This window comes from Prunus persica, chromosome G8, assembly GCF_000346465.2.
Source record: "Prunus persica cultivar Lovell chromosome G8, Prunus_persica_NCBIv2, whole genome shotgun sequence".
In the NCBI taxonomy this organism is placed as follows: Eukaryota; Viridiplantae; Streptophyta; class Magnoliopsida; order Rosales; family Rosaceae; genus Prunus; species Prunus persica.
Window position 1 is genome coordinate 11975038 of NC_034016.1, and position 71054 is coordinate 12046091.

Here is a 71054-nt window from a genome sequence, read left to right on the forward strand (position 1 = left end):
AATAAGTATCAAAAAAAAAAAAATTAAAGTATGGTATGAATAAATATGCAAATATTTGGTGATGTGTTCAAGAAAAGCATGATTATATTTGGTGATACGATTATGTTTCGTGATATGATTATATTTGGTAATGTGATATGTTGTTCATCTTATATATATATAATTGTTGAATTAATAATTGACACAAATTAATGTGCTAATCATCCAATTATAAATTAAGAATGAGTAAAGAAAAGTAAATGAAATGAAACAAATTATATAGGTGATTTATGTGATATAATCCTAAACCTAAACTCTTATTTATACATAATTATATATGTATGTGGGCCAGGCTTTTTTAGGCTTAATCGGGCCGGGCCTATGGGCCGGGTGGGCTTTAGACACCCAAGCCTAAGCCTAACTTAAGCATTAGAAATCCATTAAGCATAGAAGAATGTTTTAAACAACCAAACATGTATTTAATCCCTATTGTCGAATGTCCATACATACTCTTCCTATTCATAGTTCAATTCGAATTAAGGCATATGGTGTCTACTCTTATTTCCAACCAAGATAGCTAACATACAAGTTTTAATGGTGAGCAATCATTCAAACAAGCATATTAACTTATAAGCATAATGAATAAGAATAAGAACCGTAATTGAAACTTGGAAACTAATCAAACTTGAAAACTTAAAATAAAAAATTACATGACAATGAAAAATAAATTATAACTAAGAAAAATATAAAGGAAAATTTAGCGAAGAGGTTTTGCTACGACAATTGAGAACTTAAAAGAAAAACTAAGAGAAATTTGAGGGAGAGAAGGGAAAGGACCTCTAGAGAGATGTTTGAGAGCTTCTCCCCTTGGGATGTGTTTGTAAGCTTGGAGAACCTCACAATTTATAGGCTTAAGGGAAGAAAAAAATCTTATTTGAGTATTGCCTCTACCTATAACACCCACTTCACCAACTTTACCGAACTTCCCCACCAAAAACAATTAGTTCATGCATATGTCATGCATGACAATGCACCGCAGTCTGCTTGTAGGCATATTTTGGGCTCGTTCCTCCCCTCAATAAATTCTGTAAAAATATGGACCTTCAAGCACTTTGTCTTAGCTTTCCAACCATATGTAGCCCATCGCAAGGACAAATCGGAAAAGCCTTCAAATATCCCTTTTGGCACAAGAATGCAAATGCTTCCAAAATTCACCTTAAGCTACCAAAACTTTCATAACTTCTTTTAGAAAACTCAAAATTATGAATTGTAAAATGCTCCAGAAACCATACTTCCACATCTTTCCAATGGTGTATGTCTCATTAGTTCATGAACATGTACAGTCCGATCGGTGAAGTTGACTGATCTGTAGACACAGTTTTGAGTTATTTAGACTCCAAAATGCATTAAATGAGTCCTCAAAACTTATACACTGAAACAAACACAAAAATGATTTAAAGCACAAGTTTAACTCAAAAAGATAACGAAATCATAAGCTATAAGGGTACAAAATAATATGTAATTATTCACTGATCATAGAGGCCAAGAACTTATCAACGAACTCCACCATCTCCTCGTAGCGGCTTGCTCTGCAAACTTCACCATCTACACATTCTCTCTGCGTGGCTAGGGTGTGGTTGTGACCATTGTTGGTAAGCTTGGTTTTCACAAACAGAGAGAAGAGAGACAGAGATACAAAGAGATGAGAGGGAATGTATGAAGGCTCAGATGAGATATGAGATAGGGGTCATCATTAGGCCCGCAACTCCATGGGTTGTTGAGGGCCCACCCAGCCCATCTAAAAAAAGGCCCGACTTGGCCCGTTAGGGTTCATGGGCTGGCCCGGCCCGTTGTTCAATGGGCTGGGCTTGGGCTTAGGTGTCTAAAGCCCAGCCCAGCCCGTTTAAGCCTATGAAAACCCAGCCCACAAACACAAGCCCAGTACCTTATGTTTTAATTTTCTTGTTAGAGTGTTGTGCTGCAAAACCAAGCCTCAAAGCCCAATACCTCTTTACTTTTATTTTTATTTTGTCTTTTCCAATTAATATAAAGGGGGTTGCATCTCTGTAGATTATAACCTAGCCGCATCATTCTCTACAAATAGAGAGAAGTTCTTCTCCTTTTTCTTCTTATTGTTCAAATTTCCTAATTCCAGTGGGGAAAAGCCTCATAATTCCTCTATCTTTGTAGATCTCTATTCGTTGATCAAAGATAATGTCCTCATCTCTTTATTTTTTATTTTTTGTGCCAACTTCAATCTCTCACTGTGATTTGTGATGGTTTACAGTTTTCTAACTCTGTTTAGATTAATCATTTGTGATTGTTTCCAGATATTTGCATATTTGAGCATATTTCATATAAACAAATAATTTCAATTTGCAAGTTCCAATTTTTATGGAAACCCGTGACAGATTGGAATGAAAGGTTTGATCTTTTCATGCTTGCTATTTTTACTTGTCTTTGAATTAACAGGATGAATTCGACAAGGTATTTACTTGTCATGGAACTAATTGTTTTGCATTAGTGATATTACGAAATTTCAATTATTAGCATTAGTTATGTTATCCTGTCATTTGATTTATTCTGCCATATTTTATTTTTATATGCGATTGACCAGAGCATTAAGCAAATGATGAAGATGATTAAAGATGGTGATTCTTTGCCAAAAACTGTTGAGCATTTTAGTTAGAAGAAAAAAGAGTTGTTTGCGGATCACTCGACAAAGTTTATTGGACTTGTATTGTCTTTTGGTCAGAACGACTTGCATTTTTGTGGTTGTACTGCATAAGCACAAATTTGGAAAAAAAATATTCACAAACTGATCACATAGAAAAAAATGGAGACATGAACATAGAAACATAGGGTAAAATAGAGCTCTGAACATACAAAAAATGAAAAGTAGACATTAAGATAGAAACATAGAAGAAAAAAAAATAGAATCAGGCCCGGCCTGGTGGGCTCCAGAAAGCCCAGCCCCTGCCTGGCTCGTCATTTTCTCTTTCCTAATTAAAGCCCGACCTAACTCGGCCCAAGTGCATAAAAATAGGTCGGGCTAGCCCATTGATAAGGCCTAATCTAAGATATGATCCAAGTTTTTAAACAAAAAAAGTACAATTGTCTTTTCAGTGATTGATGTAAGTTGGGCCAACAAATATGGGTCTCTTCTTTGGGCAAATCAAAAACAAAATTTGAATTCTATGTACCAAAACCCAAACAGAAATACTCTAGGTATTCCTCATTAGTAAGGATTCTTATCACTAATACCTAATTTTTCTTATATAAGGGATTCCTTAACCAAACTGGAGACATTAGTAATACAATAAAGATATTTAACCTATGAAGATTTAGTGGATTCTTAAAACAAAATTTGTCTTCAAAGTGTACTTTTTATTTTAATTTCTTATATGTTAAATTTAGAGCTAATAATTAATTTTTATTTAAAATGTCTTCAAAGTTTACTATTCATGCCTCAATTTACAAAATGTTTTTGGACGAAGGAATGATATAGAATTTGATTTTAAAGGTTGTTACAAAGATATAATATTGACAAATAATTTCGTTCAGCACTTAGATTCTATGGAACTTCAAAATCATATAAATATAATTTTTTGAATAAACAAGCTACGCACATTCACTTGAGAGCTTCAACTTTCAAAAGACCATCATAATTTTAAAAAACAAGTGGCATCAATTTGATTAGCTAAATTACAAAAAGAAAACAAGGGTTCTAATGTTCCTTCATACAAGTTACAACTTACAAGAATGTTTTGGGGCTACTTTCATTCATACTATTTTGTTCTGTAAAAAGAAAAATATTAACCAAATTTGGGTTCAAAGCACAAGCAAAGAAAAAAAAAAGGCCAACTAGAACAAAATACAATACCAGATAATTAAACCACAACAAATCAAACCAAGAGACTGTTTATCATGAATAACAAAAATATGATGTTCGACAAAAAAAAAACAAAAACAAAAATAAAGGCGAGAATAGTTTTGTGATTGTTTGGTCATGAAGAAGCATCATTTCCTCTTAAGTACACACCAAGAGTGAAATTGGTCAAGAACCAAAGAGGTATACCTTGCATTGTGACCATCTTTCTACGTAAGTTTTGACTAACCCACTATCTACATATTTGCATAGTTGTGTTGTGAGTACTTCTCATTACTTTTTATTTAACATGGTTTATTTTATCGTTTATGTACACTTGCAAAAATCTATTTATTCCAATATTAATCTCAATTTACAAAATATTTTTGGACAAAGTAATGATATAGAACTTTATTTCAAGGCGTAGGAGAGAGGCATACTCTACATTGGATAGGTGCAAGTAGAACAAAAACACAGTACCAGATAATTAAACCACAACAAATATATCAAACTAAGAGGAAGTTAATTATCATGAATAACAAAAAGATGATGAGTGCACTATATTGGAAAAGTAAAAGGCATAGGAGAAAGTCGTATCTACATTGGATAAGTGCATGAATATTTTTGTGATTGTTTGGTCATGAAGCAACATCCTTTCCTCTTAAGTACATCAAGAGTGAAACCAAAGAGATATAAGCATGGTTGCACTTGCATTATGATCATCTTTCACTATACAAAATCCTAGTGTTAGCACATGCACCACCTCCTTTTTCACTCTATATAAACTCCTTTATATTAATTCTTCCCCTTGCATTGCATTGCATTACTCTTCACTCTTCACTCTCACTTTTGAGAGTTCAATATTTATACACATTTTCTTGAAATACAGCCACTTAAATAGCTATTAAACTCCACTTGAACAAAATCACATAGCCTCCATTTACAGACCAAGAGCTCAAAACAACTCTTTGTTCTCCAAGAGTCTTGAAGAAGAGATAGACCAGAGAAAAAGAAAGATTTGTGAATATGCAAGGAGGTCTAGGCTGAGAAAGAAGTAGCAATTGGAGAATTTGTTGGCTAAGAGGGCTCGGCTGATGGAGGTGAAGTATCGGATCATCACCAACATAAACATCACCCACCAGAGTTGCATGAGCATTGAGGCAAAGAACTCTATTCTTAAAGCTGAGTTGGATGAGCTTACAAATATACTGCAGCCTCTCACTGCAAGTAATGGGGTTATGGCTGGAAATTATAGCATTGATGGCTTCTTCATAGATATATAAAGATAGATGTTATAGTGTGTATCTCCTTCCACCACTTATCTCATAAGTAGCCATGATTTTCCTTTTGTATATAATATGATAAGTAGCTTGTGATAAGCATTAAGAACAGAGGTTATTGTATCAGCTTCCCCTATATATACCGATGTAATTCTCATTATGAAATATAGAAAATCCATATTTCTTCGATACAATATGAGATATGATATAAGATCCTCACTTATACACATTAAGAACCAACTTAATAGCTTACAAACATACTATATGACATATGATCTTTCCTTTCAAGTTCCATAGTTTAGTTGCGATTAATATTCTGCAACATATTAAATTATGTTAATGTTTTTGTACAAGAACTAATTATGAAGATTTATAAAGTTTCTCACTGGCTATTACTTCATAATAGTGTTCATTCATGAGAAAAAATGTTATTTTTACTGTCATAATTCAGGAATCTCCAGTTAAGCACTACCTTTTTCCAATTCATTGTATTTGTGGTTTCTTCATCTTCAATTTTTATTGACATTTTCTTTTAGTTCTAAAGCTGTGTACGTAATCCATGGTACTAGGTGCATGAATGGACTCCTAAAAATAGTAATCCTGTCCAGTACACTACACATATTTGACAAGGATACTAATGTTGTTTGTATCTTGGACTGATTTTTTTACGTATATATCATAATACACATATATATCTCACCATGTTCATTTTGTTACTTTTTAAAAAAAAAATAAAAAAATGTGATGCATAACTCCATTACTATTATTAAAGTAGGGATCATCATTTGGCCTACGGACTCTTAGGCCCATCGAGAAAAAACCTAGCCCAGCCCATTGTGGGATATAGGTCGGCCCGGCCCATCAAAGAGTGGGCTAGGCTCGGGCTAAGGGGTGTAAAGCCTGACTTGGCCCATAAAAGCCCGGCCTACATAATGTATAATTAATAGTGGGTGGACTTACAATGGTAGCAATTTAGTAAACAAGCCCATCATCCTATTGAAATTATTAATTGACTCTCCAGGTCTCCAACTACTCCACCGCAATAAGGATGCAAGATGTAGCACAAGATGAGCAATGCGTTGAATAATTAATGAACATTAGAGCGTCAAGACTAGTTCGGATGACATCTAGTGGAGAGGTTGACAGTGAATCTGAAAATGAGACAATTGAAAGTTGAATTGTTATGTAACAATATAATCTTTTTGTTGAGGTTGTGATTGACGGTGAATCTGAGACAATTCGAAGTTGAGTTGTGTAAGAAATTGGGCCTTATCAAATCAAATCCTACTGTCTATTTATTTTTGACAAAAAAAAACTATTTATTTATTTATATTGTTAGCCCATTTCGGTCCATTCCATTTTGGCCCACTTGGCCTGGCTCGACGAGGCCCATAAAAGCCTAGCCCTATGTGGTGCGCTTGGGCTTTGATTTTGTAGAAAAAAGCCCAGCTCAACCCTGCCTGTATATTTTCTTTAGTCTAATAAAGTCCCATCCGACCTAGCCCAATGACGATCCCTATATTAAAGGACCAAATGCAATGTTTTACCCTTCAACTATACACAAAACTACAAAATATTATATATATATATATATATTAGCTTTCAAAAGAGAAAACAATTAATTTTTAATTTCTTATATATATATATATATAGAGGGTGCTTCAGTCGAGAGATTCCTCAAATAAGCTTGTTTATCTATAAAAAAAAAACTTATTTAAGGGACACTTGTATTGTACGTCCATTATGTATTGTAGTTTAATAATATGAACAATTGTTTTTTATTCTTTCAAAAATCATCTCTATCAAAAATTAGTCCACATTGAAAGACATAAAACATTTAACAATTTGATTAAATGGAAGTATTAGTATTTTTTTTGAAACACTATGTTGATAAATTTATTTTATCACAAACTACATGTCTACCTTTTTTTTTAAGGATGATCAATGAATATGACTTGGAAATATATATATATATATGAAAATTATTGTATATATAGGAGTAGTTAAGCACTAATCATTTATTATGTTAATAAACTGATCATTCCTTAGGTCTCATTGAAGGTGCCTTATTGTTAAAATTGAAAATGTAGGGACAGACATGTCGTAAGGGTACAACTCCAGGCTACCAAATTGAAATTAACCCAAAGATCATTGATGCGAACGTTCACTCAAATTTAAAAGTGTTTTCTCATCTAACTGTCATTTAATAAATAGACAAACAAATAATTTTGAAAATTAATGAAATATTCATGATAATAATCAAGCGGCTGAACAATTTCTAATTTGGTGAATTTTTTGAAGAATGATCACTATATTAGAACCTAAAAATTAATGGTTTGAATCATCAAATTACATTATGGAGTTGGTCCATACCAATGGTTAGTGTCGTATGGGCATACTGACTAGTTAGCATTTCAGACACGCACACATGTATATAGTGTGTATATTCACACTATATCAAATATGGCTTTTTATGGAACAAATTGGTAATCACATAGATTTATATATAATTATTGTGTTACATGTATACTACTTTTATGGCAAACTATACTATATCATATATAAATAGAAGCAACATAATTGTGATACATATCTATGTTCTAATAATTAATTGAATCCTTGTTCAAATTAAACATGTTTACTCAATCTTTTATACTCTTTTATTTTTTTCTCTTTTTCTCCAAATGAACTTTGGAAATTTTGAACATCATATTTTGGCATATAATTGTTTCAATTAGGTAGAATTTCTAGTCAATGGATATTATGAGGAAAATTTGAATACATTACTGACAGAAGTATTATCTAAATAAATTTCTCATTCAAGATTCCGAAGTGGACTCATTAACACATCTAAATCTACAACAGAAAAAAATACTTTTGTATATGGGCTAGCACAATGTTGGAACTCTATTTCGGAAAATAAGGTCTTTGCTTCATGCCAAAGTTGTATCAGTACAACAGGTCTAGAGCTTCGCAAGCATTACCCTCTATATGAGGAGCTATCATTTGGATTGAATAATGCATTTTAAAATACTGAGATGTAGATTTCATTGGTAAATGTGACACATATTAAAATTGGTACTTAGGTGACGAGGGGTAAATTTAAAAGATATTCAATCAAGAACGCAACAAACTTCACACACTCTAGACCTTGACCAAATACTCTTATGACTAGTCAACTGTTAGATATGAATTATACCAAACAATAACATACACAGAGCATACCAAGATGTACCTACAGGCCTAGAGAATTACTAGTGACAACCTAGGCACTCAGAAGGACCCGTCAATCTAGGCATCTCCTGTGCTAGCAACAACTATAGTGAAAGTGTGTGAATGCAACATAATCAAGCAAACACCAAACAGCATAAAAAGATTACTAGTCAACCGCACAAATCCAGATGACTAGTCAACTATCAAGAACACAAACCCAGAAAATTTACAGAGATGGAAACCAGAAATTGTTCACCCAGAAACCCACCATTGGGAAAAACTAGGGGCCATCAACCGACCAGGCAATCCACTAAGAAAAAAGATTCTTACAAAGAACACTAGCAAGCTCAAGAAATTCCTAGGTCTATTTAGAAAGATGAGCTATACCTCCTTTGTGCAATCTTCTTCTCCAACTTAGCAAAGCTTGAAGCTCAGTTCTTCATGGCAATGGCAGCTCCTTCTCCAGCTCTTTCATCCCATAACACTAGCTTGCAAGCTCTAACTCAGACAGAAATGAAATTTGAATTCATGGAGAAAATGACCAATTTCTTCAAGAAACCATACTCTTGAAGAAATCAATCTTGAATCTGACCTAGATGTATATGATAGAGTGTTTGATCTAGCAAGATGAAGTTTTCATATTTCAAATGCAGTTTTCAAAAAGAAACAATTTGGAAAACTCAAAGATGAAAAATATGAAGGTTACTCTTGAGGAAGAAGAAGCGAAAGTTTGCTATGAAACTTTCCAAAACTTGTCCCCAAAAGTGACGGCTGCCAAATGAGGAATTCTTTGGCTTTTACCAAAAATTCCTAGGTCAGAATAGACACATGACAGCTGAGAAATTCGTAGAAAAGGACAAAAAAAATGGTTAAGCCCCAGCTAGAAACAGTGAGCTGGAAATCCTAATTGAAACAAAGGTTGACTAGTCGTACGAAGGAAAGATGACTAGTCATACGAATGCAAGATGACTAGTCATACGAAGGAAAGATGACTAGTCATAATCTTAAGAAATTTAGTGAATGCAATGTAATGTAATGCAGAATTTACCTTTGTCAAACGCATTGTTTTCTATCAGAATATAGGCAGATAAGAACACCTAGAGAAGTTATTCTCAATCTAAACTTGAGCTTGATAAATAACAATAGAAATCCTATTACAAAGTTATTAAGGGAATCCAAAAGAAAAACTCAAAATGCATACATTAACACATATAATGGGTTTCACTTGATAAATATTGATTTCAATTATCATCCCATGCTGAAAAGACTTCGTCAACTATTCACTAGATTAAGTTCTAAAACTATTCATGGGCCGTTATTCGCTCGGGGAAACAACAAGTATTAGATAAGAAATACCTTTATGGTACTGTTGACTGTACTAGTGACCATTTTGATGTAAATTGTAAAAAGTGTCTTGATGTTGCAATAAGCGAACTTCTAGATCATAGTTATAGAATGAGAGGCAAACATGCTATTTATAGTAGTTGTTGCATTAGATTTGAATTGTACCACTATTATTAGGTACCATTTGTGTTCAAGAATTCAATTTATTTTTTAATAATTCCAGTCACATTTCGGGAAGGGTATAATAAACTATTCCAATTATAATATTTAGTAATTATAAAATAATTTATACTCACGTTTTGTTTGATTTATACAATAATATAGATTATAGTTTGTTCAATTTGTAACAACAATCTTATTAATTACATTTTACAATTATTCATGCTAGCAATTTAGGAAATGTTTATTTATTAAAAAATATTTTATCAATAATTATGAGTTTGTGCCAATATGTAATCTAATGAGTTTAGTTACTTAATGATGTAAAATTTGAAAACTTTGGTGTAGCCTACCCTAATCTTATTTAAGGAAAAGTCAACGGGGTCTACCCTAGTGGAAAGAGACATTAACTTGCAGACCAAGTGTTTCAAGTTCCTTTTTGTGCACTCTAAATGGCAGATGTCATGATCGCATATCCAAGTTGTCACTATATCTTCTCGATTCTCAATACAAACCTCTTTAAGACAATAAAAGGTCGTTTGGTATGGCGGACTGTCATGAACTGAACTAAATTCTGAGACTGTCTTGTATTAACTTGGATTGGACTAAGCTGGATTAAGTACCGACCTACGTTTGGTGTTGCGTCGGACTAAGAAGTTAGATTGTAAAAATAGTGAAGACCTATATATGTTTGGTATTGTGTTGGACTAAAAACTAAATATTGTAATATTTAAATTTAGTTAAGGATTCTGATATCTTTTTTAAAATAATAATATGCAAGTTGTTTTCAAGTGTATTTTTGTTAATTTATGTTCTAAAAAAATAATTAAAACAATAATAAAATTCTATTAAAAAAATAGATAATAACATCATAGTTGATATAAACAATTAATAAATAAAATTCAAGCTAAAATAATAAAATATTTGACAAAACCACAAATATCTTCTCTTCTTCCTCTCCCTATCACCTCACCACCTACGATCCTCCTCAAACCCATTTGCCTACCTCCCCAAACCACACAACTCAGGCCATGCTTTCCACAAACACAACCATGCCTCTTCTCCTCCTTATGACCTCACTTTGCCCCTAATTAAGGCCATTAGATTCTTACCCACACCAACAAAACAAATAAGATGGGAATGATTATGATGATGATGGGGTCCTATTAGATTGCTCACCGTTGGATGAGGCGATGAAAAAGGGAAACGCAGCAGCCCATTAATTGGGGAAGAAACATTTCCAAAGGTGACATACCCACCATTAATCTTCTTCTATTTTCACTCTCTGATTTTTAATTTTTTCAAATTTTCAAATGGAATTATTGGGCTTGTCCATGAAATTATTGACTTTGTGGGAATCGGTTGTGCAAGGGATGTTGTGGTTGCGCAAGGGAGGTGGAGACATCAAGTATTTGGGTTATGCAATGGTGATGGGTGTTTAATTGGGAATGGTTTTTGGTGTCGATACAGTTTCCTAAAAACACAAATCCAGAAAATCCAACTCCATGTGAAGAAGAAGAAGAAGAAGAAGAAGAAGAAGAAGAAGAAGAAGAAGAAGAAGAAGAAGAAGAAGAAGAAGAAGAAGAAGAAATTGGTGTAGTTCGGACTCACGTGTTCTATTTAGTGAGTTCACTATTTTGTGAACCACTTTTCAATTTCGTTATATTAAAGGAGCAAGTGAAGGGTTTTTTTCACTGTTGGACTATATAATCTCATTTAAGTTAGTCCATTCTCTTACCAAACATGGTTTCCAGTCTTATTTAAGCCAGTCTAGTCCAGTGAGCCGTACCAAGCCAGTCTAGTCTAGTGAGCTGTACCTAACACAACCTAAGTGTTTTGTCTCCAAGGGGCGAAATATATTGACAAGACCCGACCGAAATTTTACTTTGGAATCTGAGTCGAACCATGTGCATATCTGACACCTGGCAGGTGCTGGGCACACTTGACCAAATTGCCCTTCTTACAAGAACCAAAATTTAACTTCAAGTTTGACTTCTGCCCGAAAGAGTCTCCCATGTAAATACTCGTTTCCCAAAATTTTCACCTATAAGAAAAAGCAATTTATAACCACAATTCTTCCGCATGCACCGAGTTTTAATTCAAGCAATCCAGCAACATAACTTAATGGCCGCAGGCCTTATAGAAATTCTAGAGCAATTTCAGAGCAATACTAATCTAGTAACTTTACAAAAATAAAATAGTTGACGGAAACATCCTACATAGAGAAAGAGAAGGAATGAAGAGTGATGGCCGCCTTGTGGTGGTGCTCTGGTACACGACTACTGCCTGGGGGAGCAAAACATTTAAAAGTGTGAGTGGAAAAAAATAAAGTTTTGAAAAATAGAATATTAACATACTAAGCCCACTATTAAAACATTTAGAAATCTAATTATCTTCATGTTCTATATTTGTGCAAGAATAAAGACATGCATATTTATATACATATAACTAATCACACATTCAATCGAATCATCAAAACCTTTTGAAAGCATTGTAAAGAAATAATCTTCTTCCCACCTAGGTGTACCCATCATATATCCGTTAATTCCATGATCTTTTACTTAATTCCTACATTATACTTCCAATTCCTTGTGTCACATAATGCGACACATCCTCGCAGGTCTCTGATACACAAAGTCATCCGAGCCGCATTTCTCGCAAGACTCAAGGGACACTTGGTCCACCTGAGCCGCGTTCCTCACAAGACTCAGGGGACACTTGGTCCACCTGAGCCGCATTCGTCGTACCACACAGTTCGGGCATCTCCGAAACTCGTAGGGCATTGTCAAACGCGCGCTGACTCAACCGAATGCAACATATTATCTGAAGGCAACATTTTGGGTACATATGGTAATTTTAAAACCTTTTCAGGAAAAATTATGATTCTATTTCTCAATAAATTCTTTAATCTTGTTATCACTTCCTTTCCTACTTTCCAAGCCACTTACCTTTTAAACATAAGCAAAATCTAACAAAAATATTTGAATTCAAACATTTATGCTTGGAAAGTAAAAGTCATAATAATTCATTCATGATCATTTAATAAAACTTTAATTGCATAAAATTCATTTAGAAAGCAAAAGTCCACTAATTGAGTGTCCGAGCTAGCTTGACCCCTTGAGGGTCCTTCCTGCAGGTTCAATGAAGCCTGAGTACATATTTAAGCAATTAAAAACCTTTAATTAATAAAATAACTCAACCATAAATATTTGATCATAACCCTGACCCCCGGTCTCAAAAGTGCGTGTACATAACTTATGAAGGTTCCTAAGCCCATTTTCAACAGTTCTGACAAGTGGAATGGTCTGAAAAAGACCCGAGATTAGATAAGCGATTAAATTCCCATATTGGTCAACCATGTACCTCGTGAGGTCCACGACCTCCGATTACCCATATGAGCGTTCCTATAAGGTCAACACACTTTACTAAACATGCCCTGCAAGTTTGGTCTGAATCGAACAATCGGATTGCTCACGATCATACGATCGGACGGTTATCGTTTAGCTTAAACTTTGAAATATTGGATCGGAGTATCCGAGACACCGATTCTCGATCCGCGAATTTCTACACGATCCTAGAGGTGCCTAGATCAACATATTTGAAAATGAAGTCGATCCAACGGTCCGAACATATCGAACATATCAAACCTGAATAACACCTAATATGTGATATCCAATCGACGATCAAACTGTAACCAAAATGGAATCCGAGCATACCGTCGTGCTCGAGACGACATGAGGATTATTTTAGGACTCAAGGACGGGCCAAAAAGTGGCAGGGTCCAAAGCAATTCGGTGATCGAAAAATCTCCAAACTGCTGGGCAAGACTTATACCTACATGATTAGCACCAAAACTAGAGTAACTTTTGTTCTTGGACCTACCCCAAAAAGTCGACGGAAGTGGTCGAAATCAGAGGCCAAAAATCGGCCAAACTCTCATCGCTTAATTACCCTCCAAAACTCAAAAATTTCTCATGATTAACATAACCAGCAGCTAGAACACCTCGAGAGGATGAGAAAACATACCAAATTCGAAGAAAATGGTGCCCGAAATCATTCAAACGAAGCTTGAGAAAATCTGTCAAAACTTGTCGAAACCGGGCTGTTTTGTGAAGATTTCCGGCTACCACGATGGAGGATCGAGGCTAGGATGGGTTGGGACTGGAAAAGGGAAGTGAGGCGGTCCTTTTGGGACCGGTGCTGCCAAGGATGGCGGCGATGGAGGAGAGAAGTCGGTTGGAGAGAAAAAATTCGAAATAGGGTAGTTTGGCCGTGCGACAGGGGGAGAGAGAGAGAGAGAGAGAATTACGATTTTGCCACTACGTGAGTTTTGATCGTAACTTTCTCATTACAACTCCGATTTGAGCCCTCTATGTGTCTACGGACTCATCTAGACGTGCTCTACGCAACGGTATAATTGAAACCCCCTAAATTTCTTCCCGAATAAAAAGTCAACTTTTAAATCATTAAAATATTTTCGGGGGTAAATTCGTCTTTTACTTGAATAAATTAATAATTAAATATTTATTTAGGATTGGGTTATTACATATACTCTTAAGATTGTTGGAAATTTTGGTTGAAGGATGCTACTTTTCCTGCAAAACGTCATATAAAATAATTATTAGAAAATTGTAATTTACATCGATAGCTTAGATTAAATAAAGCCAATGAAATTACAGCAAAATACTTATCTTTAAGGGCATAGAAGATCCTTCTCCATTCATGTTTGAGTAGAATAATAGCTTTAGGTTGAGGCGTGTCATTCATTGTCCTTAAGAATAGATTTCGCCCCTTAGAGACAATATCTCTATGTAGCAAGGTTGTATGGCGTCCTACTCTCCAGGATACAACAACCTATGACCCTCATAAGCGTACACTCATAATATTTGGATCGGATGAACAACTCAAATCTTTCCTTGATAAAAGAAAACAAATTAAAACACAAAAAACCCAAGAATGTGGAGGAGAAAAATTGAAGAAATGTGGCACCAATATGATTTCTCTATCTCCAACGTATAGCTTTTTTTTGTCGAACCAACGTATCGCTTGAATGATTTATACAGGAGCTTTCCAAGTGGAGGTTTGGCTATTAAACAAGCAATTAAACTGCATAAAATGCTCCCACCGTTAAAAGCAATAAGTTGCCAACATTAACATGGTTTAAAACCAAATATGAATATATCAAATTAATACATAATTAAATCATAGCTAGGTGCATTTGGCCTTCACGTTTTCTCAAAATTTAAGGCACTAAAATCCAAAACAAAACTGCCAAAAGAGATTAAAGCAATATTAATATCAATAGAACACGTCCAGACCTGCTATACCAAAAGGAAAAAGTTTTGAAATCTCAACTTTAAAAGAATTAAAACCACCATTTAACACATTTAAATTTCAATTCAATAAAGATAGTAATAATAACAAATATAAATTTAATAATAATTTTGTATTTTGAAATACTCACAAAATTTCCAACATGAACTCCATGACACTTTGGTTTGGTAGTGTGCGTTTGAGAAACATTCATCCCCTTGTAGGCTATAACGTATACTAAAAAAAACCAAAAAGTAAATCGGTTGGCCAAAAAAAAAAAAAAAGACAAACTTTGAATTCTCTCATATTTCCCTCTTTACTTTTACAACACGTTATGCGCACGCTCAATATAATTTTCTTGTGTAATTTGTCCTAGAGCTATAGTCATCGCATAGTTAAGTGTTTTTTGTGCTCGACTGTTGGACTTCATTATATTATTTATTTCTTCTTCTTTCTTGCCTATATACATTGATTTTATATTTTAGCCATGGGTGGGAGTTTTTTTTTACTACTTCCATCAAATTCTTAGTTTTTAGGTTATTGGATTACATATTTTAATATTGGAGAAGCATAATTTTTTATTCCTTTAGTGTTAGTAAACACACAGAAACAAAAATTGGAATTCCAATTTTATTGGATTGGAAGAGACAACAAAAACTTTACGAGTCATTCTTTATATTGGATAAAATACTACATTACTTTCATGGAACAATATGTCGGAGGCGATAATTTCCTACTCGTTCGTGCTTTATTTGGGCAATATATCGCGATTGAAACTGAAAAATAAATTAAATTTGTTGAGAAATGGTGCTTTTGCCAACAAAGGGATTCAAACCACTTTCAGTCACATCTATCTACTGGGCCTTATCCAACACGCTGCGAATTAATTTGTTAACAATGTTACGACGTGTAATATTTATATGGTCTTAAAAGTTTTGCAAGCTAATATTATCTAGGATAAATTTCCATTTAGATTAAAAAAAAATCCCTAATATTATTTTATTATGTTTAATTTAGGCATATGTTTAATGTTACGATGTGTAATATTTATATGGCCTTAAAAATTTATGCAAGCTAATATTATCTAGAATAAATTTCCATTTATTAAAAAAAAAAAATCCCTAATGATAAATTTAGGCATATGTTTAATTTTATTTATTATTTTATTATGGAGTTTTTTTTTTTTTTGTGGTTATATATTATGGAGTTGTATTATTATTCACTATTGAGTTTTAATATTGTTCATTATATGTGATACTAAGTTTTAACTTTAATAGGAATTCTTTCTATATGGTAGTAAGTTACTCATATATATATATATATATATATATATTTTTGTCAAGCTCATATATCTTATCATATGCAATATATTGTAGTAAATTAATATAACAAAAAAATTGTGGTGTGTTTAATTTTCTTTCACTAATTACTACACATTTTCTGAAGACACGGTATTTGTCAGGTCGCTATATAATCAACTTAAATCACTCTAACCCACCATGCCATGCATTTTATTCCATTTTTTTTTTGTGATAAAATAATTGACAATTGACTAAATAAACATCCTCTAAAGTTTCAATAAAAATTTCCAAGTTTTTCTCACAATTTCCGTGATTTTTATTCAATTATTTTCTCGATATTTCCATCAATACATCCGTGTTTTTGGACCACGGATATTTCCGAAACTCTTGATATTTTAGACCTTGCTTGTATGTCAGCAATAACTATGCTAATGGTGTTGAAAGCTACATCAATAATTTCAAGCGACTTTATATCGAATATACAACCGTAGCAGCATTGTCATTATTGCATAAAAATTATAAAATAACTACTTTGGTTTTATGGAACAAGGCCTGAACTTTTGTAACCAGCCATTTATGTCTTGGGATATGGAAGAATGCAAACTCTGCACAGCAAAAAGAAATGGGGTCGGGCAAGAGGTAGTGGTTTGCTTTCTATGAGAACTGAAGACCATGAGACCAGTGATCCATTTGTCTTGTGACGAAAACTCACATTAGATTCTTGGGCTGGCAGAGAGGTAAGCGTAAACGATGGCCAATATAATAAACAGTGCCACAATCTGCATTCAGAATGTAGATTCATCAGTATGTATTTTTCTGGAATGATACTAATCCTTTCACTTTTAATTTTCTATATCTAGAAGAAACTCACCAGAGTTGAATTGTGGCTCGGCTCACCCCTGACGATGTAGGATTTCCTGGTGTAGTCCATAGGTACTTGTCAGACAATAAAGAAGGAAGAATGTTCAATATTTAGACAGGACAGCCAAAAAGTATGAAATACCTTTTGCTCAAGGCTCCAGAGGCTCTGCATGTTTTCTGTACTGCTTCCAGTCTGCTCAATGTTTTTGTTGCATTAGGGTCATTCTTGTCAACCTGCAGCCGAAAATTAATTTTAATCTGTCAAGAACCTCTGAAAATTGTAACACAGTAAAGCCCTTTACAATAAGTCTCACCCATGATTTAGTATGAAGTTAAAGCAATTTAGTTACAAGATCATATATATCTTGTTTCTGGAATTATCATACCTTGGACTTTAGAATGGAAGAAAAATCAAAGAAAGCACCATAGACATCATCCATTGATTTTGTTCGGTCAATGACTTTTGCTGTAAGGCCTACAGAACAAAGCAATTAATTGAACACTATTTAGTAAAGAATTATGACAAAATCACAAGTATGACCAAAAACTATACAACAGCCCAATACTTATTCAATCCAAAACATCATGAACCCTAATAAAATGAGGGAGGAGGCCTTCAAATATAAGTAGAGTTAAGACAGAAGTGGATGAAGGGCAGAGAGGTTGAAGACATAGTCAACGCGTGGTCACGGTACTTCCATTTTTCTGACATATAATTTTTATCATGACGTGATTTTGTAGAGCATTTCCATAATAAAATGTATAAAACTAACTGCAGTTACTAACACGTGCTCGTCTATAGAGTAGTCTCCAACAGTGTAAGCTTCCCAAAATTTCTAACAAAATCTCTATATAGTCTCTAACAATGTGTTACTATGAAAATAATATTGCTAAGACGAGTAGAATTCCAGTAGCTGCCACTATCTGCCAAATGACCATCTCATAGCACATGCATGCTACCCTATTTTACAAAGCCATTTCTTTATAAATTCCATATGCACTTGTTTTTCATTTCATTATCTGAAAATGTATCCAGTTTAAACTGAAAGGAATACCATGTTCATAGATTAAAATCTTACCCCTCCTCATTTTGACTACACCTCTGAAGAGCTCAATGTTGTTGTAGCATAATGCCAGCGTGCCAATTGCCATGATCTAGTAAAGCCAGCACAAAGCAGATGAGATTACTTAGAGAAAATCATGGTTAAGAAATTAAACTGCAGCCAATGAAATCAGAAGACATTATATTGAATTTTGTCCAAAAGGCATGATAAACACAATCTGAAGACTTCCTATTAGAATTTCAAAGGTTTGAGAACAGAAACAATCTACATCTAGACCATCAACTTGAAGGAAACAAAAATACATCCAGAGAGATGCTATTTAGTTTAAATAGGCAATATATGTTGGAAGCAACAGCACTAAATACTGATGACCAGCAACTGATTCCAGTCACTCTGAATAAATCAAACTGACATCTGAAATGTACTAAAATTTGATAAACACATAGAATATTATAAACCTACAATTCTTAGATCAATATCATTTCACTGGTCCAACTTCCAATCAAAGTTACAAGTCATAAAAGATCAGTTACAAGTCAATAGGATCTTTTATGACTTGTACATAGAACTGAAGGGTCATTTGGAATCGGCTAATCAATCCAGATGGTCCAATAACCTAATTAAGCTGGATTGAATAAATATCACCTCATGCACCTCTTGCAAACAAGGCTTTTTTGTTGTCCGATCTATCAAACAAAGCTCTAAAACCATGATATACAACAGCTAGTTACAAAATCTAAAGCTGTTATGGGCGAACAATGTTTATCAAGGTTGCATCATATGCGAAGCACAAAAATAGTATAGAACCAATCAATTAATCCTACCAATCTTTGTGTTTGTTATATAAATAAGTAAAATACACATGTCAGATTACAACGCATGCACACACAAGACTAATAGTTGTGATATAGTTGAGAAATAATCTACCTGAGGGATGGCACAAAATTTAAATATTGCAGGATCTCTTAAAGCAGCCATGTACTTCAAGCAATCTTCCATATGTATCAACGCATTAGTGACCATGTCATTCAAGCATTGCACAGCCTTGTCTGAGTTTTCCTCATATTTCAAGTCCTGAGTTGCAATCATCAAAAAATCCAGTTCAGACAAGAATTCCAACTTTGCACTGGGCAATGCATAAATTCTTATATCACCCCACTATTCTAAGCCTCGATTATGAATGATTAGAAATAAAATGAAGTATAAGCGGTTGGGAGGCCAAAATGATAGGAATAACATAGGAAGCTTTTGAAGTATAAAAGTAAAGAAGAAGCACCTCAAGTTTGTTAACATATTTGCTCCAGATCTGACGTGGCCAAAACATACGAGACTTCGGTATCTCATTAATATCCTCCAAATAATCCCGAATGATGTTTGTTTTCTGTTATTTATTAGATCCAAACATTGTAGAATTAGAAACAACTATCAAGCCAATTTGAGACAGAGAGCAGAAAGCATTTCTTGCATCAATATTATTATTATACCTGAAGAAATAAGCCCATTGAATTTGAGAGAGAATCTGAGGCCAAATCTTCCTTATCAGCAGCGTGGAAAAGCTTGGACAAACCTAAACCAACAAGCCCTGCCACATAGTGGCAGTACTCATCATAGTCATCAATGGTTTCTACCTGCAAGATGAGAGAAAATATATCCAAACCACATAAAGAACTACACCTGGCCTTTATGCACATTGTTCAAAAAGTAAACCGTTAATAATATTGGAAATGAAAATCTCGTGCATGGAAAAATCATTCAAATTTGATATATTTTTAACCACTTCATTGCAGAATCTGATTTTCCATAGTGCAAGAACATTAAGCTAGCTAATGTGCTCGTTTATATGCACATATTATGGTCCATAGGTTGGAAACCAGAAGAGATGCTTATAAATTGTGGAAACCAGGCTAGGTCTCAACTAAGTGGTTGACCACAGAAACAAATTTTTTTTTTTCTATATATCTTAAACTCAACATTTAAATTACTTAAGAAAGTCCTAGTTTAAAACAGATACCATATACCCTATCTATCGTTGATCTACATTTGTCTTTCTTTTTTCCCTTAACATTCAAAATATAACTACACTGTCCATAAACATTCCATACTAGCAATCATTTCCAAATCAAAACGATTATATATAATATATTTGTACATATATGGAAAAGAGTTGAATATATTTCAAAAGTATGACATATATGTCAAGAAACAATGTAAACCATGTCAGAAAGGTTTTTGAAATGGGGTTTTATTTTAATTAAAACATGAGAAACATGACACAACAGAATATATCCACCCTTTGCAGGTAAGGTCTCAACTAAGTGCATCACAAACCTCCTTGCAGATAAATTTTGCCATTCCTGCACCCATTCTTTTGGTAATATCCTCAATTGCCTCCTGATAACTGCAGAATTAGCGTACCGATTGCTTATCAAAAAAACGTACAATGAAAACTCCAATCATATATGAATGTATACTATAAAGAAAAAAGTGTAAGCAAAGTGTTGTTACAACATGAAGATGAATAATATTTTATAGATCCCAATTTCATCATGCAATAAGAATATTTCCAAGTACAACAAACCAACCCCAAACCATACACTCACTAAAATGAACAAGCATCAGAATCTTCACCATATTTTTCCAAAGTCAAAACTTCGCTAAGAACCTGGAGTGTCTCACAGTCAGTTAGGTTGGACATCACCACTCCTATTTAGGTGTTCTAATTAAAAAATAAGTTAGCATATGAAGCACCAGAATTACCCTTTCATCAGGTATCACATGATCAACACACTAGTAAAAGACATTTCCCTAAAACATCAGACGTGCCATGCTAAGTAATTTCATCAAAGTTTTCATCCATATAGCTGAAATGTTGAGGAAACTTTAGTCCCATAAAATTTATCTTATAATCACCAAGAACACTCTGATGTGGAGCTATCATTATTACAGAGAAGTACGGATGCAAGAAACAACATTACTGAGTTACAAGGGCAAGTGTATTGTGCTAGAGCATGCAAGAGAATTCAGTCAATATCAACCGAATGAAATCATTAGAGGTTCAATATATTTCAAGAATCCTATGTCAGGTTCTTCAAAAACTTTGTATATTAATACTCATATTTATTGAAGAGGTTGAATAAAGGGTTGAACTATGCATTGTTGAATGTTCAAAGGATTTTCAAATTTAAAGCTCAATGTTTAAAACCATTTTTATTTTAAAATAATAATAACAAAGTTAAATATGAATCTGAGTTTTTAGAAAGAGTTTAACCACACCAATCTTAAATAAGCTTAAGACTTGTGCTAAAAAAGCTCCACACATTCACTGGCTAAAAAAAATTGTTTATGAGCCTGTGTGTGTTAGCAGTAACTGGTATGAACCATCAAGTTCATGAACCACACTTATCACCTAAGAATTGTTTATGAGCTACATGAAATACTAAATAACTAATTGACGTTCCTTTGGATGAACCCTCATAACAGTAACAAGCGTGAAAAGATTAGGAAAATGAGAAAGGAATCAGAGAGTATTTTCAATCAGTCCATTGATAGAGCAGCTGTACCATGAATTATTACGAATGAACAGAAAAGTCCCATTCACAAAAGATCTGTTCAACAATTAATCAAGGAAATATACAAGGATAAGAAATTACCCTTTCCCGAGTTCCAGAAAAGCAGTTGAAACATGATGAAACTGGTCCATGAGAACTTTGTAGTCCTTTGTACCACCTGAAGACAAGGAAGAAGGATATTGAGCAAGCAGACAACAAGTCTCATCAACATAGTAATGTGCAACTGTGCATGTACCACACTTACCATGGACCTAGAACAACACTACCTGTGCCTTATGTTCTTTTATTTGTTTCTTTTTTAATATATAAAGAAAACAAGAAAATTTGTGCAACCACTGAATGTCAGCTGGTAAAACTTACCGTTGACAGGAAAACATAGAGGAAAATCTTTTCTAACAAAGGCAGGGAAAGCGGTTACTCTGATATTTTCTGGTTACAGTTCAATTTTTTATCATATTTTCAAACAGATAACAATATTTCTAGAGAACTGTTATTAGCATTCAAAAATGTGCACTCCTTCCTCCCTTTTTTTCATCAAGGAAGACTGCACATTTCTAGGGAACTTTATCATATATATATATATGCTTTTATATATGTATAATTATTCACTACTAAACTTGTATAAGGACCCCTTTCTCAGTTACTAGATCAACTATGGATAGTTCAGTGCATTAAGATGTTTATCTACCATGCATCTTAACTGTCCATATGATCAAATGGCTGAAAAGCATGTTCTTGATTAGATAAAACTACCCATATATATAATTTTATATATAAACGTATACATGTATGTGTGGTGTGTGCGTGCGTGCGTGTACCAACAAGATTTTCACTGCATAGCAAAGTTATACATCATAATTTCACGTCCACAGGATACAGGAAACGGCAAACGTGAATAATGTGGTATTCTAATCTTAAACCACTCACATGAAAAATGCCAATCGGGGTCATATATGTGACGATGAAACGCTAACAAGATGGGGACTTTGACATCTGCTGCAATGCTTGTATCATCCTCTGTATAGAGTCCATCAGAACAAATTATATCATTGAAACCATGTTGAATTAATACATTAGCATCATAAGTGTGATGAAGGAAAAGAAAAGGTTAAACAGGTCATGCTACATAATGCACAAAGCAAACCTGCACAAGGGTAATTATTTCAAATAGAGACTTAAGATGCAACAAGCTACATTCAATCTAATATTAGGAAGCAAAAGACTAAAGATAATACAAACACAAACATACCGACAGTGTCTAGAGCTCGAAGAACCAGATAAAATATACAGACCTGCAAAACCACAAAAGTCAACATCAGAAAATGACAATAAAATCAAACAAAAGATGGAAAATGTAGTAGTCTGTAAGGACCTTAAGAACAATTAATTATAACAGTAAACAACAATCTCTTCACCAAATGAATTAAGGCCAGAACTGAAAATTACTCCATGTCTATCCTTCAATCAAGTTCATGCTTACATATACGATTCATATTCCAGAAAATGCAGAAAAAGACAAATAATAAACATAAAAACAATCTACCAATCAAAACCAATTTTCATATTCCACAAAGTAGATAATCCGATACCCATCAAAATACCCTCCGTAAATAATACCAAATTTCTCTTCTTTTAAACCGCAATAAGAATGACTACCCTTTTTATTATAAGCGATAAAATTGACTGCCTACAGAAAATGGACAGATGTGAACCATTAGCATCATCCTTCAGCCAAAAAGGAACAAATCACCAATTCTACTAAACACAGGCCATAAATAAAAAATTTAATCCCCAGATAAATCAACAGTCAAGACCATAATCAAGTAAATTTCTGTAAACCCACAAATCACCACTTGGAAAAAGAAAAGCAGATACAGAAACAAACACTCTTATGTATATACCAAACGAAGAAACAAAACTTACAGCGTTACGAAGCTCAGTGCCGAGCTGTTGAATAACGAGAGCAAAACTACGAGACACCTTGTGAAGCATGGAATAACAGAAAGCCCAATGGGGCTCTGGAGGGATCTGCTTCTCTAAGTTCTTGGCTGCCATTTTGAGCTTCAAAAGCGGGTAAATGTCATCCGGATGTTTCATCAAAGTCCCCAAGGTACCCATTTCGAGATCTAAAGAGGAGAAGAAAACCCAAAATCCCAAAACTTGAAATCTGACACAGAGAGATTGGGAATGGGAAGGTGGAGATTGATTTGAGGATGGAGTTTTTTCAGAGATGGGTTTTTGTAGTTGTAGGTGGTGATGATACTGGGCTTGGTCCAAGCTGGCGTCCTGGTACTTTAGAATTAAAGAATTGGATTTGGAGCCAAAAAAGTCGTTGAATATGTGCGCTTGCTCACTATGTTACTGTGATATATTCTTATTTTTGTTTGTAGTTGAATAATGTTATAATATTTTTCTCTGTAAAACCAACTGTAAAATAAAGGGGCAATAACAAAATAAAAAAAAATAATAATAATAATGGGGGTGTTAGTTACATTGCTCAAGTCTGTGGTCTCAGGTGGCCATGAATTCAAGTCCTCATGATACTCGTGTGTGTGAGTTTCCTCCTTCCCTTTTTTATTTTGGCAAAAAATACTTTATCTAAGATAATGAAAAGTGAACAAATTTACTTTCCGATATGTCATTGTAATTTATAGCAATAAATATTTTATTTAGCTACATTTTTGCATTTTTATAGGAAATTTTGAGTTTAGTCAGGGACAGACCAACATAAGGCCAAATGTGAGTGTCCGTCCTCTAGATAGCATGATAATGATGTTAATTAAAATTCTTTGTTGCTCTACAGTTCTAGGGTTTGTTTTAAATTGCCTCTGGAAGAGCTAAACGAGCTTTCTAACAACTATAAATGATTTTGACTACGTTTTTGTAAGTCATAAAAGCATTTTCTAGAAAAGTACTTATTATGCGCTTTCTAGAGAAGTACTTTTAACAAAAACCTTGATGTTCTTATAAAAAAAGTGCTTATGAGCATAGTCCGCTAAATAACAAAAATTAGTTTCAACAACCAACACCAAGCCCCTACACAAGATTTGGCAAATAAAATTTGATGAACTAATTTAGTGAGCATAACCGAGTTTAGATAACTTAGCTTTGATTAAAGATAAAAACTGCCGTAATATTTGGTAAACAAAATTTGATGACTAAATTTATTGAGCGAGTCCACAACGAAAGCTTTCAAAGATGATAATGGAGTTGGAGAGATGAAAGAGACTGGGGAGTGAGTCCTATTTGGTGGCAGTTTAATTTTTTTAATAATATTTTTATGACCAATAAAAATTTATGGCATATGACTTTTTTTGTGGGTGCAAAATATAATTGATAGTTGGTTTGGGCCTGACTTGTTTGACTACAACAGCAGATGGGACTATGCGAAATGCGAGCTACCTACAGCTGCGAAAGTGTGGACTTCCAAATTTGAACAAGATTTTTGTTGTTTATTTATCTTTTTGGGTCAACTTCAAGGGGTTGCAGAGTGTGAATTATTTCATTTGGAGTCTTCAAAATTAATTAATTTTTTTAAATCTCTGAACTTTTTTTTTGTTATCTCCACTCCTCTTCAAGAAAAGCTAAGTTTAATAATCTAGAGTTATTCTTTATACTTGAGTTACATGAAGTGTTGAGGAGACCTCACTTCAAAATTATTATTTTTTTATATATAAACTTTAATCTTATTTATAGTCATAGTCGATTGTTTGAAGGTGTAGAATCAATCAGCGTTTAGTTTAGACTTTAGATTTTTAGTTTCGGATTGGTTAATCATTTCGATTTTAGGTTTTTAAGTATCATACTAATATTAAATGGAATCAAAGTTGAAGAAATTTGAGTAAAAGTGAGGTTTTCTTAACTCATCTTATCTTTAAGAAAAATAAGACGTGATGCATAGAGAATCTATATAATTTAATCTTCTGAAAAAATACAAGCTTAAATAAATAAATAAAACTAGAATAAGTAGGCTAAAGTTGTAAGGTATTTTAGGACCATTATTGGGGGAGCTGCATAGTTTGGTTCTCTTAAATTCTTGTGGGGTGAACGCTTTGATGAATGATATATGTAATATAACCAAAACTCATTGTTCATAGCCATCTATTTGTTTCGACCAAAAAAAAAGCCATCTATATCTTTTTGTCACACTACAAAAAGGTGCGAAAATTTAGCTTTTTTTTGTTATTGAGAAAAGAAAATAAAAATTATTGATGAAACATAACAAAATACAAAGAAGCCATAATGCCGAAAATTTAGCACTTTATTACTTTAACATATGTAGAGAAGTTAGGAACAAATCTTAAATTAAGTTGGTAGCATGCCTAACCAATCTTAAGTTAAGTTACAAACCAATAATAAATCCGATACCACATAAATTACCTGTTTTTATTTATCAAGAGACTACATAAAATAGTAGTTTTACAAACAATGAGATATTTACAAAAATTACAATTCCTCCAATCAATGTCATCATAAATATATATCGTCCTTGACAAGGACTCGAACTCGAACTCGAACTCGAAACGTGGTTCAATTATGACAACTACCAGATTAAGCCTTGAAAATATCTCCACCAACCAAATCTTGCTTATCAGCAACAACTTCACATGTTGTTTGTTCATATTCAACTCGTGGGGCTTCAGAAGACAAAATGAAAATGTTGTGGGAGCGAATCATAACCGACCTAACAAACAGTCATATGTCCATATGCATATATATATATATATATAAATTATTTTAAGAGATAGTACAAGTATTCGAATTGAGCTTAATAATTAGAACATTTTCTTAAATATAATGTTTAACCTATGAGCTTTTGATGTAAACTGGTTTTACTCAAGTCTTTTGTTGGAAAAAGAAATGATTTTTTGTTTTAATCGTGGCGGATAACTTGTCTAATGAGTTTAAGTACCCAATATTTAATACCAGTAGATCCCTTAACGTGTGAACATAATCAAGTTGTGTTACAAGTTACGTTTGCAGGTCGTGTTCATATTTGCATAGCTTAACTGTTTATGTTCATGTTGAACCCATTTTCACATGGCTTTCAATTGGGCATTAGCTTAATTATGTTAGTATATATCTGAGTTCCGCTTTTATATCATGTTAAATTTCAGAGAGTCGGGTCAGCAGTCCACTGTTAGAGACATTTTTCCATGCATAATGGGAGATAGATCTTTAAGAAGCTGCTTAGGAAGCCAATTCCATGGACTTTGCCAAGTGACCATTCTCAGATCATGGAGTTCAGCATATATATGCTTCTATCTTCACTGCCAAAGATCAGGCTGCAATCATTCTTGAATGCATTCATGATAGAGAGATCAGTTTCTTTTTTCCTTTAAGAAAGTCCTTCTCAATTATTGGGAGCTTCACTAATATACCCAAAATAGGGGCTGAAATTATAAAAAAAACCCCACATGGATTGCACTTTAGAAACACACCCAAAACTCATTTACTACATAAAAAATTAGTGTTTAAGTTCTTATAAATTACATGACTGCCATTGATCAATTTAAAAAAGAAGACCAACACAAAAAACTTAAATAGCACCCAAAACAAGCCCAACCCAATTTTATAAAAAAACCCAAACAATTCATTACAAACAAAAGGTCTTGAAAACCGTAGTTTCATTAACGTGTCATGTTAATTAATGGCTGATGTTCCAATCTAGGGTAATAATATTGCTAGTTTATTGTCATGCTGATTAATGGTTGTAATGTTCTAGTTTAGGGTAATAACAATACTAGTTTCATATGACATCCTATCTCTAATGCATGTTTACTCTTGTAATGTTCCAGTCTAGGGTAATAACACTGCTCGTTTCCTATGATATTCTATTTCTAATGCATATCTACCCCTATAATGTTCTAGTCTAGGGTAATAGCACTGCTATTTCCTATGACATCCTATTTCTAATGCATGTTTACCCCTGTAATGTTCTAGTCTAGGGTAATAACACTGCTAGTTTACTGTCATGTTGATTAATGTTTATCATGTTGCTATTTCTAATACATGTCCACCAAAGAAAAGATGAAGAAAGAACAAACCAGACCAACTCAAAACAAGCTGAGCCCAGATTGTTAATAGTATTATGTCATAGAAGTATATTGTTAATACTCTGTCATAGAAGTACATTGTTAATACCCTATCACAGAAGTACATTGTTAAACAAAAATGAGATTCATAACTGAAATAGTAACAAAAGTTGAATCGATCATCAAAGCTTCAAATACATTTCGAAAATCAACTAAAATCCGAAGAGAAACACATAATTGAAGCAAAAGATCAAAAATCTCAAGTACAAACCAAACGATGACGACGACGACGACGACGATGATAACAACGACAATGATGTGGCGAAAGAGGAGTAGAGCTCGAAGATGAGGAGTAGAGCTAAAAGCATCTGATCGAGGTTTTTTCAAGGTCTTGAACAATCCGAAAAAAGAAAAAATCAATAGAAGCACGATTTTAGAACAAGAAATTGAAGGTGAAATATTGAAAATTGTAGATTAAAGATGAATAATATAGTTGGACCTGAGACTGAGCTTCAATGGAAGCTCCTCTTGCTCCAACACCAGAGAAAACACCAGCGAGAAAGGAGAAAATAAATATGATTTGATTTTTTGGCAGATTTGGTTTTTTTTGGCAGATTTGGTTTTTTGGCAGACATGGAAATATTTGGTTTTATGGCAGATCTGGGCAGATCTGATTTTCCTCTCTTAAATCCATAGTACAAGGACAATATAGGTATTTAACACACACAAATAAACTAAAAAACAACTATTAAATTAAAAAAAATTGATAGCTGTCAATTTTTGGATTTTTTTTGGGTGTGTTTATAGTTTTTAAACGGTGTAGGGTTTCTTTATAAAACCATGTCTAAGATTGGGTATATAACTAAATTTCTATTAATTTTATTTGTTTCTTCAACAAAAAGACCATTGTTGGTATTCAAAATTATGCTGAAATATATAATTATTGAATTCAGGATAGGTTAATATTACACGTGCAAGAATCAGTCTGGGAGACAGTTTAGAAAATCCAATATAACAAAAATTTGGTTTCAGGAAAAGTGTTTTCTGTAGAAGTAGTCTCAAAACGGGTTCTTACCTACCAAGCTCATGCAAGGACAAAATAATTGCTTCCCCATGGGACTTAATTATATTTTTTTTTATTGAGAGAAGCGATAATATACTAAATTCACACACACAACACATCCTAGGACTTGAACTCAAAACCTTGCCTGGAGGAATAATTGCTCTAAATCACTACACTAGTTGATCATTTACTCATAAATGACAGTTTTTAGCATTGTATGATGTGTTATTGTACATTTTAATTTTGTTGAAAATAAATGAAATCTAGAGTAAATTCAGTCACATGATTTGACAAACAAAATGTGATGACCAAATTCAGCAGAATCTAGCTAAATTAGTCTGATTAAAGGCAAAATTTGCCACAATATTTGGTAAACAAAATTTCATGACCAAATTTATTCCGTGAGTACAACAAAAGCTGACAAAGATGATATTTATAGCCAAAAAAAATTATAAGCATATGATTTTTTATTTTTGTGCAAAATATATTTATAGCTAGAGCCTGAATTATATGCGAAATGGAAGCTACAGCTGCAAAAGTGTGGGCTTCCAAGTTTGAACAATCTTGTTGAATTATTTTTCTTTTTTGGGTCAACTTGAAGGGGTTGCAAGGTGTGACAGACAGTACTTCATTTGGAGTCTTCAACTTTAGATTCTCTAAACTTATTTATACTTTTTTGTTATTTTTCACCCTGCGCTCAGCTTTTTGGTCGCATTAAGGTGGAAACGAATGTAAAATCACAATTTTTGGTTTTTTTTTTCCTTGAATACGGTGTAAATATGAAACATAGAGGCTCTCCTTTTTCTCTGTTTTAAGTTTAGCAATTTTATTTTATAGTGTAAAACTGAAGTGTCAACTCCATCTTTAGAAAATTAACATGTGGCCATATGTAATTGGAGGAAATATACGCGTTGATGTGGTGTATTCGTACTAGGGTGTAGTCTCTCCTTTGCTTGATGAGAGAGAGGCTATCAACTATGTTTATACATAGACGAATTCAGGATTTCAAAATTTTATAGGCTAAATTTACCTTATGTTATATACACAAGAAATTTCAGCAGTGAGGGCCATATCACACCAAGTTGGACTTTACAACATGTGTGAGGGAAAAAGAGAAAAACATAATATATATATATATAAAGGATATAGGAAGGGAAAAAAAGAGAGAGAAGCTATAAATAAAAAAATAAAAAAGGAAGAAGAACTGTGGGAAAAAGATCAATACGTAGTAAATCCAAATCATAAAAAAATGGAGAAATGAAGGGGAAAAAAAACAAGAGAAAGGCCGGAAAAAAAGAAAAAGACATAGGAAGAAGACAGAGAGAGAGAGAGAAAGAAATGAAGAAAATAAGGAAAAAGAGAGAACATGGCTATTGATTTTTTTTATTTTTTATTTAAATGCATGGGCTAGAGAGAGGCTACATGGATATTGACAACCAAAAAAAAGGGCATGGGCTATAGCCCATACAGCCCAATAGCTGGATTGGTCCTGTGTATATACAAAGCCACAAGAAGGTAGGTTAACGATTTTTATGGCTGCATGCCAAATCCCAAATCACCCGAAAACAAACAAGAATAATCTAAAGGGCAAAAAGATTCTGTTCTGTTTGGAGTCTCTACCCTGATTTGTACCTCCAAAGGTGTTATTGAGTTTCTTTTTAACCAATGGTAGAAGGAAATAAGAATACCACCAGACTAACTTAAATTTCTAAGTTACCAATGCTTTCCACCCTAGCCTATTTTCTCTCACTTTAAGAGCCTTTTCCACTTTGAGGGTGGTGGAAGCCATTGTTCTTCCTCCCTCTTCCCTCTTCTCTTCCTATCTTCCTCATTTCACCTCTTCTCCCATTTCAGAGACAAAAGGTATTTCCTATTTGTCTTAGTTTTGTTATGACTTTAATCCAACCATTATAGGCGGCTGCGGCTCAGCGTTGGATCTCCACCTGTATTTCGACGTCGGATCTCCACCACCATCTTTTTTGCAATTTCTTTATATTTGGAATAAGTTGCAGAGACTCTTTGTGTTCTTTGTGTAGTTTTCACCTCTCCTTTTGTGAGAATTTTTCATCTCTCCTTTGTGAAAACTTTTCATCTCTCCTTGGTGAGAGTTTTATTTGTATTGTTCTGGCTTGGTTTTTTCAAGCTTTATCTTCTTTTTTTTTAATTATTCTAAGTTTGCAATCTTAGTTGGGATGTCTATGCCATAGTTTCTTCGATCTTGTCTGATAGTTAGTGGAGACATACCTGATTTCCTTAATTTTGATATTAGATGCTCCGTTATTGTAATAGCCCTTTTGTGGCTAATTTGTATTGGTCATTTGTGGCTAGTGGCTTTTTTGGTTGAATTATGAATGCAATCATATAATTTCTCAAAAAAATAAAAAATAAAAAAAAGACTACACCAACAGCTAGTCGGTTATGCATTATTACGTTACTGATCTACCTTATGATGTAATGTATAAAGTATAAAAAATTGTAGTAATTTTTATAAAACAAAAAATTATTGATATATTGAGTTATATTTCAATAACTAACTAGTAAATATTTTCTAAGTAACAATGTCTGGCATCGCGCATTGACACTAATCACCTAAGCCAACTATGCAATTAAGTTCCAATAATTTTTTTCGTCAAAATAATTGACAATTGATTAAATGAACATCTCTTAAAATTTATTCGAAAATTTCCATACATTTTTCGCAATGTCATACTTTTTATTGAACTTTTACTGATTTCGATAATATATTGATATTTTCGTTAAATTTTTTGTATCTGAGATTTTTGATATTTCCGACACGATATATAATTTCAATAAAAATATGGAAATGATGAGAAATACGAACTTATTAAATTCCTAAACTTTAAGACAGGTTGATTTATTTTTGCACATGGGAAAATCGAAAGCCGCCAACTGGGGAAAATCGAAAAGCCATCACAGATAGCCGACAACCTTCCACGTGGCAGCAGCCCAGTTCATTTGAATCCAGACCTATATAAACCACTCACTGTCTCAAACTTCTGAAAATTCTACTTCATCTTCTCCAGTGGACCTGTCATTCTTCTGTGTGTCTTTCGTGGGTGGAACTTTCTCTGCCCCCATTTTCCCGGAAAATTTGAAAAAGAACAAAAATGCAAAGCAAAACCCTGATAGCTCATCACCCTCTTCACTCCCCTCTCCTCCAAAACCTCACTCACACTGCTCTTTCTCACCCCTCACTCTTCTTCACCACCAACCCACCATATTTCTCTTCGACCCCAGGCCTTAACCACACATCTGGCCTCCCAAAGCTACGCTTCTCACCCCCCATACGCCGTCGTAATCGACTGGTGACTGCCTGCATTGTTGACGGGGTTTGTGAAGGAGATGATGGGAAAGATTCTTTAGTGTCTAAAGAAGTTGTGGAGGTGAAGAAAGAAGAGTTGGAGAGTCAGAGCTTATGGAACCAAATGAAGGAGATTATAATGTTTACAGGACCCGCCACTGGGCTTTGGATTTGTGGACCCCTTATGAGCCTCATCGACACTGTTGTGGTTGGCCGGGGAAGCTCTCTTGAGCTTGCTGCTTTAGGTACTTCATTCAGATTTACTTTAGTTTTTTTTTTAATTTGGGTTTATTTTTTTATGGGTAGATTTTTAGCTGAGCTCTGTTTATTGGTTTTCAATGCAGGCCCTGGAACTGTGATGTGTGATAATATGAGTTATGTGTTCATGTTCCTTTCTATTGCAACTTCAAATATGATTGCTACTGCGCTTGCAAAAGGGGTTAGTTAGTTTCTCTTCAGATCCCAGATGCCTCTGTGGTGGATAAATGTGTATGCTTGTGTTGATAAGAAAATGAGTTTGATTTGCACTTTCCAATTTTGGGTACTTTTTTGTCACACTGATTCAGAATTTTCTTAGGGAATTAAGTGCAACTTTGCAAGGAATTTAAGAGTATTATATGAATTGTACTGTGTTATTCAGAAGTTGAGAAGGTATGAACTTTCAAGGCTGCTAAACAGAGTGGGAGTTGTTGCCAGATTACGCCATTAAGTACATTTATTGCAATAAAACCACGTTTCTCTTTCTTTAAAATTCTTTCTTTCTATGACTTTCGAATTCTTGTGCAGGATTGTATGCAATGTTAATCACTATTTTCTCTTGCATGATTTAGGTATATTGTTTGATTATCTAGTATTGGTGCAGGATAGAAATGAAGTGCAGCATCACATATCCATCTTGCTCTTTGTTGGATTGACCTGTGGCTGCTTAATGCTTTTATTTACAAGATTTTTCGGTTCATGGGCGCTAACTGGTAATAAGAACTGGTTTTCAATATCTTTACATTACAGAAAGATTGAGTGCTTGATTTTGTTTGTTTTCTATTGATTAAGACATTTTAGCACATAGAGTAGAATATGAGAGTTTTCTGGGTCTGTAAAAGTAGCATATATAGAAGGGTCATGACTGACACAATTCTAACTTTTCAGCTTTTGCTGGATCAAAGAATGGGCATATTATTCCTGCAGCAAATACATATGTTCAGGTGCCTTTCCTTTGAGCTTAAAAATGTTGGTTACTCCTCCTTGAGAAGATGGTTTCCTTTAAATCATTTACCTGGTCAGGAAATGTTAAAATATCATAAAAGCTCCTTCTTTTTCTTTGTTCATTTTCTCTTAGTCATTAGAAGGTCTTGTATGCCTAGAATGATAATGTGGCAGACTTTGCATTATCTTGTCAAGATATAGCGTAAAAGGTTCTTCTTCTTCTTTATTTTTTTTGGGCTATTGGCAATGTTTATATTTATCATATGTGAGGTCCACGTTGATACATGCGAAAGAGTTCTGAAAAATGTATCTACACCATTAATTTGTGCACGAAAAGAAAGCTTATTTGTTAATAATATCTCATTAGTAGGTGGAACTCAGACCAAATCTTTTCTCTAACTGATTATTATGATGCCCCCCACTTGTATGTGTTATCTTTCTTGGCATACCCTTATACTTCTTCTTCTATGACCAGTAAATAGATTCCTTGTCCTGGTTTTGTCTGTGACATACTCCTGCACTTGATTTCTTTTAAAGACTTTCTAATTGAACAGAATGTTTTCTGTTGGTAGATACGAGGTTTGGCATGGCCTGCAATTCTTGTTGGTTGGGTTACTCAGAGTGCAAGGTTACATGTCTCTTCCACTTTTCCATGTATTATCTACAGCATAAACATCTAGCGAGTTGATGATTAGAAACGAATCTATAAAATCTTTGAAGATGTAGTTGTCTTCTTTGTTCAAAGTCATTGGCAACAACACCATAATGGATATTGTAAGTCTGAAATCTTTTTAACACAGGGATTATTAAATCTTTTGGTGAGAAGAAATAACTGCTAGAGAAAGTTTGGCACCATTTTAGGCATTGCAAAACATGAATGATTTTATAAACTATCGTGGAAAAAACAAATGTGAACAAGCATTCTTATTTTACTTGAATCGCATTTATTGCCTAAGGAAAGTTCTCTGACTTGTCAAAAACCAGTATAAAACAAGCATTCATATTTTGACTTGAAATACTTATTGCCTAAGTGAAAGTTATCTCTGGCAGGGGATTTTAACTGCTGAGGTTAATGAGATCGTGTTCATACTCTGATATTCTAAATCTGTTCCCCAGTCTTGGCATGAAAGATTCCTGGGGTCCTTTGAAGGCCTTGGCTGTAGCCAGTGTTATAAATGGCATTGGTGATGTAGTCCTTTGCAGTTTTTTAGGCTATGGTATTGCTGGTGCAGCATGGGCAACAATGGTGTCACAGGTATGTGGGCCAAACATATTAACATATATCACATAAGTTTTGAATTTTTTGGTCATAAGTCCATGACACATCAATTAACTTTTCCATTACTGTTGACTGGTATGACTTTAGGTTGTTGCAGGATACATGATGATTGAAGCTCTGAACAAGAAAGGATACAATGCCTATGCCATCTCTGTTCCCTCGCCCGAAGAATTTTTAACAGTACTTGGGCTTGCTGCTCCAGTGTTTGTGACAATGATTTCTAAGGTTACAATTTATGCAATTATCTTTCTTGATCTAGTCTCATGTGTTCCTTTTTCATAATCCACCAATTTAGATGTTGATATTCCCCAGAAGAATGACTAGAAATATTACTGCCTTTTCTAACAACTTCAGAATAATGTATCTTCACAATATGAAGGCATTACAGTCTTCATAAAATGACCAAGCAGGGCATCACATGCCTGACACAAAATAACTTAAGCATCATGTGCCTATAAGTTGGATAGGATCATCCATAACAGTAAGAGATCATGTGTCTTAACAAAATGATTAATGTGTTTCGGTTACAAGGGAGGCCAGAGGGGAGGGGAGAGTCGAACTCTAGCCTTTGGGGGTAGGAGTAAATGCTCATAACCACTAGGTCATAGAATCGATGCTCTGATACCATGTTAAGAAAACAAGGGAGAGAAATCAGAGAATTAGATGCTTTAATCATAACATTAAATAAGGGTTTGAATAGAATGAACTCCTAATCAGTAATAGGATACCAAATAACAAACAAATCACTTAATTATGAAAATACTTGACACTTGTTGGAGACCAAATCATAGTAAAGAAACACACTAGTGACCGGATATTCAAACTAATTGAGAATCCAAATCCAAATATACTTTATTCTCTAATACTGATTTGTGGTTTATAGATAGCTTTCTTCTCTCTCGTTGTATATTTTGCGACGTCAATGGGAACAAACATCACGGCTGCTCATCAGGTTAGGTTTGGTCAAACTTTTCGTGTTAGTTGATCTTTCTTTTTGAAGGTAAGTGATGTTTATTTTTATTGATGACTTACCATTTCCTCTAGGTCATGATCCAAACATTATTCATCTGTACTGTGTGGGGCGAACCTCTCTCTCAAACTGCACAATCATTTATGCCTGAGTTGATATATGGCGCAAATCGTAGTTTGCCCAAGGTTTGTCATACTCAAATTCTATCCATATAGACTTTTAATCTTGGTAGTATATGTTGAGAATTGAAGAACTTCCATGTGTATTTTGTTTTGGACAATTAAGTTGTACATAATACTCCCCTTTCGATGAATATAACGGGGATGATGGCTATTTTGTTAATTGTGTTCTGAAAACTTTATGATATCAAACAGGCTCGAATGCTGCTCAAGTCACTTGTCATTGTTGGAGCTATCATTGGTTCAGTATTAGGAATTGGAGGAACATGTGTTCCATGGTTGTTTCCGAACATCTTTACACCTGACCAAAAGATCATACAGGAGGTTGGCTTTTTTTTTTTTTTTTGGATCTTTTTAACATCTTCCTAATTTCTATTCCTTTGTGCTATGGTATCTCGAGGAAGGAAAAAATCAAGTTGGTTTTAGCGCTTCTTTATAAATTGTCAATCCTTCTATAATATATGCAGGCTTCCACCAAATCAATAGGTATAAGTTGGTTGTGAGTCTTGATGACTGCTCTTAAACTGAATCCCCACCATATATTCTTCCAATGATCTGAACTTTTGAGCTCCATATATATTGAATATTGACGCAGGGCTTTTCCTTGATCGTGAAAAGTTGGTGATAAAATTGTTCCACAAATAGAATTCCTCTTGATACTCTCATATGTGTTGATGCAGATGCATAAAGTGCTGATACAATTTTTTTTGGCACTGGCTGTGACACCTGCCATTCTCTGCTTTGAGGGAACACTGCTGGTATGTTTCATTTTATCTTCAGAATGTTGATTTGTCACATGTTATTATAAACCTTATCTTTGCAAATCTTGTGCCTGCCTTTTGGACCAAAGATTGATGAATACTGAGTCCTGTATGCATTGTGTCCAGCGAAGCAATAGGCAATTCATCCTGTTTATTTTGTTGCTTGGTTTGCAATAAAATAAATACCTTGGAATACACAAAATTCATCCTGTTTATTGTTTGTTCTTTTCAGGCCGGACGAGATCTAAGATTTATTAGTCTGTCAATGAGTGGATGCTTGTCTTTAGGTGCACTTCTACTGCTGGTGAGTTGTTTTTCAATTTTCTGGTGTATAATTACTTTTTAGTTTATTTGTAGTTTATAACTTACTTTTTATGTACACTCCATTCCATTTTTCTTTCACCAGTTTGTGAGTAGTAGAGGATATGGCCTAGCAGGCTGCTGGTGGGCAGTGGTAGGATTTCAATGGGTAAGACCAACATCTAAGGCTTCACATGCCCACTTTTGACCTATTTGAACTTGAATATCTGGTCACAAAATAACTCATCTGAATTTTCATTCGTAGGCTCGGCTTTTTCTCTCCCTAGGACGCCTTGTATCTCCTACCGGCATACTTTACTCCGAAGATATGAGCCAGTATAATCTGGAAGAACTCAGAACTGTTTAGTTTAGGAATCATACAAATACATGAGATAAGTGGTCGTAACATCTTGGTAAGGATCAAAATTCACGTTTCAGTGTTAATGTATGACGAATTATCCGAAAATGAGGTTAGCACTACTCTTTTATCTGCAACAAGGCTGAAAGCAAGCAGAGGTGCTGCCTCAAGCATGTCGTCCAATAAAAGCGTCAGTAGATATGATACCTTATGTTAGCATGCTCTCATTCATATTCCAATCCTTAACTAGTTGGCATATCTCTTGTCTACAATCATAAAATCAGGCTAATGTAACTTTTATGGAGTCATTTTACATGTCCCTTCTCTCTAATATTATAAAGTCATGCCGCCTAACTTACGGAGTCTTTCAAATATTTCCTGTGTACAATCGTGGTGTTTCTTCCCTTCTGCCTTGAATTCATTAAATCTGTTTGAAGCACTGGTTGTCTCTTCTCTAGCTAGTTTTAAAAATTTAGTGATGGAAAAAAATTCATTGTATAATATATGCAGGATCACTGGGTTCTGTAGGGCATGATTTTACCCTAAACAACGCAACGCAATGCTCAAACTCAATTGTATCTTTACAAATTTCAAAAGATGCATTAAGTGAAGAGAACATGCCTAAATAATCTAGTTCTACTCTATTCTCAAAGTGGGAATAAATAAAAATAAAAAAAACTAATACACTGGTGAGGATGAATTAAATGGATCTTCATCACTCACAACTCATCTTATACAAAATTTATATTGACGAAAAGCCTCAATATAGCTGCATCTTTCTTGACTAGCCAGCATGGCTTAAAAAAGAAATTGAAAACTCAGAAATTGGATGTAAAGTGGATACTTCTATTTATAGTACGAAAAAGAGACCTGCACCCGAAAAAAAGAAAAAAAAAAGAAAAGAAGGTGCCCGGTAGTAAACACCAGCAAAATTCAAGCTTCCTTCCTAGTTATCCTGTAATTCAACATGAAACTGAAAGTTAGGATCTCAAGTATAGTAAGAATTGGCCCTCGCCAATGAGATGGAACAGAAGTATGCGAATGGAAGAAAACTGTCATCTGGGTGAAAGAATGAGCACATAATACCACCTTCATTTAAATTTCAGACAGTTATTAGTCTAAAAATTATTTGAACCTGGTAGGCGCCTTGAAAACAAAATGCCAAATTCTGCAAGATTGGTGGCTAATAAATGCTTTGAATGTAACACCACATTCTCACCTAAAGCAAAAAATTCCCAAGGCTGTCGTGATTTCATGAACGACTGAAGTTGCAAAGTGAAGATAGAGTGTCCCTGTGTTCAGAGAAAGAGAAACATCAGCCAAAAGACATGATAACATGAAATGAGATTTTTAAGTACACATTCAATCCCTATTAAGACTGCACTTGCAAATGCCTATGTTGTTTTCCAAAACACTAAAAATTTCTCAACAAAAGAAAAATAAATTGGTAACGGGAAGCAGCCGAAGGCCAAAAAAGGCACTTAAAATCTGTCTTGAGAAAATGGTGATTGTGCCATGTATTTCCAATTCCAATACGTGCACCAAAGGAACAAATTACAGTACCTGTAAATGCACAGTAACCAAGAAGAACCAAGCTCTCGTCAACCGATGGAACTCTGCAACAAAAGGTGCACAGGAAGTTCAAGAGAAGAGAAACATCAGGACTATCAAGAACAGACGAATAATATTAAGAGCTCAGAAAGTAATATCAAATATAACATACCCGTCATTCAATCTAGCTGTGAGTGCATTTGCAATGGCAAATGGGAGATACAACAATGACTGTACAGAATAATAAATATTGTAATTAGTAATCTAATCTGGTCTTTAATAGATAAAAAATTCATACAAAAGTTATTGATAATAAAAACTGGATAATACTTTAACATTCAATTCTCCCACATAAGTAAAAATTCGTAAATGAAGCCTTCTTTCCCAGGAGAAAAGTATCATGCTATTACTATAGTTTTTAGAAATAGACCCTCAACAGACTGTAAAATTCCAATGCTTTGGGATTGTTACATACCATGCACATTCCAGTTTTCAAACCCTTTGGCTCATCACACAAGTGCGCAAGAATCATACTTCCCTGCCAAAACAAAGCTTTGTTCAACAACAATGGTATAATAAAGAATTTGATTGTCTACCCGCCCATTAAAATGACATTATTCGAAATCTAGGACACTCACAGAACCAACAGCAAGCAATTACATTCAAAATGGACGATTGAGAAACTTTAACAGATTTGGTTATAAAGAAACACGGATATCCTACCACAAGGTACCCAAATATGAAGAAACATGGATATCCTACCACAAGGTACCCAAAAGCAAGTCCAGTTCCCACTATGACTAAATGTGGATAGTTCCCCATAATGTCAGCTGGTGACAAGTATCCCCTGCATATAAATAATTTGATTTTTTTACTTTCATAAAGAAGACAAAAGGTAAGTGTGGACACAAAGAATATAGACATACCATGCCAAAACTCCTCCCAAAAGAACAGCAAAAGGGTAAAGGTGGGATGAAACAATATTGAACACCCATTAGGCCAATTAAATATCGAGAATTAACATACAAAAATCCAAAAGATAATAGCATTACCATTGCCAGTGCCAATAGCATGCTTGCTTTCCTTGCCTGAACAACCTTATAAACATTGCACACACTGCACACAAAAAATCCGAAAGATAATAGCATTACCATTCAACTGACTATTTACACATGAGGTCCACCAAATCATGTGCATTGTTTGGGGAGGAGACAAACTATATTGAGTCACTCACAAAATATAGGAAGATGACTCAAATTCAGAATTCAGGGAACAAGGAATTACATACTTGAACGTGACCGTTGGGATAACAGCAAAAGCTACCATTAGAAACAACACAGCTTTGTATGTTGTAATTTCTGAAGTAAAAAACAGAAAGGAATTAAATTCAGACCAATTGCAATAGAAGTACGAATTTTTCATGAAGCAGCAGATGAAAAAGTAGTGTTCCGAAATTGATAAAAACAAGGGAGTAAGAATGCATAAATGTTAAATAGACTTTGAGCTATATATATAGAGATGTATTGGAAATAAATATGCAAAATGTCTGGCAGGCTTATTCTGTTAACTTGCATATAAAGCGAACAAGAAGCAGCAGCGACCAACACTTACAACTCAATAGTAACGCATTGGATAAATAAAACAATATAAAACATCAATCAGGTAATGGAAGGTGTGCCAACTACCAAGTTTTCATAAAAGGGTGTTTAAATCAAAGCACGCAATCAAGTCTCGCAAAATGTAGATTCTGTACATGGGTTCAATGCGAAATAAAATTTGTAGGTTCAACTAAAATAGGCACAGCCTTACCATGAATAAATGGGACCCAACTAAGAAAAGGCAGAGACTTTCCAAATTGTTGAGCCCACCACTCAGAACCTGAAAAGGTTAAGCAATTTCAAATCAATATAAATGTAAATGGAGAAAAGAAAAAGTAAAACCCAAGTAAAAGAAAAAAATAATTAGTGTATTGGTTTAAAAATAAACTTTCAAGCTCTACATACAAAGAATAGCAGGAGGAGATTACGAGCTTACCAACAATAGCTGTGAAAAAATGGGACAAATATATCAGCATTAGACCCTCTGTGGGCCCATTAACGGCAGGAAGGATCAGGGTATTGGTAAAGTAACTGGATCAATAAAGTAATATATCAGTGCTGCTAACAAAACATCCAAGTTTCATATAAAGTATTCTATGCAGGGTCAGAGTAGACAACCCTCTAAGCAAGCATTGTGAATCAACACTCCCCAATTATAAAATGGAAAATTTCAGAAACATTACAACTTCAGAATCCAAAATATACAGCCTTATACATATTATGGATTGTTCTTTTGGAGGGAAGGAGGGAGGGAGGGAGTAGTATAAATGTCAGACATGCATAACGACTAATAACATATCAAACTAGGTTGGGCAACTTACTGCTCCCATGTTGCACAATAAAATGGAACAGCTGAAATCACCCAAAACCAGAAGGTAGTTCTTCCACACATTGCAGTACTCCCAAAAGCCAATCCTTCAAACTAAATAAACGCATACGGAATATGAAAAAAGCATTTGAATTTCAGGGCTATGAAATTACCAGAAAAGATGAAGACACATACCGCACATGCAAGGGCATCACAACCTGCAATACAGTGAGATTGCCCAGAATATAATCCATCAATAATCAAATTTTACAAAGATAGAAGAAAAACACATTACGTTGCATTACCATGGTCAAAAAGTTCCCCCAGCGGACTTGAGGAATCTGTCCGTCTTGCTTGCTTCCCATCAACAGCATCAAACGTCTAAGATATTTGTGAAAAGGTCAAACAAGCAAGTGATTGAAAATGGGAAATACCAATGAAAACAAAATAGTAATGCATAACAGTGAAGAGGCACACCACCAAAAAAAAAAGAAAAAAAAAAGTCAAAGGCAACACTGCTTAAATAGTAGTTAAGCCAACCTGATATAAGAAAAGTAGCAATCCATGAGCGAAATTAACCCATCTAGGAGGAGCTGAATCCAATCTTGGTGAATATATCTGAGAAAAAAATCATTAAGCAAATTCAATGGTAGCTTACTAATAACAACTTTCTACTTTATGCATTATACACAAAACAGCCAGTGGATATATTTTTACATTCATAAAAAATTACAAATAAAAGTTAAAGTAAAAGTAAAATATTAGCATTAACAAAAAAGGAAAACTAACAAAAAATTAAAAAGATGATAAGAAAATTCACTCACATATCCAAGCAGCGCAGATGTGAGCAAGAACATGAATCCCGTTAGTGTTATCTGGCCAAAAATAAAGCATAACCATCAATTAATAGGCAACGGTATCAAAATGATTAAACATAATTGGGAGTAAATGTCATTATACCATGTTGGGCCTGAAAAAGAACACAGACACCCAAACGCGCACATAGACCAAAGAAAAAGAAAAAGTTAGTAAATGGCAGGAAAAATAACCCTAAACCAGCTCTGTTAAATCATAAGCAAGTTATAAAAGCAAGACATAAACAAATCTCAAGAAAAGTACTAAAACTCTTCGTTCTTGTAAATTCAATATACCAAATAAGAGCATAATTAACCAATCTCCTTAGCTAATAGCTGCATTGCGATAAACAGATAATTTCTTGGCATTGTAACTTTACAATATGTAGTTCTATCTAGAACTAGACATGCAATCAACAAATCCCATCCATTTTGATGTTTTCTTAACATGAATGTATCATATGTAGGCTACCAAATAGCCAAATTCAAGATTTTACCTCGCACAAACTAATCATACAGACCTTCAGGACCAAAATTCAAAAATAGACATGCTCATGCACACGTACACTAATAAAATAATGATCTTACCAACCAATTCAACCCAGAGAGAACAGTGCGTAACAAATAAATAGAGTTACTCTAGCTTTTAAAATAAAATAAAAGAAAACAGATTAAGAAACTTACGGCATCCAAAGGGGAAATATTTTAACGAAGCGACACCAAAAGGGTTGCAATACATATTTCGCAGTGTAGGAGTGATCCACATCACTATACTTATATTTATGCAAAGCAACCCCACCATGTGCCCCAATGTACCCCATCTCTTCCAAATCAAGCTTTGGTTTTTTGTTTCGAAGAAGATCCAATCAAGACTCAGTACAACGAGGCGGGAAAGGCGTGAGGAGGCGTTGCAAGGCGTGGCCAGGCGGCGCCAGATCTGGACACTTCTGAACCGGAAGAGATTGCGCAGATAAGTCTGCAAATTGGCTGCGAGGAAGATGACTCTGCGAGGAAGAAGACTCGCGCCTTTTTTTTTTTTTTTCAAGGTTAAATGAAACGACGTCGTTTCATTTGAGTGTTTTGAAAAACGCAAGCTGTAGCTTTCAATTTCAATATTAGGCAAAATAACACTTGTAGTCTCTGTAGTTTTCAACTTTTACCACTAAGGTCTCTGTGGTTTTAATTTCGTCACTTTTGTCATAGTGGTATAAGAGTCCAAGCAATTTGAGGACACTTCTCAATTTCCGTTAGATTCCTTTTAGTTCTGTTAGGGCATCGGCTGTTGCCATTAGTTATTTAATAAGTGGAGGGGCATTAAGGTAAAATCTCCTGTAATTCATAGCACTCGTGCGACAGTGGAATAACCTAGCAGTCTCATTCTTTGTACTCCAAAGAAAGAGAACAAGGCGGCTTGAATCCTCAAACATAAATTAGGGATTTCTTTTGGGCCTTTTAGGGTTTAATTGAAAATTTCTCATATGTGCGTAAAAGTTAATCGATTAAAGGAGATGGTTACACAACCAAAATGACGAAGAGAATAGGAGAAGGCAGTGGAAGCTTGAACAAACTAGGTTAGAAAGAGCTTGATTATTTAACTTAGTTTCAATTTGATATAGGGGCTTTCAATGGTTAAAGTGTTTGTTGCTTTCAATGCTTTATTTTTTCAATTGTATGCATGTGTTTTTTCTTATCCCTGATTTGTAGCCTGAACTTAGTTTCAATTTGATATAAGGGCTTTCAATGGTTAAAGTGTTTGTTGCTTTAAATGCTTTGTTTTTTCGATTGTCTGCATGTGTTATTTCTTATCCTTGATTTGTAGTTTTTTGTACTGGGTTGAGTTTGTCACTTAGTGGAATAGTTGGTGGAAAAGTAAATACTTTAGGAAGTAAATGTTTTTTTTTTGTTGGAATAGGAAGTAAAGGCAGTGGTCCAGTGCATGTTTTCACTACCAAAGGCTTTAGGAAGAATAGTATCCCTATTTATTTGCATAAAGTATTCAATATGCATGGTTTGCATTTTTGTTCTTAGTTGGTTATGCTAAATTTTTTCACATGTTGGGCCACCCCAATCGATTTATAATGCAGCATTTGATGACGTTCCAGATGCATTTTTTGAAGAGGTTTTTAATTATGAGTCACAGTTGACCCAAGGATATGTAGAACAAGTGCCTAACATAGGAACTATAAGAACTGTAGATGTTCCTGTAGAGCTGGCTGGGAATGTCATCAATGAAGAGGGTAATGAAGAAGAAAATGGTGAAGAAGAGAGTATTAAAGAAGATATTGATATTGATGGTAGAAGAAGAAGATTAGAATTTGAAGATAGTGCTGATGAATTAGATAAGGAGAGAGTGACAATGATGCTGCTCTAGATGACAACAACGAATTTGATGTAAATCTTTGGTCCAACTTTGGGAGAGTAGGAAATACTTATCTCCCTAAAGATTTTGTGGTTGCTGTTTGTGAAGAAGACAGTGATACAAACTCTGAGAAAGGATTTGACTCTCCTAATTACTCTTCAGATGAGGAAGGTGAAAGAAGGAGAAAATTTCCAGAGTTTTGTAAGTCTGATTTGGATAACCCTAAATTTGAGAAAGGAATGTTATTAGGAAGAAAGGAAGTCTTGAAAAAAGCTGTGAAAAATTATGCAAGGCAATTATAAAATGATAAGAGGAGGATAACTGCACAATGTAAAAATTACATGTGGAAAATGCATGCTTCTTTTATGCAGCTTGAGCAAACCCTGCAAATCAAGAAGTTTATTGATAAGCACATTTGTCATCGAAATCTTACTAACCCATATGTGAACTGTGTGTTCATTGCTCATAAGTACTTAGATCGTATCATGGATGAGCCTGATATAAAGTGTACGCATTTGAGGAAGGCAATGAAGAGGGACTTAGGGTATAATGTCTCTGATAGTCAATGTGCAAGAGCTAAGAACAAGGCCAATGAGATAATAGAAGGGACTTATAAGGAGCAATACTCAAGGTTACGAGAGTATTGTGATGAGGTTAGAGCAACTAATGTTGGAAGCACAATGAAGATAAGGGTGGAGCCTCCTCTACATTTTTCGAGGCTTTATTACGCCTTGATGCATGCAAAAAGGGCTTTCTTGTTGGTTGTAGACCCATCATTGGAGTAGATGGGTGCCACTTGAAGGGTCATTTCTCAGATAAGCTGTTTCAGTTTCTTTTTTTTTAGTTGTTGCAAAAAAAAAAAATTAGTTGTTTTAGTTTCTTTTCCTTCATTTTGTTAGTTGTTAACTTCAAATTTATTTATTTATTTAGGTCAATTGTTAGCTTCAGTAGGGTTGATGCTAATGATAACACGTATCCCATTGCATATGCTGCAGTGGAGTTGGAAGCAAAAAAGACTTGGAGTTGGTTTTTGGAGTTTTTGATTGATGATCTTGGTCCTGTAAGTGACCATGGTTGGATATTTATATCTAATCAACAAAAGGTGACTTCATTGTTTGTTACTTTTTATTTTGCTTCATTTTGTTTCAGTTTCTTTAAAGCTTATTAACTGCTTGTTTGTGATTATAGGGACTAGACAGAGCATTTGACATTGTGGTGCCTCAAGCCCAGCATAGATGGTGTGTTAGGCACATGTATGGGAACTTCAAGGACAAGTTTAAGGGCAAGGGCCTAAGGAATCTGTTATGGAGTGCAACTAGGGCATCAAATAGGTATGAATTTGAGGTTGAAATGAATGAGCTGAAAGATATGAACGGAGCTGCATATGATTGGTTGATGTCAAAAGATCTAGACAAGTGGGCCAGACATAGGTCTAGTACTGCCCCTAAATGTGACATGTTGTTAAATAACTTGTGTGAAACCTTTAATAGCTATATTTTGATTGCCCGAGATAAAACCATACTAACCATGCTAGAAATGATAAGGTGTAACATTATGAAAAGGTTTCAAATGAAGAGGGAAACAATGTCAAAACATGAGGGGGTCATTTGCCCTAAAATTCAAAAGACGTTGGAGAAGATCAAATATATCTCAGCTAAGACTTGTATGCCAACTCAAGCTGGACCTTATGGATTTCAAGTAGGAGAGTATTTACATGATCAACATGTGGTAAATATAGCTGAGATGACATGTAGTTGTAAGAGATGAGATCTTAATAGTATCCCTTGCATTCATGCTGTTTCTGCTATATATTTGTATAGAAGACATCCAGAAGATTATGTCGCCATATGTTATTACAAAGACACTTATTTAAAGGCTTATGAGCTAATAATTCATCATGTCAAAGGCTTTCAAATGTGGCCAAGGTTAAACCAAACACCATTGTCACCTTCACTTATTAGAAAACAACCAGGGAGACCAAGGAGAAGTAGAAAAAAAGACCATGAGATGGAGAAGATAGCTGATGCCATAGGTGCAAATTTGAGAAGGAAAATGACTGTTACTTGCGCTAGATGTTTTCAAAAAGGCCACAATAAGAGGAGTTGTAAGAATCAACCACAAGACCCTCTACCTGGAACTTATATTGATAAAAGATGGACAACTGGGTATCCTTCAAAGAAAAAGAGAGCTTCTAAAACCAATGCATCTACTTCTGAAATGAGTGCAAGAGGTTCTCAAATGAAGGTGCAAAGAAGAAAGCTTCCTGTGAGTTTCAGTTCATAATTTTGCAATTTCTTTTTTACCAACTTCATGTATATTACAATGATTGGTAAACTTATTTTTTCAATACTGATCCAGAAAAGCTCATCACATGCGACTTTGCAGCAAGGTGTATTGAGTTCTGTGAATCTATCTGCCTCTGCCTCTGTGAACCCATCTGCTTTTGCCTCTGTGAATCTATCTGCACCTGCCTCTGTGAATCCATCTGCTTCTGTGCATCCAACTCCAAGGCAAAGTCCAAGAATGTTAGGAGTTAGCAGCAGTGCTCGATGGAAACCACCTGGGAAAGCACCAAGAAAGTGAATGAAGTACAAATTTGACTATTTTGTGAAGTAATGAAATTGGAAATATAATTTGAAGTTGGGAATATATAAGTATTTTGAAGTGTTGGACCTTTCAGTTGCTGGAACTTATGAATTTGAAGTGCTAAACCTTTCAATTGTTGCACCTTTTGAATGTTAAAGTATTTTGAATTGCTACATATTTTGAATATGACATCACTTGTTAACATTATGAAGTTTTTTAGTTGCTGGAACATTTGTTATGTAATAGCATTTTGAAGTTGTTTTGGACTTGAAAGTGACTTGTTTTGGAATTGAATGGGAGCAACAAGTTGTTAATATTATGAAGTTTTTTAGTTCCAGGAACATTTTTTATGTAATAGCATTTTGAAGTTGTTTTGAAATTGAATGGGAGCAGCAACTTGTTAACATTCTGAAGTTTTTTAGTTGCTGGAACATTTGAAGTTTTTTAGCTGTTGTACTTCCATGTATTCCACATTTGGGATTTATGGCAGCCACAACATTTTTTTTAGTTGCTAGAACATTTGAAGTTTTTTAACTGCTGTACTTCCATGTATTCTACATTTAGGATTTATGGCAACTACAGCATTTTTTGTCATGCATGTGCAGGTTTGACTTTATTTCCTCCTAAATTCCTTAATTTGCTAAACAATATTAAGCTAGCAATATGTGAAAAATGTTAAGAGATGGGGATATATAGTTTGGGCATACTCTGCGGCCTACATTCTTCAAGGAAGTTTGCTCTTTTCAAACTTCTATCCTTTCACTTGATAGTGTTCAGCAATGTGTTGGCCCAAATTGAATTTGCATGCTAAAGGAGCTATATTAAATTGTTGTTTTTATTGTTTGGGAAGTTCCCTGCTTACTATCTTTAGTTGCTTGCCCCTATATCATATATGTATTGTGTGACTGGGTTAATAGGTGACATTTTTATTCTTTTTTAAGTGTTATATATAGGTGAGCTTTCTTGACATTAACCTTGAGAGATCTGTAACAAGATTTGTGTTGTTGCTGCAAAATTTCATTTATTTCTATCATCACTAAGATAATGATTGAACAAACTATTCTTCCAGTATCTCTGTTGAAACAAATGTCAATTCAATAAGGCAATTTGAATCAAAATAAAGCTTCCATTCCACATTCCTTGTAAATTTTAAAACCAAAAGAACTACAACATTCAATTTACACACTACAACATTCGGAATACATAACAAATGGGAATGGTGCCAACGTTTAATTTTTTACCAACTTTATAACCACAATCATGATCAACAACACAAAAATTAATGCTAGAAATCCACAAATCAACAGCAACAAATCCCTAATTCCATTTAGGGAATTTACAGTAGAGTCTTGCAACTGTTTGGGCTTCTGCAATTCATCTTCCAAGTAGCCATTAATGCCTTCACATCCTCTCACTACTTCATTCTCTCTGCTTGCTTGATTGAATCTAATTGGTTCATCATCCCAAATAAATCCAGCACAATAAAGTGTTCCCTGCATGGCACAATTCCAAAATTACTAGCACAAAAACCAGATTCACCATTATTTATACCCAAAAATTGACAAAAATAAATTTGCACTTACATAAGATCTAGTGCATTTCCCAAAACGTCTCCCACGAGTCTTATCTTTCTTGGAGATTCCCAATCTCATTTTGCCATTACAGAATTGACACCTTGGAGCTTGGCCAGAGTTCGACATCTCCCAAACTTCCCCCAAAATCGCGTAATTCGAATGGGTAAGGCTGAGCCATTGTTTTAGGTTTATAACATTGCTCAATTTGACCGTAATGCCCCGCCATATGAGGGGCACGTGCTCAGGCCCTAACAGAACTAAAAGAAATCTAACGGAAATTGAGAAGTGTCCTCGAATTGTTTGGAATCTTAAACCACTGTGGCAAAAGTGACAAAATTGAAACCACATGAACCTTAGTGGTAAAAGTTGAAAACCACAAGGACTGCAAGTGTCGTTTTGACTTAATAAAACACAAGCTGTAGCTTTACCTCAACACGACATGACCCATTGCCAGCCCTACTCATGCTCTTCTTTCATGATAAATTTTTTATAATCATACTTGCTTGGCTTTTCGAAAACATTAAAAATTACTTTCTCGTCCGTAATTTATGATTCAAAAGGTGTTCTATTTTATTTTATTTTTAATCAATAGGGCTAAGAGAACACGAACTTGAGACCTCTTCCAACATTGAAAATGAGGTATCATTAGACTGATAAATTGGAAAAAAATTCAAATTGTTTGAACCTCATCATTTGCTCATTTTACACCCAATTGCTAAGAAAAATACAATTTTACCTTCATAAAATGTGTGATGATTTTTTTAGCCAAATACATATTTGTGAGATTTGAGTGATTTTCCAATTTGGTCATGCAATTTCAATTTTGGCTTGTCTTGTACACTAGCTTTTTTTGACATGTCGAGTACGTTGACTTTGGAAAACGAGCCAAACTTTATATTTTAAAACTCCAATTTACGTGTCTAAAATCCCCTATTTTTTTTTTATAAGGGGTTTATAGCGCAGGTGGTTAAAGACATTTATGGTACATCCAAGATCCTAGATTCGATTTTCCCCTCTGCAATATCGTCTATACCCAAAAAAAAAAAAACCTCTATTTTCTCCAGTTCTACTACCGAGTTGTTTTTTGGACTTGAATTTTAATTGAGTTAGCAATTGATCTCAAAATTTCAAAAGTATGCAAATTACAAGATTAAGAGTTACCAAATCTAAAAATGGTTGTCACCTACACTAAGAAGTTCAAGTAACCCAATTTTTTTTTTAAAAAAAAATTTCAAAACAATAGCTCAGTTTGGTATCAATCTAAGTTTTCACAAATTCGTTTTATATAGAATTAAGGCTTAATTATTGTTTTACCCCTAGAAGGACTCGGTCTCACTTTATCCCTCGAAAACAGAAATTTTCTCACTTTATCCTACAATCTCTAAAAATTACTGAAATTTTCTTATTTTACCACTTTCGTCCATTTCCATCTACAAAACTGTTTTATGAATGTATGGTTATAAGATTGGTAGAGGATTCTTCTTTGTACCTTTTTTCACTTAGAAAAAAAAATCTAAATTTGCTAAAATATAAAGCTACAACAAAAAGCCTACATTGAAGAAAAGACCCCAACCCTCCACGTGGATTTAACCCAACTAAGGTTTTCTCTTCAAATTTGTTGGCCTTCGTCGTCGTCTCTAGGGGTGGGCACGGTTCGGTTTGGACCGGTTTTCGTGAAAAAATAGAACCTGAACTGAAAATGAAGACTGGTTCGATTTGGACCGATTCTGTTTAAAATTCATATATAAATCCGAACCAACCCGGACCTGTCCAGTTCTGGTTCGGTTCTTGCGGTTCCTGTTTGGGCTTGGGCCCAAAATTTTATTTTATAATTTTTTTACAGACCTGCCTAAAATGTATTTATATACTAACATACCCAAAATTTGAGCTTCCATCAAGCTTTTAACACATCAAAATGAATCCAACTTCAACAAAAATACAATCCAAATTCAATCTAACTTCAACAACATATAAATTACAACCCAAAATAATCAAACTTCAGCAAAATAAGTTCCAAAATAAATTACAACCCAAATTCAATCCAACGTTATTAAATTCCTCCTAAAATTGAAAAGTAGCTGGAGCAGACTTGATAGGTGTGGATGAACTCATAATATCTACATAAAAAAATATAAACCCATTAAAACATTAGTCAAACATACATATTATATAATACATTAATCAAGCACATAAAATTACAAAGACATACCTAATTCAATCGATTCATAGAACTCTATCTATTGAATTGTCGGCTCACATAAAAGCAATACCTCAATTAAAATAAACAAAAACTTAAACATTATACAATCGAACTAAACAAAACAAAATGCTTTTAAGTATTAAAAAAAATAACTATGTACATATTTATATTCATTTCCTAATTAGGTCCTTAAACATAATAAAGCTTATAATCTGAAAGTGAGAGACATGTATTAAAATTAGGTCCTTACACATGTATTAAACATAATACAGCTTAATAAATTGTTGTCAATATTCTCTTCAACTTGTATTCTTCTAAATTATAAGAACAAAACAGTCTATGAGTTAAAAGCTATATATATACATCCTCAAATGGCAGCACCCAAATTCGTAATTCTCTACATATTAAAATAGAGCATCCCTCTGTATAGTTCCTTTTTATGATTTGTTTTGGTTCATGAAAACACAAGTGGCAGTAGCATTGTTTAAAAAGGCAATTTGATTTCTATAATCTAATTAGGAAATTCAAGTTTTTTATGGAAAAAAATCGGAGCTTTCATCTAATATATTCAATATAATAAGTGATGGGTTTGTTCAGCACTTCAACTTAGCCAATCAAATGGAGATAGAGACTAAAGAAAGCTTATTCACAACACAAGGCAAATATTAGCAAATGAAGACCCTGAAATCTGACCAGAAGTGTATACAAACAAGAACTCTTCGTTATAACATGAATTTAGTAGATGAAAACAATTAAAAATAGAGGAAATTTATCCACAAAAAATAATTAAAAAATCTGCAGAATTTCGGCAGAACATCAAAATCAGAGAGAGAGAGAGAAATGAAGAAACCTCAAAGAGTGGCAGAACTGATGCTGGAAGCTGCAACCTGCTCCAAATTTCCTGCTGATCATGAACTGCTGCTAATCAAAACTAAATCAATTTGATAAATTTCTAGGGCTGCCATTTTATTTTAATCAAACCTCAATCAATTTGAATCAATTTGATAAATTACTAGGGCTGCCATTTTATTTTAATCAAACCTAAATCAATTTGAAAAACACCCTAAATCAATTTGAACCACAACCCTAAATTAATTTGAAAAAGACCTTGTGCAAACAACAGACAATAACAAAGCTAAGAACCACAAGCCAGCTAGGTGAAGAAATAATCTGAACTTGCCAGCATAACAAAGATTCGAAGGAGGAAAAGAAAAAGGAAAAAAGAAAATCTGCGAATTGCGAATCATACCTGACAGAGAGAAAGACAACTACATAAAATGAAGAGGTGGCTGCGATCTGCTGTGCTGAATCTGCGAATTGCAGACAGATAGAGTTAGCTAGAGATTCGAAGGGGGAAAAGAAAAAAAAAAGAAAAGAAATAAAAAAGAGACAATCTGATCTGTGATGGCGGCGACTGAGAGGATATAGTAACATAAGTAAGAAATCAATTCATCATTTGTGACATTTACCCATATCGCACTTTTGAATCAACAGATTCATCAGTCAACTCTGGAGTTGACTAAACTAATATATGCACATAACTAATACATGTATATATATAGAATATTTAAATTTAAATTATAAATAAAGTAATAATAAGAACTTTTTTTTTTTTTTTTTATAACTTTATTCACAAAATTAAACTTTCAACTAATCTTAGTCTTGAATTCCGTTGAAGGGGGGAGATTGATAAATATTTTTATGTATTCTTCTAATACCATATATTTTACTCTTTTATTTTAAAAAATTTTCTATTATTTTATTAATATATTGTATTTAATTAAATAAATAATAGGAGACTAGAAATGAAAGTATCCTTCTCGCATCCATTCTCCATCACATTGTCGGAACAAAAATATCGTATGTATCAATATGAATGGAAATATTTAGTACATGAAATAGTTATTTGCTAGATATATAAATAGATAGATAAGATATAACTAATAAAATAAATAAAATAAAAATTGATCTTGTGTTCTGGAATTGGAATCAAAGAAAGATATTGTGTTTTCTTGCGACTTGTTTGGCTGAGGATGCTATTTGGGTGACCAGGTCCCGTGTTGTTTGTGCCTAGTCTGTTTGCTCTGGGCTCTTAGCCCCTTTTGTTACCAAAAAAAAGAAGAAAGATATTTAAAACGGCATGACTTGTAATAAATGTTTCTCTATAAAGGAGGGGAATAGTAATTTATTCATTCATAATTTATTCCTTTCCTATAGAACATCTTTCTCTTTTTGGAATGGAATTTTTACAGAATCCCCATGAATAGGATCAAACCTTATTCCATGGTATTTACATGAGATTCCTCTTTCTTATTCTTAAACAAGTCCCCGAGAGGGCTTAGTTGATCCACGATTTAGCTAAATTTGCCTCAATTGTTTGTCTCTTGCCTTCAGCTTTCCTCAAGTTAGCCAATAAACCGTTTATATTCACTAGTATACCCCAACCCTATATTTAAATTTAATTTACTGGCTAAATAAAATTTATCATTCCTGAATGAACCCTTATACTTATTATAAGATATATATGTACATCCATTATAATAAGTATATGTACTAAACTCATATTGGCTTTATTCAGGAATTGAATCAAACAAGCCCTTTTAACTCAGTGGTAAAGTAACGTCATGGTAAGGCGTAAGTTCGTTGCGATTACGGGTTGGATGTCTAATTGTCCAGGCGGTAATGATAGTATCTTGTACCTGAACCGGTGGCTCACTTTTTCTAAGTAATGGGGAAGAGGACCGAAACATGCCACTGAAAGACTCTACTGAGACAAAGATGGGCTGTCAAGAACGTAGAGGAGGTAGGATGGGCAGTTGGTCAGATCTAGTATAGATCGCACATGGACGGTAGTTGGAGTCGGCGGCTTTCCTAGGGTTCCCTCATCTGGGATCCCTGGGAAAAAGGATCAAGTTGGCATCGGTTCAGGTACAAGATACTATCATTATCGCCTGGACAATTAGACGTCCAACCCGTAATCGCAACGACCCAATTGCAAGAGCAGAGCTCTACCAACTGAGCTATATCCTCCCGAGCCAAGTGGAGCATGCATGAAGGAGTCAAATGCTTCTTCTATTCTTTTCCTTGACGCAGCTGGGCCATCCTAGACTTGAACCAGAGACCTCGCTCGTGAAGTAAATCATCGCACCTACGGTCCAACCAATTGGGAAAGAATCAATAGATTCCTTTTCGGGAGCGATTCATCCTTCCTGAATGCAGCATATAACTTTTCGTTGTACTGCGCTCTCCAAGTATGCTTGTTCCTCCCTTCTTCCTTACCATGGCAAGTCTTTATGAAATAACTCCGATGAGAAGAAAAAAGAAGGCATTAAGATGTGGCGGCTTAAAGAGAAACGGAGCTGAGAGAGGTGCTAGTTGACAGAGGCGCTATTGACAGAGAGGTTTGCCTAAGATGAGGTTTTGCGTAGAGAGGATTGGCTCAGACAAAGCCTCTGTCAGAGAGGATAAAAGAGAGGAAGGCTGAGGGAGAAGAGGTTTGGCCGAGGGAGATGATGGCCTCTATCAAAGAGGTTTCGGCGGCTAATGGAGAGAGGAACGAAATTGGAGGAGGAAAGAAGGGAAAAACCTAATCGTGAAAACCTAATCGGCTGAAGGGAAAAACCTAATCGGGTTATAAGTTTTGTGCTGATCGTGTGCATGCACACCTATGATAGCACCATATACAACTAATAAAAAGGAGCCATGTGTAAACAATATTATATATATATAATATAAAAATTAATTATACTGGACCAGTTCGAATTGGAACGATTTTATTTGTTGAAAAATCGAAATCGAAACCGTTCTGAACCGATTCGGTTTGAATTTTTTTTCAGTTATTGACTTTTTCACTCAATATGATTTTTTTTGAATTTTTTCGATTCGGTTTTGCGGTTCAATGCCCACCCCTAGTCGTCTCTTCAAACTTTCTTCCTTTCTTTTTCTTTCCCGGGAGGAGATTTTCCTGCCCAATTTTCCCGCAAAGCAAACAGAGAAAATGCAAGCCAAAACCCTGATAGCTCACCCTCCTCACTCCTGTCTCCTCCAAATCCCCACCCACAGCTCTCGTTCCAAACCTTCACTCTTCTTCAGCAATCCATCTCTCTCTTTCACTTCACGCGTTACCCACACACTTCGCCTCCCAAAACTACTCTTCTCGGCTCCAGTACGACGTCGTAATGGGTTCGCCACAGGTTGCGTTAGCGAAAACCTCGACGATAGCGCCGGAAATCGTATCATAGAAGATGGGGAAGATGATGCTTCGGTGTCTGGAGAAGTTGTGGAGGTGAAGAAAGAAGAGTTGGAGAATCCGAGTCTATGGAATCAAATGAAGGAGATTGCAATGTTTACGGGACCCGCCACGGGGCTCTGGATATGTGGCCCACTTATGAGTCTCATAGATACTGTGGTCATTGGTCAGGGAAGCTCTATTGAGCTTGCTGCTTTAGGTACTTAGTTCAAATTTACTTGGGGTTTTTTTTTTTTTTGTTTAGGTAATGGTGGAATTTAGCTGAGTTCTGTTTACTATTTTCTGTGCAGGCCCTGGAACTGTAATGTGTGATTATATGAGCTATGTGTTCATGTTCCTTTCTATTGCAACTTCAAACATGGTTGCCACTTCGCTTGCAAGACAGGTTAGTTTCTCTTAGGATATTGGAAAAGTGTGCATTGCGTAGGTGTTGATAAGAAAATGAGTTAGGCATGAAACTTTCATCTTTCGGGTATTTTTTGTGGCCATATTCTATAAACATGATTCATGATTGCTGATATATTAGTCTTTCCAAGACAACTACGCAGTCCAGGGAGGTATAGTCATTTCAGTCAATTTATGAAAATGGATTTAACTCAAAGGGTCATAGTTAGGTGGGGACAAGTTTTTCCCATTGGATAAGTAGTCTTTTCTTGAAAATTCATTACAAGACTTCTCTAATAGAACAAATATAATGATAGCTGATGACTTGCTTGTGAGAATGGGCATGGGGTTTTGCCTGTGAGATGTTTATGCACTGTCAGTGTGTATATTTGTTATCACTACTTTGTAATTTGTAACAGACTACATTTATTGCTTTGGCATCAAATCGTGTTTTCTTTCTTTTTCTTTCTTTTCTTTTTCCTGAGACAAACTTCTGTTATGTGTACTTATGAATTCTCATGCTGGATGCATCTGCTACTTTAATCACTATTTTCCGTGACTTTTATTGTATTTCTTTGACTATCTAATATTGGTGCAGGATAAAAATGAAGTGCAACATCAGATATCTAATTTGCTCTTTGTTGGATTGACCTGTGGCTTCTTAATGCTTTTATTTACAAGGTTCTTTGGTTCATGGGCACTAACGGGTAATGAGGACAGATACATATTTTAGATATCTTTACGTTGCTGAAAGATAAAGTGCTTGATTTTGTTCAATTGTTTAATTTATGCATTTTTAGCAGATAGTACTAGGTTTTCAAGTCTCGAAAAGTAGCATAGATGATTATTGACTTATGAATTCTTGCTTTTCAGCCTTTTCTGGATCAAAGAATGTGGAACTTATTTCTGCAGCAAATACATATGTTCAGGTGTCTTTCCTTTTTTTCCTTTCGTTTTTGTTAATTACGTTTGCTCTTAGTCATTAGGTCACATATGCATGACAACGACATTTTTGCGTATACGTACACGTGAGATTGAGATTTTTGGTAGAATTTGTGCATTATCTTGTCAAGATTATTTGATCTAAGAGGTATTTCTATTTGTTTAGTGCCATTGTTCATAGTTATCATACGGAAGGTGCACATAAATGAGAACCTGTCTTATTTTTTAATATTATTAATGTCCATGGATACTTATGATGGAAGTCCAAACTAATGTTTCTGGAACACAAATTTGTGCTCAAAAAGTAAGTAATTGCTTAATAATGTCCCGTTGTTCATTAGTAGGCGAAATCAAAACAGAGTCTTTTCTTTACTTGATTGCTCCTATGTTGTTACAACGGATGATCATTTGACATATCTTTCTACTTGGTGTTCTTCTACAACCAGTAGAAGAATCCCTGTCTTGATTTCTTTTTAAATGACTTTGTAATTTGACTGATTATTTTCTGTTGGTAGATACGAGGATTGGCATGGCCTGCACTTCTTGTTGGTTGGGTTACTCAGAGTGCAAGGTTACTATATCTCTTCCCATGCATTATCTACAGCATAAAATTCTAACCATTTAAAGATATAGAAGTGAATAAGTAAATTGATAGAAGCTCTACTTGTCCTCCTTGTTCAAAATAATTAGCAACTGCTCTACATAATGGATATGGTAAAGGCCTTAATATCTGTTTAGCACAGGGGATATTGATTCTATTGGGGGAGAACTGAGAAGAATTTACTGTCAAAGAAAGAAATTTGGCACCATCTAGTTGATAAAATTAAGTTTATGAATTTACGTCTCATTGTCTCAGAAACAAGTATGAGACGAACACTCGTAATTTGACTTTTTATCAGGCAAAACTTTTATTTTGACTTGAATCACTTATTTATTGCCTAAGGGAAGGTTATTTCTGGCAGGAATTTTAAGTGCTGAGGTTAATGAGATTGTGAGCAGCTGTTACTTCATGTTCAGTCTCTGATATTCTCAATCTGTTTCCCAGTCTTGGCATGAAAGATTCCTGGGGTCCTTTGAAGGCCTTGGCTGTAGCTAGTGCCATAAATGCCGTTGGTGATGTGCTCCTGTGTAGCTTCTTAGGCTATGGTATTGCTGGTGCAGCATGGGCAACAATGGTGTCACAGGTATGCTAGATGAACATATTAATATATTTCCTATTGGCACATTAACTTCTTTTCCACTACTCCTGACTGGTATAAAATAGGTTGTTGCAGGATATATGATGATTGAAGCTCTCAACAATAAAGGATACAATGGCTATGCAATCTCTGTTCCCTCATCCAAGGAACTTCTGACAGTACTTGGGCTTGCTGCTCCAGTATTTGTGACAATGATGTCGAAGGTTCAATTTACTCTTTTAAATTTCTTTATCATGTCTGATGCGATTTTCCCATTTTTCATTGTTCGTTAAACATCATCGATACTCTTGCACCCCCTCTTAAATTGATAAGGGACAAAACTTCTAAATTCTCAGACTAGATGGCATTATCATCACAAATTTCAAACCAAAACTTCATAAATACGTTTATGTATTTTAAATTTTTATGAACAAATATTCAATAGTCATACTACATTTAATAAATTCAGCAACCAAACATGACTCAACTTAGGGAGCAACCAATAAAGGAACATCCAACAACAAGATCTGACCAGAAGGGGAAAAAAAAGAAGAAAAAAAAAAGAAAAAAAAAAAAGAAGAAAAATTTGGAGAACATTATGACAACCTATTTATAACATATAGCTAAGTTTGTCCAGAAAAAGAAATATTTTTCCCGAAGAAGGTTAGGTCTAATGCTCTGATACTGTGCCGAAAAATAAGGGAGAAAGTTAGATGCTTTAGTTTAAATAGAATACGGCCAAAAGGAAACTAAATAACAACCAACTCACGCACTTTAGGAAAAACTAGATCACACCCCTAAACAGATTAGGCAACCAAAATTTTCTATCTAACTTGGGATCCTAATTAAAATATAATTTTGTTCTCTAATAGTGATATTGTGATGCATAGGTTGCTTTCTACTCCCTCCTTGTATATTTTGCAACATCTATGGGAACAAATACCATGGCAGCTCATCAGGTTAGTTTTGGTCAAATTTCATGTTAGTAGTGGTTTACTTTTGGAGATAAGATGGTTATGTGCATTGATGGCTTGCAATTTACTAGGTCATGATTCAAACATTCTGCATGTGTACGGTGTGGGGTGAACCTCTCTCTCAAACTGCGCAATCATTTATGCCTGAGTTTATATATGGAGTAAATCGTAGTTTGGCAAAGGTGTGTCCTACTTAACACTATTGATATGATGACATCTAATTTTTTATCTTGGTTGTACTGTTTGAGATTTGAAGAGTTTCCATTATATTTTGGTATGGACAAATAAATTACATAGGATACTCCCCTTTCAATGAATATAATGTAGATTATTCCTATGTAGAATCTGTATCTGTATTAATGTTTATTTGTTCATTGTCTTCTGAAAGTTTTATGATACGAACAGGCTCGAATGCTGCTGAAGTCACTTGTCATTATTGGAGCTATACTTGGTTCGGTATTAGGTATCATTGGAACATGTGTTCCATGGTTGTTTCCCAATATCTTTACACCTGATCAGAAGATCATACAGGAGGTTGGTCTTTGCTTTCTTAAACTCGTTAAAGTCTTCTAATTCAAATTTCTTTTGTTGCCATTAGTTATAGGTGCTGCTGTGTATCTTGGTCAAGGAAAGAATCAAGTTGGGTTGTATAGTGCCTTTATAAATTGTATTGATCCTTCTATAATATTTACAGCTTTCCACCAGACACATAGTATAAGAGGGTTGTGACAACTGTTTTAAAATGAATCATCAGCACTTATTCATCCAATCATATCAAACTTTTGACTCCATGCATATTGATTATTCACCTATGGCTTACATTGGTCATGAAAAGGTGGAATAACTGATAAAAGGTTCTACAAGTCCGTTGGTCATGAGTTGTAATAACTTGTAAAAGGTTCCACAAGTGTAATTCCTCATGATATTCTATTATGTGTTAATGCAGATGCATAAGGTGCTGATACCATATTTTCTTGCATTAGCTGTGACTCCCCCCACTCACAGCCTTGAAGGAACATTGCTGGTATGTTCAATTTTATCTTCAATGATGATTTTTCTAATGTTCTTATAAGCCTTTGGTTGCACATCTTGTGCCTGCCTCTTAGATCAAAGATTGATGAAAACTTTGAGTTATGTATGCACTGTGTTTCCAGTGGAAATACTGAACAGTTCATCCTGTTTATGAATGTGAAATATAAGCTCTCTTGGAAGGGTTTAATAAGTTTGACAGTCATGTTGTGTACTTGAATGGGATTCTACTTTCTGTGGCATGGTCAAACGTCTGATGGATGCTCCTTGTGATTTGTCTTATCTTCATGAAACATGCACTACCTTTCAGCTAACTCAATTTTCTGTCTCTATTAATAGGACTTAATCTTAGTTTAACTGAAAGCTTGTTGAGCTAAGGACTTCTTTTCTTTTTCTTTTTTTTTCCTTTTTTTTTTTCTTGTGCTTTGGGAAAATCAGACTAATATATACCCCAAATCGTCACCATCTGAGGTCAGATTTTCCAGGTATTGTCATTGCTAATAAAACTTATGGCTTACCGATTAAAAAAAATTAAAGGAAACCGTCATTCCATTGCTTTTGCTGGACAAGGGATGCACTTTTTGGCCTATGGTTTACCTTTCCCCAGATGATAGAATTCAGTTCTTTTGGGCCTATAGTTCACTGGGACGTTAGGCATTTCATCCCCTTCTGCCATGTATCCCATGGTGTTTTCTATCACAACAATAACCACTTGAGAGAAATACACAAGTCTCCCAAATCTCATTTATGCACTATAGTGTTCTGGAACTTCTGTTCTGCTGGAAGTAGGCTTTTCTTTTTTGTTTTTGAAATCCGACAGCACAACCACTTGCTCAACAAGCCATATTGTTTTGCTAAATCTTGTGCTACTTGCTGATTATCCAAATTACAAATTAAAGAAAGACCCTTTTTTAATGCCACGATTTGGAGTCCAAACTTGCTTTGAATTATTGTTTTTTATTTTATTATATTACTATAGAGAGCTCTCTTACATCATAGGCACAAACTTTTTCTCGAGCATCAGAATTTTCTTTTTTCAGGCTGGACGAGATCTAAAATTTATTAGTCTGTCCATGAGCGGATGCTTCTCTTTAGGTGGACTTCTACTGCTGGTAAGATCTGTTTTAAATCTCTTGGTGTCTACTTCAAGAGTTATTGGTTCTTTATGCATCCACACTTTTCTTTCATCAGCTGTTGAGCAGTAGAGGATATGGCTTAGCAGGCTGCTGGTGGGCACTGGTAGCATTCCAATGGGTAAAGACCAATATCTCTATGACTTCGCATGTCTAAATATTTACCTATTTGAACTTATCTGAATACAGAGCTTTCATTGGCAGACGCGGTTTTTCCTCTCTCTACAACGCCTGATATCCCCTGACGGCATGCTTTTCTCTGAAGATATGAGCCGCTACAAATTGGAAAAACTCAGAGCTGTGTAATCTAGGAATCATATGAACATATGAGCTAAATGGTAACATCTCCGCATGGATCAAATTCATGTTGCATTGTTATCATTTTACAGATTAGCAATTATGATCCATTAGGTGCGCAATATCCCAATGGCCAAAAATGAGGTTGGCACTATTCTTGTGTCTAGGAACGTTCAAGGTTCTACTTCAAGATCCAATGAACAGATGGAAGCAATGTTGGCGTCAAGAAAGTAATTATAAGCAGCTGCGGTCTCTTTTGATCAATTATTGTAATTGTTCTGTAGACAGAAAGAGAAGCTCCATACATAAATGACTAGAAAAAGATTCACTGTTTTTATTTGTAAACTAATTGGGTGTTGATCAATCCAATTGGTGAACAAGTTCCGTGATGAAACCAATTCCTATTTTTTATATAATTTAAAGTAACATTTGCATTTGGGATTCTATTTATGCCTTACAATTTGATATTCACACTTAATTAAGCTTTACAACCAAACATAATTTAGAAAATGATTCCAAGAAGCCTTTCTTTTTTATTTTGTAAGTTAAAAATGATTAGAAGTAAAGATTCAATTTTACTGCCGTTATGGTCACCGATGCCAGCCGCATGCACCATCTTTCAGCAAGATCCTAGGTTACCTTTCAATTTCATTTTTTTGGTTCAGTTTAAATTTGACTTTGCAACAAAAATTCCACAGTATCCACACAATGCAAAGCTTTGAAGGTAAAATGTAAGAACACCTTCCCCCAGAACCTTGTCGACACAGTTCCAGAATAATATAACCATAACCCTAATGTGACAGGAATTTAGACCCTAGTTCTTCCTCGGCTATCACGCCCAAACGTTCTTGGTCTTTCTCCTTTTTTCTGAAATTCCACCGATGTGGGTCTCGAATACGTCTTTCGTCTCATAAATACCTTCCGCATCTGCTGCCTTTTCTCCTCTGCTTTCAACTTGGTGAGGCTGGGCCTGTATAGAATCACTGTTCTACCAATTTGACCAACAATAACTGAACCAGTTGCTTCCTCCAATTGTTTCACCACATCGTCTAGCTCTCCCGGGCATGTTCCATGTATTTTTACCTGTTCACAACATTAAAGGGCACTATGTTTAGCTAAGCACACCTATATTTCAGTTCTTCACTTTCAATTGGTAAAAGTAAAATAAAGAGAGAAAACAGAGTGACACACAACAAATGAAATACAGACTGTTACGATAATTTTCTAAAAAGAACTCATCTTGTCCGAGTTAGTCTTTGTTTACATACCTTCCCTGGAGGGCTGTTCGGGAGTTTTCCATATCAGGTTCTAAAGTCTAATGTCTAAACAAAAGAGTACGCTACAAACATTGTACAGTTATAAACTATGGTACAAGGTTTTTCTTCTAATTTGGAGCATCTGATTGTAAGGGAAGCTTGTGCCTTATGCAGTGTCATCAAAAGCTAGTTCCAAATCAGCTCAACTCAACAAAGCCCTAATCCTAAAACAATTCGGGTCTGGTATGTGCAAAATAATTTTCAGTACGATCCTCACAAACTATCTATAGAGCCTAGAATTATGACACTTTTATCAGAAAACATTTTATTACAGAGCACTAGCTAGTAGAATCATCAAGCAGACATCGCATGACATAACAACACATGTTTAGCAAGTAGATGGGCAACCCTATCAGAATAATGAGTTCATCAGATCACTTCAATTTGAGATTTCAAAATTTATTAACCAAAACCCCTTACTACTAGATATTCAAAGAGAAGTAAGAAAGCTACCGCATATTCATTCCATACATAAATATCAGAATCAACAATCTTCTACTCCCTAAATTGAGAAATAAAAAATGTAAACACTTCTGTGACAAAAAGAAAAAAGATAAGACTTCAATTATCTTCAATCCATTTCTACGAAAAATCTGAGAAAATGCAACTTGCAAAGGAGAACCTCTCATCAATAAACGGCAGACAAATTTCACACTAGCACAAAAAAAATCCCTCAATTTTGGCATAAACCCTTAAACCCCAACTGGGTACTAACTGAACCACCAAATGCTTCTTTAAAAAAGAAAAACACTAATTCATAAATGAACAAATTACCTTGAGAAGCTCGTTGGATTCAAGATTCTCTACAAAAGAAGCTGCAACACTGGCTGTAACACCGGACTTTCCCACCAACTGGGACTTCAGCTTCTTCCCCAAGCTGTGAGCATAGGACGCAAGTTCCTTCTTTTCTTTCAGCGTAAGGCTTGGTGGCTTGACCCCATCTCTCTTAAAACCCGAAGAAGACTCCAAACCCACTTGGGCATTTTCCTTATTATCCAAGTTCTCAATTTCAATCTCGGCTTCCTCGCCATTATCGTTATCATCATCTTCTGGAATTTCAAGTTGTTGGGTTTCTTCTGCTTCTTGTAAAGACGCTTTGGGGGCAGGAGGAGAGTGGGTGAGAGTGGAAGAGTGGCAGAAGAGGAGAGGACGAGAAGGGAGGGAATGAAGGGAAGGAGAGATAATTCTACGGCGTGGGATGAATGGAGTCGTGGAGACGGTGGTGGTGGAGACGAGAAGGGGTTTGAGGAAAAGAGAGAAGGAAGAAGATGGCGGTGATGGGCGGTGGAGGAGGCAGTGGAGCCGGTGACAGGTTGGGGCTCCTACTGCTGATGCTGCTGCCATTTGCTCTAGTTTTTTCAGCTTACCCAACAACACTTACCTCCGTAATGTTTATTTAGGCCAAATTTCACTATCTGTAGTTTTTCACTTTCATCATTGTACAATTTCTATTTTTCAGTTCCTCAGCTTCACTTCATTTGCAACGTATTCCAATCAGAGTCAGTAAATTCCAAGTTATAGAAAAGTGTGGGACATAAATGTTTCAATCAACTAAAATTTCAAGTCAGTGAGAACTTTGAGGAAAACTTGAATAGGTTACGAATACATGTATTGTCTAAAGAAATACCACATTCAGGATATTGCAGTGGAGTTATCAACAGCACAGCTAAATCTATGAAAGAAACAAATACTTTTGTATATGGGCTAGCACAATGCTGGAATTCTATGAAAAAAGCCAACCCCGACACACTATGCATAAAATGTATCAGTGAAGCAGGCTAAGAGCTTCGAAAGCCTTATGGAGTGGGAGGTAGCCGTGCTTTTCATGGCAATTGTCATATTAGATTTGAAAATTACTGCTTTTACTAGGTAGAGTTTGTTTCACGAAATGGATTCGTTAAGAATGTCAATACTAACCTCATTCTAAGATATGGGGAAAATGCCTCACATGTTTGGAGATACTAGTAATTGTAATAAGAGAATGATTTGTATTCAAATTCCATCGTTTAGTTTGTGAAATAATTGTTGATGCTCAAAATGGTCCGGCCAATATTGAGCCTAACTTAGTGATGAGGTGTGTGGGGTCTTCAGCAGGAAAGAAGGCTAGGACATTCGGTAAGCGGAAAACCTGCATAAGACAAAGTGGGAGAAGCAGTCGTTAAGCTTCGGACACCGGTGTGGTGCCGGCCGAAGGCTCTCCGATGCTTAAGTCAGCTATAAGTAGTAACTTTGGCAGAGTAACAGTAAATGTGAGAAAATAGTTACCCTTTTTACTTGGGTACTGTTTCCTATTTATAGGGAGGTGAAAGTGGGAGGTTTGCACAAAGTTTCAATGTGAGACTTTGTGCAAGTCGTCGTGGTGGCGACACATGTCCTGGGGATTAGGTTTGGCCATTGGAAGCTTCGGCAAGTGTCTGGCACCTTGGAAGTGTGTCTTCCTTAGGCAGGGAAGAAGACATAGCTGCCTTGGTGCTAGTCGCTTTGATGCTAGGTATGCTCGGTTGATTATGGTCGAGTTTTCAACAAGTGAGCTCGGTCACAGTCAATTTTCCAGCTAAGAGATAACGCCATGACGTGGCCACGATATTGGAGAATGCAAAAGGAGACACACTGAGGAGAACCTGGAGCGGGATTTTTGGAAAAGCAGTAGACTGAGGAAAATCTGGAACAGAATTTGTAGAAATGAAGAGAGTTTCCACATCAAGATAGGGCAGATGTGCTGAGATATGGCAATGGAGCTACATGAACTTGAGGTGATTAGCGTCCCAAGGATGAGGCAAAGTCTTGCCCTTGGGATCACGAAGCTGATAAGTGCTGGGGCGGAAGATTTTGATAATCTCGTAAGGACCTTCCCATGTAGGGCTAAGGTACCTTTAGTAGAATTCTTAGTGGCCAAGGAAATCTTGCGCATGAACCAGTCCTCCATTTTGAAAGCACGGGGCTTGACTCGGGAGTTATAGTATTTGGCCATACGCTGTTTGTACGCGACATTGCGCATGCTGGATTGGTTACGGAGCTCATCAATGAAGTCGAGGTTCAGGGCTAACTGCTCGTCATTGGCTTCGGCATCATAAGTGGAGGTTCGGTATGTAGGCTGGTAAATCTCCACTGGTGCCACGGCTTCTGTATCAAATGAAAGAGAGAACGGCATTTCTCTTGTAGAGGTACGAAAGGTGGTGCGGTAGGACCAGAGAACTTATGGGAGTAGCTTTGGCCAGTAGCCCTTGGCTTTGTCAAGTTTGGTCTTTATGGTCTTCTTGATAATTTTGTTCACGGCTTCAACCTGGCCATTGGACTGAGGATGGGTTGGGAAGGCGAAGCAAGGACAGATATTGAGGTTATAACAAAATTGTTTAAATTTTGCATTGTCAAATTGCCGGCCATTGTCTGTGACGATGGTGTTGGGGATGCCTAAACGACATACGATATTTTGCCACACAAAGGTTTCGATGCGGGCTGCAATGATGGGGCTAAGGCTTCGGCTTCAGCCCATTTGATGAAGTAGTCTACGGCTACAACTGCATACTTGACTTGGCCCTTGCCCTCAGGCATCGGTCTAATGAGGTCCAGTCCCCATTGGGCAAATGGCCAAGAACTGACCATGGCTGTCAATGGTTCAACTGGGAGTTACAAGATGTTGGTAAATCTCTGACACTTGTCGCACTTCTGGGTGAAGGCATGGGCACCAGTGTGGAGTGAGGGCTAGAAGTATCCTTGGCGAATTGCCTTATGAGCTAGTGAGCATGCGCCGGAGTGGTTGCCGCAGATGCCTTCATGAATTTCCCAAAGGACATAATGACCTTCCTCTGGAGTCAGACATCGGAGGTAGGGAAGGCTGAAACCCCGCTTGTATAGGGAGTCGTTGATGATCAAGTATCGCGCTGAGCGATAAAGAACACGCCGTGCTTCAGCAGGATCAGTATGAAGTGTCTGGCTCTGCAAAAACTAAAGGATGGGGTCCCTCTATGTGGGGCTGTGATCAACGGTACAGACGAGTAGGGCTTGTGTGCTGGGCTGGTCCAAGAACTATATGTGGATATGGCAAGGCTGAGGCTAACCTGGCCAATGCATCAGCATGGCTGTTCTCAGAGCGTGGCACCTGGCTTATAAGATAAGCGTCGAATGTTGCAAGCAAGTGTTGGGTATGCTGGAGGTAAGCTGTCATAGAGGCGTCTTTGGCCATAAAGTCCTGATTGACTTGGTGGACGACGAGCTGTGAGTCACTGAATATCTGAATTTCCCTAGCGCCCATTTCTTTGGCTAGCCGAAGGCCAGCTAAGAGTGCTTCGTATTCGGCCTCATTGTTGGAGGTGTGGAATTTAAAGTGGAGGGCGTACTCAAGGACAACCTTGTCTGGGGAGATGAGAACGAGGTCGGCCCCATATCCTTGGGCATTGGAGGAGTCATCCACATATAAGGTCCACATGGGCTGGGTCAGGTTTAGAGTGCCTTTGCTGGCGGCGTGGTCCTGGCTCGAAGGGAGATTGGGTTCGATTATAACCTGGGTAGCAGCTGAGGCTTGGGGTTCCGTGAATTTTGATATGAAGTCAGCGATGGCTTGGCCTTTCGTAGCTGGGCGGGGTTTGTAGTGGATATCAAACTCACCAAGTTCAATGGCCCACTTAACCAACCTCCCAGAAGTTTCAGGTTTCTGCAACACCTGCCTCAGCAGTTGGTTGGTTAAGACATGGATGGTGTGAGTTTGGAAGTATGGTCTGAGGCGTCTAGCCTAGACTACTAGGGCGAACACTAGTTTCTCAATGTTTGGGTACCTGACCTCGGCGTCCTGCAATGCTTTGCTAACATAATGCACTGAGTGCTCCGCGCTATCCCTTAGTCGGATGAACACAGAGCTAACTGTTGTAACCAAGATGGAGAGATAAATCATGAGAATGTCGCTGAAAGCCGTGTTACACTTGGCGGTCCAGGTAATGCTTCGCTTGCTACCCTTAAGTGCCTTGAAGAATGGGGCGCAGCGGTCGGTGGCCTTAGAGATAAATTTGGTCAGGGCTGCGACACGCCCTGTAAGGCTTTGAATGTCCTTGACCGTCTTAGGTACCGTCTTGTCTAAGATGGCCTGGATCTTCTCTGGATTGGCTTCAATACCCCTCTGGCTGATCATAAAGCCAAGGAATTTGCCCGAAGCCACCCCGAATGCACATTTTGTGGGGTTAAGCCTCGTTCTATACTGCTTCAAGATGGTGAACATGGCAGAGAGGTTAGGGATATGCTGGTCAGCAGTGCAACTCTTGACTAGCATGTCATCAACGTATACCTCCATGGTGTTGCCAATCAGTGAGGTGAAATGGCTGTTCACCAGACATTTATAAGTAGCCCCGACGTTCTTGAGGCCGAGGGGCATCACCTTATAGCAGTATAGGCTACGATCCGTAATGAAGGAGGTGTGGGCTTGGTCATCGAGGTGCATGAAGATCTGGCCGTACCCTAAGTAAGCATCCATAAAGCTAAGAAGGGCTTGGCCAGCTGTGGCGTCAACCAGCTGGTCAATGCGGGGTAGGGGAAGTTATCCTTCGGGCAGGCCCGATTAAGGTTGGTGTAATCTACACACATGCGCCAGCCCTTTCTTGGTTTACGGACCATCACCACATTAGCCAACCATGTGGGATAGTCAACCTCCTTGATGAATCCGATACTACTCAATCTATCTACCGCCGCCCTCATGGCCTCATAGCGCTCGGGGTCATAAGCGCCACGCTTCTGTAGAACGAGTCGAACGGCAGGATTAACGTTGAGCCTATGGGATATGATGTCTGGTGATATGCCAGGCATGTCATTGTAGGACCATGTGAAGACTTCAGAGTTGAGGCGGAGGAAGGCGACGAGGTCAGAGCGAAGCTCTTGTGAGAGGGAGGTGCCAATTCGGACCTGCCGATCCGGGTTGTCGTCATGAAGAGTAACCAGCTCCAGGTCCTCAACAGGTTCGGCCTGCTGTGTGACAAACTCCTCCCTGGGGTCCTCAGGTCGTTCAGTGCCAGCTTGAGGAAGGGCTGGAGGCTTGGTTACTGCGAGGGCCTCACTCCGATGTTGGCGTTTGGTGGATTTGACTGCTGAATCATAGCAGCTTCGGGCTCCAAGTTGGTCGCCGTGCACCGTGCATGTGCCATTGGACGTAGGGAACTTCAGCAGTAGCATATGTGTGGAAATAAAAACCCTCATTTGGGCTAAAGCGGAGCGCCCAAGGATGACGTTGTAAGCTGTGAGACAGTCAACAATGAGGAAGGGGGTGGTGACCGTCGCCCGCTGGGGTGCGGCTCCAATAGATATAAGGAGATAAATGCTTCTAATGGGCTGGACAACATCACCAGAGAAGCTCACAAGGGGTGTGATGCTCCAGTCGAGTAAGTGAGACGGGACCTGAAGCTCATTGAAAGCTTCAGCAAACATCACACTGACTGAGCTGCCAATGTCTACCAAGATACGCCCAACGTCAAAGTTAGAAATGTCCGAGCGGATAATGAATGGGTCATCGTGAGGGAGGATAACACCACGCTCCTCCTCCTCGCAAAAGTTAATGGGGGCCCAGCCTAATTTTTGGGTCTTCGGCAAGTGTCCCTGCTCGGTGCTGAAGACCTAGTGCGCATAGGTAAAGCGGACATAATGTTTGATAGAGTTGTTGGACCAGCCAAGGTAGGACCACCATTAATGGTGGAGATCATGTTGATCTGTCGTTGGTGAGGGTTAGGTAGGGGTGGGAGGTTGTGTATATAGTTGTCCAGCTTCCCTTCACGGATGAGCCCTTCAATGATATTGCGCAAGGCAACACAAGATTCGGTGTCATGGCCGCTGAACTTATGAAAGTGGCAGAAGACGCCCGTGTTTAGCATAGGCTTCCCAGACGGTCTCCGGGGTGGTGGCTTGGGGATGATAGGGGCCTCACGCACCAGGACGTTCTCATAGATGGTGTTGAGGATGGTGAAGACCTCGAACCTAGGTCTGGGTGTGAAGGGAAGTGGGGCCCAATCACTTATCTTGGGAGGGTTGCTTCCACTAGATTAGTGGTGGTGGCCATGTCTGCCATGTTTGTTATTGCTGAAGGGATGCTGGTAGCTATCCTTCCGTTTTGGGTGTGGAGTACCCTGGGTACTTTGGGCCAGAGTAGAATGCTGAGGTGGGGTTGGGGCAAGTACTGAAGCAGGTGGAGGATCAGCGAAAGTGCTTCGCGTCAGGTTGGCTGGGCTGCGTTTGGAATTGAAGTATTCAGCCTTGGCGTGAACCGCTGCTTACTTCATCAGCTCTGCATATGTGTTCCAACTGTTGTTATGAACCAAGTAACGGAAGTTGGACTATCGGAGGCCACTCTTGAAAGCCTCAAAGGCAGCACGATCGTCAGTCTCTGGGTTGCATACTCCCGAAGGGGTTCGTCCTCACCCTGTCGAAGCATGTACAAGTCGTTGGCGGAGTATAGGCGATCCGTCTGGATCATGAAATGGTCCAGGAAGGTCTACTTTAGACTGTCAAATAAGTTGATGGTGCGGAGGTGTAGCCTATATAACCAGTTTAAGGCTGCGCCGCTGAGTGTGGAAGGGAAGAAGAGGCACATGCCTTCGTCAGTGAGGCCATTGCACCCAAGGGCAGATTGGAAGAAGTGGATATGGGTGAGAGGGTCCTCCGTGCCAGTATAGAATGCGATACGGAGCAGCTGGATATCCTTCTCCTGGTGGTAGTTGATGATGCGTTCAGTAAAGGACCACGGTCGTGGTTTTGCCTAGAGGGGTTGATGGTTGCGGTGTTGTTCACTCACCAGACGCCGGACTTTCTCAAAGAGAAGCCTCATGGCTGGGTCAGCATGACGAAGAGTCTCGGGTGCGGAAGGCTTATGGGGTGGGCAGACAGGAGCTGGGGAAGGTTCTCATTCTTCGAACGCCTCGGTGTGGTAAGGTGGCCAGGCTTCTGAATTATAAAATTCCTAGCTATCCGAGTCCCCTATGCCCTCCTCGTCTGGTAAGTGGGTGGGACCTGGTGGGGGGCCCAAGTGTGTCGCCCGTGAATCTTCGAGGTCAACAGGAATAGGGATCGACTCCGGTCGGCGGTCCGAGATGCGGTCCCTGCAATCTCTATAGATCTTGACTGGTTCCTGAGGTCGGTCCTTTAGCGAGGGAATGAAAAGGAGTCGCGACTGGGTCGGCTCTGGATGAAGGTGGCATTTACCCTTGCGGAGCCTAGATTGGGCTGGGGCGCTGTGGCTAGATTGCATTGGCTAGTTTGGCTGGGCATGCCCAACATTCTGGGTGAGGTCTTATTGGGCATCCTAGGTGTGAGTCCTCTCCCAGTTTCGCTTTAGAACACGATAGTCATGCTCTAGCTCAACATTCCTGCAATGAAGATGCTCGTATTTCTCCGACATTTTAGTAACACTGTCGCGGAGGCGCTCCACTTCTGCCTGGAGATTGGTATCTCCCGAAGGTTTCCTTTCGGAAGTATCCTCGCGGGGGGTATGGTGCTGGGTATCGTGGCTATCCTCGATCGGCATAGCAGAGTGTGGAGTGAAGAAGAGGCAACGGGGCCTGATAGGTGAAGGAGCCAGCTGGGTTGGTAGAGAAAAAGGGGATACAAGTGTCGATTCCCACAGACGGCGCCAAA

At 36.2% G+C, this 71054-nt stretch overlaps 6 protein-coding genes and 1 long non-coding RNA gene across 11 annotated transcripts; 2 read left to right on the forward strand and 5 right to left on the reverse strand.

The window, feature by feature from the left end:
- Positions 16871–24327, reverse strand: LOC18766621 (squalene synthase). Its single transcript, XM_020570462.1, has 14 exons — positions 23875–24327; positions 23201–23243; positions 22879–22968; positions 22033–22108; positions 20711–20780; positions 19867–20010; positions 19659–19763; positions 19310–19456; positions 18398–18473; positions 17705–17793; positions 17461–17552; positions 17329–17374; positions 17170–17236; positions 16871–17062 (listed from the first exon to the last, which is right to left on the reverse strand). The coding sequence occupies exons 1-13, from the start codon at positions 24067–24069 to the stop codon at positions 17171–17173; spliced, it is 1239 nt and encodes a 412-aa protein (XP_020426051.1). The 5' UTR covers positions 24070–24327; the 3' UTR covers positions 16871–17062; position 17170.
- LOC18766558 (protein DETOXIFICATION 46, chloroplastic) lies at positions 31977–38378 on the forward strand. 2 transcript variants are annotated; one of them, XM_007201653.2, is made up of 14 exons: positions 31977–32616; positions 32716–32810; positions 33234–33342; positions 33518–33573; positions 34147–34202; positions 34691–34829; positions 34941–35078; positions 35737–35805; positions 35898–36008; positions 36198–36326; positions 36683–36760; positions 36996–37067; positions 37170–37232; positions 37329–38378. In XM_007201653.2, exons 1-14 carry the CDS (start codon positions 32178–32180, stop codon positions 37428–37430), a joined length of 1656 nt encoding a protein of 551 aa, XP_007201715.1. In that variant the 5' UTR covers positions 31977–32177; the 3' UTR covers positions 37431–38378. The 2 variants fall into 2 exon arrangements, with proteins under 2 accessions (XP_007201715.1, XP_020425250.1); XM_020569661.1 differs by having other exon boundaries at positions 31977–32810.
- On the reverse strand, positions 38085–43512 carry LOC18766777 (choline/ethanolaminephosphotransferase 1). Its single transcript, XM_020569662.1, has 18 exons — positions 42917–43512; positions 42339–42348; positions 42203–42253; positions 41919–41996; positions 41684–41759; positions 41574–41596; positions 41392–41492; positions 41007–41101; positions 40782–40850; positions 40261–40330; positions 40025–40088; positions 39899–39939; positions 39735–39819; positions 39448–39510; positions 39145–39203; positions 38985–39037; positions 38641–38713; positions 38085–38376 (listed from the first exon to the last, which is right to left on the reverse strand). Exons 1-18 carry the CDS (start codon positions 43051–43053, stop codon positions 38355–38357), a joined length of 1170 nt encoding a protein of 389 aa, XP_020425251.1. The 5' UTR covers positions 43054–43512; the 3' UTR covers positions 38085–38354.
- Positions 50634–52950, reverse strand: LOC109950550. Of its 2 annotated transcripts, none has more exons than XR_002272785.1 (3): positions 52201–52950; positions 51802–51852; positions 50634–50868 (listed from the first exon to the last, which is right to left on the reverse strand). It is a non-coding gene; the product is annotated as an uncharacterized LOC109950550 (long non-coding RNA). The 2 variants fall into 2 exon arrangements; XR_002272784.1 differs by lacking the exon at positions 50634–50868 and adding an exon at positions 50961–51021.
- Positions 54838–61583, forward strand: LOC18768233 (protein DETOXIFICATION 46, chloroplastic). Of its 3 annotated transcripts, none has more exons than XM_020569663.1 (15): positions 54838–55399; positions 55491–55585; positions 56183–56291; positions 56458–56513; positions 57042–57097; positions 57572–57710; positions 57791–57928; positions 58595–58663; positions 58750–58860; positions 59084–59212; positions 59625–59702; positions 60748–60819; positions 60899–60961; positions 61045–61178; positions 61252–61583. In XM_020569663.1, the coding sequence occupies exons 1-14, from the start codon at positions 54850–54852 to the stop codon at positions 61144–61146; spliced, it is 1767 nt and encodes a 588-aa protein (XP_020425252.1). In that variant the 5' UTR covers positions 54838–54849; the 3' UTR covers positions 61147–61178; positions 61252–61583. The 3 variants fall into 3 exon arrangements, with proteins under 3 accessions (XP_020425252.1, XP_020425253.1, XP_007199774.2); XM_020569664.1 differs by having other exon boundaries at positions 61305–61583; XM_007199712.2 differs by having other exon boundaries at positions 61045–61583.
- On the reverse strand, positions 61755–63917 carry LOC18768769. Its single transcript, XM_007201817.2, has 2 exons — positions 63228–63917; positions 61755–62220 (listed from the first exon to the last, which is right to left on the reverse strand). Exons 1-2 carry the CDS (start codon positions 63795–63797, stop codon positions 61945–61947), a joined length of 846 nt encoding a protein of 281 aa, XP_007201879.1. The 5' UTR covers positions 63798–63917; the 3' UTR covers positions 61755–61944.
- Positions 66433–68858, reverse strand: LOC109950865. Its single transcript, XM_020571011.1, has 3 exons — positions 68052–68858; positions 67231–67953; positions 66433–67113 (listed from the first exon to the last, which is right to left on the reverse strand). Exons 1-3 carry the CDS (start codon positions 68856–68858, stop codon positions 66433–66435), a joined length of 2211 nt encoding a protein of 736 aa, XP_020426600.1.

Bases quoted from the DNA above. Each gene is read 5' to 3' on its own strand.
- LOC18766621 (XM_020570462.1), bottom strand. From the start codon at position 24,069: ATGGGTACCTTGGGGACTTTGATGAAACATCCGGATGACATTTACCCG. The intron at 20,781-22,032 runs GTAATTTCTTAT...CTAATTCTGCAG, and splicing joins TTTCTGGAACTCGGGAAAGG to TTATCAGGAGGCAATTGAGG. The intron at 20,011-20,710 runs GTTTGTGATGCA...CTCATCTTGCAG, and splicing joins CAAAATTTATCTGCAAGGAG to GTAGAAACCATTGATGACTA.
- LOC18766558 (XM_020569661.1), top strand. From the start codon at position 32,178: ATGCAAAGCAAAACCCTGATAGCTCATCACCCTCTTCACTCCCCTCTC. The intron at 33,343-33,517 runs GTAATAAGAACT...CTAACTTTTCAG, and splicing joins CGGTTCATGGGCGCTAACTG to CTTTTGCTGGATCAAAGAAT. The intron at 36,761-36,995 runs GTATGTTTCATT...TGTTCTTTTCAG, and splicing joins GCTTTGAGGGAACACTGCTG to GCCGGACGAGATCTAAGATT.
- LOC18766777 (XM_020569662.1), bottom strand. From the start codon at position 43,053: ATGGGGTACATTGGGGCACATGGTGGGGTTGCTTTGCATAAATATAAG. The intron at 41,597-41,683 runs GTAATGCAACGT...ACTGTATTGCAG, and splicing joins GGGGGAACTTTTTGACCATG to GTTGTGATGCCCTTGCATGT. The intron at 40,851-41,006 runs GTAAGCTCGTAA...TAACCTTTTCAG, and splicing joins TTTTTTCACAGCTATTGTTG to GTTCTGAGTGGTGGGCTCAA.
- LOC18768233 (XM_007199712.2), top strand. From the start codon at position 54,850: ATGCCCACCCCTAGTCGTCTCTTCAAACTTTCTTCCTTTCTTTTTCTT. The intron at 57,711-57,790 runs GTATGCTAGATG...GGTATAAAATAG, and splicing joins GGGCAACAATGGTGTCACAG to GTTGTTGCAGGATATATGAT. The intron at 57,929-58,594 runs GTTCAATTTACT...TGTGATGCATAG, and splicing joins TTGTGACAATGATGTCGAAG to GTTGCTTTCTACTCCCTCCT.
- LOC18768769 (XM_007201817.2), bottom strand. From the start codon at position 63,797: ATGGCAGCAGCATCAGCAGTAGGAGCCCCAACCTGTCACCGGCTCCAC. The intron at 62,221-63,227 runs GTAATTTGTTCA...TGTTGTGAACAG, and splicing joins AATCCAACGAGCTTCTCAAG to GTAAAAATACATGGAACATG.
- LOC109950865 (XM_020571011.1), bottom strand. From the start codon at position 68,858: ATGTTTGCTGAAGCTTTCAATGAGCTTCAGGTCCCGTCTCACTTACTC. The intron at 67,954-68,051 runs GTCCGTAAACCA...CGCATTGACCAG, and splicing joins GGTTGGCTAATGTGGTGATG to CTGGTTGACGCCACAGCTGG. The intron at 67,114-67,230 runs GTCAGGTACCCA...CTGCTGAGGCAG, and splicing joins AAGCATTGCAGGACGCCGAG to GTGTTGCAGAAACCTGAAAC.